We start from the raw sequence: 71,243 nt of genomic DNA, 5'->3' as shown, positions 1-71,243 counted from the left end.
TGGCTTTGTGTGAGTATCACTAGTAACAGGGAAGTCTGTCCTTCTACTCGAAGATGGTTTGAAATTTTTAAAGAGAAGTGTGCTGACTTGTCAACGTATGGATACATAATTCTGTGAGTGATTTATTAGATGTCTAAAATGCATCATTTCCTCCAAACAACTGAGTATCAGCGAAGGGGACAAGATGGTTGTGTTTCTGCCTACAAATAATGTTTGTCACACCGATTACAGGCACATTTGCTTTACAGATGCAACTTTGAACTTGTAGCATGTTCTTTACCTTGACAAAAGGGCAGCAATACATACATATGTGACATTCAGCTCAGTTCAGTTCAGTTCAGTCGCTTAGTCGTGTTCGATTCTTTGCGACTCTATCAATTGCAGCATGCCAGGCTTCCCTGTCCATCACCAACTCCTGGAGTTCACTCAGACTCATGTCCATCAAGTCAGTGATGCCATCCAGCCATCTCATCCTCTGTCGTCCCTGTCTCCTCCTGCCCCCAATCCCTCCCAGCATCAGAGTCTTTTCCAATGAGTCAACTCTTCACATGAGATGGCCAAAGTACTGGAGTTTCAGCTTTAGCATCATTCCTTCCAAAGAACACCCAGGACTGATCTCCTTTAGGATGGACTGGTTGGATCTCCTTGCAGTCCAAGGAACTCTCAAGAGTCTTCTCCAACACCACAGGTCAAAAGTATCAATTCTTCAGCGCTCAGCCTTCTTCACAGTCCAACTCTCACATCCATACATGACTACTGGAAAAACCATAGCCTTGACTAGACGGACCTTTTTAATGTGACAGTATTGGATGGATACTTTCTGAAGAGGTTGGCCTTCTTAGAAGAAGAAGGGAAAGGATTTCAGTCTCTTCATAGAAAATGTTCTGATAGATTTAATATAAAATGCAAACACATGAAAAGTAGGTGACCTGTAGTAGCAGAATTTTGCCTGCTTCGTAGAGATCCCCGTCTATATAAGCATTTTCAGGTCTTCCATATACAGATTTCAGATCCCTTAGGATAAGCAAGAGAAACAGAGATGTGGAGTGTGAAATATGCCAGACCTTTGGCTGAGAACTTGGACACTTTGTTCCACTTAATTTTCATCGTGGTTCCAGGAGCTGTGCCATCAGGAGCTGTCCCAGAAAACGTGATGTTGCGCTGCTGCTGGTTGCAGCAGAGATAAGGTGCTCTTTCTATCAACTCCTAGTGTCTCTGTTACCAAAAAATAGAAATAGGGCATGAAATTCTCTTCTCAGAGAATATGACTGGTAAACCATTTATATCTTGAGTGATTTTGAAAAGTAGTGTAATATGGTAAAATTTTATCCAAGAAAGGGAACCAAAGAGGAGTTTTTCTAGTCAAAATGCAACTTGTATATCAGCTTGAGGTTGTAACTTAAATGATGGATATTATGAGACAGAGACATTCACAATAGACCTTCACATCCAACTGGGAAACATTAAATTTTTCCTACAGGTTTGGGGCTTATTTATTTTTTAAATGACACTTATATTTGAAATGATACTTCCTAGCATCATATACAGAGAAGGCGATGGGACCCCACTCCAGTACTCTTGCCTGGAAAATCCCATGGATGGAGGAGCCTGGTAGGCTGCAGTCCATGGGGTCATTAAAAGTCGGACACGACTGAGTGACTTCACTTTCACTTTTCACTTTCATGCATTGAAGAAGGAAATGGCAACCCACTCCAGTGTTCTTGCCTGCAGAATCCCATGGATGGAGGAGCCTCATGGGCTGCTGTCTATGGGGTCGCACAGAGTCGGACACGACTGAGGTGACTTAGCAGCAGCAGCAGCAGCAGCAGTGTCATATCTGCTCACATGATAACATTCTATGAGAGGCCAACAGTACGACTGTGAATTTATAGAAACATTTCTTGCTCTTGTTTTCTATACAATGTATGTTTTTTTACTTTGGAAGGACTGATGAAAGAGAAATCTAATAGGTTTATGGAAATGATTCCAAACGCTGAAGTGCTGCTGCTCATTCTTCATCCCTTAGGTCATTTTTATATAAGTGTATAAACATATGGGCAACACCCTGGCAACCACCACAGACACGTCAGCGGAGAGTCATCCGACGGCATTCCACAGGCCAGACCCCTCCCTGAGCGGGAGCCCGGAACACTGCCCTTCCTCTTCATGAAGGTGGAAACAATTAGACTATTTCTAATGTGCATCTAACTAATTGTGTAAGGGGAAACAGAGACACTAAACACAAACTCTGTGGCTTTAATGGAATCGATTCCTCTACAGTTACAAGAGGCTTCCCTAGGGGCTCAGAGGGTAAGGAATCAACTTGCCAACCCAGGAGACGCAGGAGGCATGGGTTTGATCCCTGGGTCGGGAAGATCCCCTGGAGAAGGGAATGGCAACCCACTCCAGTATTCTTGCCTGGCAAATCCCATGGACAGAGAAACCTGATGGGCTAGAGTCCACGGGGTGGCAAAGAGTCGGACACAACTGAGAGAGGAACAACACAACTCAACAGCTACAAGGGCAGAATTGATTATGGATATTTCTGAACTGTCAAAACTGAGAAAAGTCGTCACAAAGGAAACAAATGTGAGACATCTACTAATTGCTGAGTCAGTTAACAGACTGAGTAGATCCCTGCTGAAGGACCAACTTGACAGTTTTCACATATTATCCTAGTGAAGCATTTGCATCTTGATTGAGCATGCTAGAAAGTTGAATCCTCTCAAGATTTAAGGAATATGCCCCAAATGGTGGCCCTTCAGGAATTCTATGCCCTGAGATGACATGGAGCTATTTTTGGAAAGTCAGCTCCACACCCTCTACAGTTACCCACTATAAAGTCCAAAGGCTGGCTCTGAGAACTCTCACTGAAGACAGTTAGATTATATCAGTGATTGGCATGTCATTCCATCCATGTGAAAGATTCCATGCAGAACATACTTGAAGAGGATCTTCATATTTTACCTAACAATTGCTACTTCAATAACCCCTGGTCTCCAATGTCTGGGCAAGCAGTAAAATGTTTCAGATTAAACTGAAATGGAATTTCTTCTATGCATGTGGATTGCAGCCAGATTTGATCCTAGAAGCTATCTATGCAATATCCTGATCACACTTTACTAACTGCCCTTCTGATACCTGCTTAGTCCTCTCATCATGGATTCCCTCAATATAGTCTGTGGAAAGCACTTCCTCTGTCAGGGACTGCCCTTGTTACCAAGGCTACAGTTACCACGGTTACAACAGTGTGGGGACAGAAGGACCCTTGTTCTCATGGGTCTTATATTCTCATCTCGGAAAACAAGGAATTTACTATATTCTGTTTAAGGATACATTTTCGATAAGAAGTTACAGGAAGTGAAAGTGAAAGTTGCTCAGTCGTGTCGGACTCTTTGCGCCCATGGACTATAGAGTCCATGGAATTCTCCAGGCCAGAATACTGGAGTGGGTAGCATTTCCCTTCTCCATGGGATCTTTCCAACCCAGGGATTGAACCCAGGTCTCCTACATTGTAGGCAGATTCTTTACCAGTTGAGCCACAAGGGAAGCTACAGGAAAGGTGCCAATTAAATTTAGGTGCAAATTTCTAACCCCTAAATATTTCTTGCGAGTTGGAAAGGTACAACACTGAATGACTCAGAATGGCACAACAGTAGGCCAATTTTAGGCAACTGCACAGAATTGTACAGAGCAAAACACTAGCTATCTCTTTAATCAATTGTTTTTGAAACATGGCAATGGTTAATTTTATGTTTCAATCTAGTTAGGCCCCGGTACTCAGATATTTAGTCAAACATTATTGTAGATGTTGCTGCGGAGGTATTTTTTAGACAAGGTTGATGCTTAAATCAGTAGATGGAGTAGAGTAAATGACTCTCCAAAATGTGGTTGGGACTCATCCAACTAGTCGAAGGCCTTTTCAAAACAAAACCTGAGGTCTTGCAGAGACGAGCGGATCCTGCTAGTCATGGCCTTCCACCTGCAGGACCATCTCCTCCTCAGGTTGCCAGCCTGCCAGCCCTGCAGATGTGGGCTTGCTGGCCTCCATAGCAGCCAGTTCTGTAAAATATCTCTCTTCCTCTGTCTATTTGTTTCTCTGTCGGTCTCTCTTGGTCTTCACAGATAGATAGAAGGATAGATAGACGGATGGATGGACGGACGGGTAAATAGATAGAGTAGGACTAGACAGGTAGATTGACTGATCGATTGATGAATGGTAGATATATAAATATATCCCATTGGTTCTCTTTCTCTAGAGAACCCTGGTTAATGCAAGCACCTGCATCACTTTGAGAGATGCTGAGTCCTTTGCAATCTGGAGTTTATTTCAAGACTTTAAAAAGCCAAGTGCATAAAAAAGAAGGAGCAAAATTTGTAAGCTTTGCCCATTTACAGAGCATTTTTACATATGTATGATTAAATCTTCATGCAACTTTGAATTTCTCTTTATCACCAATTTTCTAATGAGGGGCCAGAGCCTCAGAGAATTTAAATAACTTGGGTAGGCTCATATGGCTAATGTATCAGAAAGCTAGGAAACTAAACAAGATATTAAATCTAGTATGTTTTTAACCTTTTGAGAAAATTTCAAACATCAGAAAAGTGCAGAGAAGAATATAATGCAATCTACGCATTACCTAGATTTAACAATTAATATTCAATACATTTTTGTCACCTGATGCGAACAGCTGACTCATTGGAAAAGTCCCTGATGCTGGGAAAGATTAAGGACAGAAGGAGAAGAGGGCGTCAGAGGATGAGATGGCTGGATGGCATCACCGATGCAATGGACGTGAACTTGGGCTAACTTTGGAAGATGGTGAGGGACAGGAAAGCCGGTCTATGGGGTCCATGCTGCAGTCCATGGGGTCGCAAAGAGTCAGACACGACTGGGCGACTGAAAACAACAACTCAATACGCTTGCTGCATCTTTTTCTTTTCTTTTGTTGGAAAGTTTTCTTTTTTTAATAGACATGTCATTTCACCTTCAGATACCTAGAATGTACTTCTGAAAAATAAGGACTTTGGGGGACCTCCCCAGCAGTCCAGTGGTTAAGACTCCATACTTTCAATGCAGGGGGCATGGGTTCAATCCCTGGTTGGGGAACTAAGATCCCATATGCCACGCAGTTCAGCCAAAAGATTTTTTTTAAGAAGTTTTTCTTATTTAACTGTAGCAGCATTATTACACCAAACCTAATTTGCAATAATTCTCCTCTGACCCACTAATACTCACCCTATAATCAAATTTCTGCAACTGCACCAAATTGTCTTTGACAGGTGATTTATTCAAACCAAACTCCAACTGAGGTCATACCTTACATTTGGTTGCTCAGAAAAATTTTTTAAATTTCCTTTAATCTAGAGCAGTATTCCTCTCCCTGCTCTTAACCATCACATTCACCCGTTGGTATGAACTGCTGCCCCATTTAATCTTCTGCTTTCTAGAATTCTGCTTTCTCCAGAGGCTGGGTAACCTGCTCCTTCATTCCCTGTAATTCCAGTAATCTGGAAGTTAGATGTTAATATCTGCTTATATTTAGGTTAAACACCTTCTTGTTCTATTATGTCACCCTGATTTTTCTACAGAAAGGTGTTACCCACACTAATGAGACATTTTGCTGTGTCAGTGACTTTTCTATTTAAGGAAGTGGAGAAACCAGGAAATAGATTCTTAGTGAAGGCGTTGGGTGACTCTGGCATGTCCAGTGCTCACCCAGGTTCACATCAGAAGGGTTTCTACCTCCTGCTGGGTCACCTACTGACTGAAGACCACTCAGGTCCTAATCATTTTGTATAATACATGAACAAGTCTCCACTTACAAGAATACAAAGTAAGTGCTACTAGTCTGCCAGCCAGACTTTCCCCAGACATTCCCAGAGGAAGCAGTGACGGACAGCTAGCTGCCTGGGATGAAGGAGCCCTTGTGGATGCAGATTCGAATCCACAGACCCCAGGTAGGGATATACTTGTGGTCTGGCTCTATTATAAGCTGCATTGACCAATCAACTGAATTGACCGCTCTTTGCAAAAGAATTTACTGAAAAGATAGATAGGATTTCTGGAGTTTAAGGACTTTACCTTTCACATATTTCTCAATTGTATGTGTGTGTTAAGTCGCTTCAGTTGTGTCCAACTCTGTGCAACCCTGAGGACAGCAGCCACCAGGCTCCTCTGTCCATGGGCTTCTCTACGCAAGAATATTAGAGTGGGTTGCCATGCCCTCCTCCAGGGGATCTTCCCAACTCAGGATCAAACCTGTGTCTCTTATGTCTCCTGCATTGGTAGGCAGGTTCTTTACCACTAGCACTACCTGGGAAGCTCCTCCTTAATTGTACCTCTACCAATATTTTCTTTTCTATGGAAATAAATTGTAATTTCACTTCTAAAGACTGAGTCAGCATGAGATGGAAAATGTTCATTCCATGCTTAACTCAAGAGACATGTTTGCTTGTTTCAAATATTGGAGGAGACTAGGCCACAGGAGAGAAAACTAATATGTACCTTCTTTAAAAACAGTTGCAAATTCCTCTGGACAATAGCTTCCTGAAAGTGTTAGATCTGAAGGTGCTGAGTTTGAGTCAGTAAACAGTAGAGTGCCCCCAAAGTGTGAGGTAGTTCATCAGGGGCTTTGTGGGGACTGCAGGAAGGCCTTCTGTTTGTAATCACGCCTGTGACCAACCACGGAGGACAGGATGCCCTGCCCAACACTGCTGGGGTGTGTTTCATGCAGGAAGTTCTTTCAAGTGGCTTTGTGAGTTGATGTCTGGTACCCAGGGAAGCCATTCCCAGACACTTTCATAGCTTTGTATCTCATTGGGCTCCCCAAACACCTAAAGTTCAGAGGGCCATGCTGCGGGAGGTCACAGTCGTGGGGTGGCTCTTCTTCAGGGGGCAGAGGGAGAAGAGTATGTGTATCCAGAGACCCTGGAGGTTTTCAGAACTTGGTCCCCGACAGCAGGGGCACCATGATCCCTATTTCACAAAGAAAGCTTGTTAAGTCCCTTTTGTAAACAATGTGCCTGGCAGATACAAGTCCTTAATGCTGCTGCTGCTGCTGCTGCTAAGGCACTTCAGTCGTGTCCAACTCTGTGCGACCCCATAGACGGCAGCCCACCAGGCTTCGCCGTCCCTGGGATTCTCCAGGCAAGAATACTGGAGGGGGTTGTCATTTCCTTCTCCAAAGCATGAAAGGGAAAAGTGAAAGTGAAGTCATTCTGTCGTGTCTGACTCTTAGTGACCCCATGGACTGCAGCCTACCAGGCTCCTCTATCCATGGGATTTTCCAAGCAAGAGTACTGGAGTGGGTTGCCATTACGAGTCCTTAATAATGACATTTTCTCAGTTAACCAACAGGTGAATTAAGGTCACACAGCTGACAAGTCCCTGATGCTGGGAAAGATTGAGGGCAGAAGGAGAAGAGGGTGTCAGAGGATGAGATGGCTGGATGGCATCACTGATTCAATGGACATAAACTTGGGCCAACTTCGGGAAATGATGTGGGACAGAGAGGCCTGGCATGCTGCAGTCCATGGGGTCACAGAGTCAGACACGACTAGGCGACTGAAGAATAACAAAGCTGACAGGTGGCAGATAGGGTTAGGGCCCCGCTGTTCTTTCAAGCCCAAGTTTCATGTGTTGATTATATATGGCCACAGCAGGTTGCTTGTGGTATTTAAACAGCAAGTAGCTCAGCCCCATTCCTTGATGTGTAGGACTCAAAGGAAGGCTTTTAATTCAGGGTGAGACCAACAACGTTGGGGATCTTCCAGGGAATTTTCTTCTCCTTTGACTTGAGATTACGCCCCATGACTGATGGATTCAATTCAGACACTATGTCTCGTATATGAATCTTACCAAAAAGAGCAATAGCATTGTTCTTTAATTTGCAAAAGCAGATTTATTTGCTCCTCCCCTACAGGGGAGGTGAGAAAGGCCAGATCCTAGATGTCACCTCAGCATCCCCACAGGTTCAGATGCTTTTTATTTTTTAAAGATGCTTTTTGAGAAGGGCTAATTCAGCATCTTTCATTTGCTGTGTTTTTGATCTACATTCTTTTTTAAAATTTTATTTTATTGAAGTATGGTTGGCTTACAATGTTGTGTTAATTTCTACTGTATAGCAAAGTGATTCAGTTATAAATATATATATATTATTTTTCATATTCTTTTCCATTATGGTGTATCATAGGACATTGAGTATAGCAATATACTGTGCAATACAGTAGGTCCTTGTTGTTTATACGCTTCTGTTCTTAACATAAGGCTATAAAACCTGCTGTGAGATAGGGAAGAAGAACTTGGACCCTTGGTTCTGAACTAGACCTGCAGCCTCTCCCAGCCTTTCTCGTTCCAGGGCTGCAGAGCTGGGTCTGAAAGAGTTCAGTTCACGGGCCTTTTGGTTTGTTGGTCCCTTTTCTTGAATTCAAAGGTGCCTGCTATGGAAACAAGCATACATTCTTATGACATGAAGTTGTGAAAATCTCAAGGTGCCCCTCTTATTTTTAAACTTTTTCACTGCACAGTAGTATGTGCTCAGCAGAGGAAGTTTGAAAATCTGTAAAGAAGCCATGGCTTTTAATGCAAACTTGTGAGATAAGTCCCTGCTTTCACCACAAGCTTTCTGTGTGTCATGGGTCCTCTAAGTGTGGCCTCTAGACCAGCAGTGTCGGAAATGCACATCCTCAGGCCCCACCACAGACCTAGTGACTCAGAAACTCTGGGGTGGGGCAGAGCGCTCTGAGCCTTGACCAGCCCTCCAGGGGATTCTTAGAAGTTACAGGGCAAGACCACTGACGAAAGAACCACGAAAGGCACTCAGCAGGCAGCAGGGCTCCCTAACCTGAGAGAGAATTCCTGTAAACCCAAGCATGTCAGTTGTGTACTCTACTCAATAGGATACTTGTCAAAATAGCTAATGTTCTTAAATAATCATCTCTTTAGTCAGCAAAGAGGGACTAAATGCTGCTGAAGGACTGATGCTGAAGCTGTACCTCTAATACTTTGGCCACCTGATTCAAAGAACTGACTCATTGCAAAAGACCCCTGATGCTGGGAAAGACTGAAGGCAGGAGAAGGGGATGACAGAGGATGAGATGATTGGATGGCATCACTGACTCCATGCACATGAGTTTGAGGAAGCTTCTGGAATTGGTGATGGACAGGGAAGCCTGGCCTGCTGCAGTCCATGGGGTCACAAAGAGTTGGACATGACTAAGCGACTGAACTAAACTTAGTCAACAAAACAATTTAAATAACTACGATACAGAAATCACTCACACCTCCTGGTGCTGGTCCTCTGGCCCAAGACAGATACAGCAGCGTGGCTGGCAGACGAGAGGAGCAGACATGGAAACACAGCCCAGGAACCCTCTCACTGAGTGGCCAGACCTGCAGACAAATGTCAGCTGTGCCGTTTTGACTTCGGTCAGTGATCACGGATTAACCAAAATATGCTGATAAGGAATCTCTTCATCCTGCCAAACTAGCTTTCCCTGGAGGTAAACCTATAAACAGACAGAGAACCAGGCCCTCGGTGAATTTCACTCTCCTTAAATCAGCTCCCATAGAGATGTTTATGTAAAATAAAAGGGAAAAGAATCACGCCAAAAATGTGTACCAGTCAGTCCGAAGACATTAAGCACAGATTGAAAGTAAGTCAGAAATGATGACCACTATTTAAAATTCAAAATTAAGAAATTCCTTCTTGCTTCCACTTCGTCTATATACCTACTTTTGAACGTCTGCACCTACCTTAAAACTTTTGACTGAGTTGGAAGGGTTGGGTTTGTGAAGCCCAGAAGGACTCGGCTTCTTATGAATGATGCAGCTATGAATGTGAGTATGCAAATATCTGTCTGAGTCCATGCTTCCAGTTCTTTGGGGGTATATACCCACAGGCAGAATTGCTGAATTATCTGGGGATTCTTTGTTCAGTTTTTTCTGAGACACGCCACGTCGTTTCCCACAGCAGCTACATCACTGTACATTTTCACCAGCAGTGCATCAGGGTCCCGCCAGTTTCGCCATGCTCTTGTCAGGGCTCACATTCCCTTCCTCCTTCCCTTCCTTCCTAATAACAGTCACCTTAGTAAGTGTGAAGTGGTATCTCATTGTGGTTTTTATTTGCATTCCCCTAGTAATTAGTGACCCCAGTGACTGCAGCCTTCTGGTGGGCTGCCGTCTATGGGGTCACATAGAGTCGGACATGACTGAAGTGACTTAGCAGCAGCAACAGCAGTAATTAGTGACTGGAGAAGGCAATGGCATCCCACTCCAGTACTCTTGCCTGGAAAATCCCATGGGCGGAGGAACCTGGTAGGCTACAGTCCATGGGGTTGCTAAGAGTCAGACACGACTGAGCGACTTCACTTTCTCTTTTCACCTTCATGCATTGGAGAAGGAAATGGCAACCCACTCCAGTGTTCTTGCCTGGAGAATCCCAGGGACGGGGGAGCCTGGTGGGCTGCCGTCTATGGGGTCACACAGAGTCGGACAGGACTGAAGTGACTTAGCAGCAGCAGCAGCAGTAATTAGTGCTATTGAGCATTTTTCATGTGCCTATTGGTCATTCATGTATCTTCTATATCTGTTGCCCACTAAACATGTAAAACAAGTTTTATTTACTGTAAATCAAAGGAAGAGTTATGACAAAGCACTCCAATATTCTTGCCGTGAGAACCACATGAACAGTATGACAAGGCAAATAGATATGACACTGGAAGATGAGCCCCTTCAGGCTAGATGGCATCATCAATTCAATGGACATGAGTTCGAACAAACCCTGGAAGATAGTGAAGGACAGGGAAGCCTGGTGTGCTGCAGTCCACTGGGTCACAAAGAGTGGGACACAACCTAGCATATGAACAACAACAAGAAGAGAACTCATTTCTTACAGCTCTTTAATACATAGACCATATATTTTCATCTTATCAGAGGCTATTGCCTCTTATCAACCCACATTGATTTGGGAGATGTTGAAAAATATTAAGAAACTGTAGACAATCAAATGGCACACATTAACAGGCACACACACACCATGTTTATTCATAACGTACATTTGAGCAATCTCCTCAATATATATCATGGTCAAACACCTAATGACCAAATCTTAAAAACAACACTTTTAACCAAAGGTAGGGGAACTCCAACTTCACTCAAATGTGAATCGTTCAGTCATGTCCGACTATCTGCAATCCCATGGACTACAGCCCACCAGGCTCCTCTGTCCATGGGATTTTCCAGGCATGAATACTGGAGTGGGGTGCCATTCCCTTCTCCAGGGGCTCTTCCCGACCCAGGGACTGAACCCAGGTCTCCTGCATTGCAGGCAGATTCTTTACGTCTGAGCCAACACAGAAGCCCTAATGCCAGAAGATGACTATCACCATCACAGACTGAGTTTCTGAAATCCAAAAATACATGGCATGTTATAAAAAAATTTAACTAGGATTATAATTTTATCCTTAAATAGTTTAGTAACCTGTATTTTAAACTTTGACACTTCAGCGTAGAAACAAAACTTGTCAGTGTCATCATCGGCAAAGTCACTTTCACAGTCACTCTGCTGCACATTTGAGACAACACTACTCTTTGTGCATGCGTGTCTGTGCTCAGTCACTCAGTCGTGGGATTCTCCAGGCAAGAATATTAGAGTGGGTTGCCATTTCCCACTCCAAGGAATCTTCCTGATCCAGGGACTGAACCTGCGTCTTCTGCACTGGCAGACAGATTCTTTACCACTGAGCCACGTAGGAAATCCAGTCTTTGTGCATAACAGAATTATTTCAGGAAAATGGTTTTCAGTGACATATTTGCTTGAAGGTATTGACTACCTAGGAAAATCTTAAAACTACCTTATGTCTTCAATTATCAAAAAATGGCTGGCACACCATAGCAAATATTTTGATAGGCTTTTTGTTTTAATGTGTAGTTTCTATAGGCTTAAATCTATAAGGAATTGTTGGAAGTATTCTTGTAGCATCTATTTTTAAGTTTATTAGAAGAAACAATTTCATGCCGCCATGAAATGAAAAGACGCTTGCTCCTTGAAAGAAAAGCTATTACAAACCTAGACAGCATATTAAAAAGCAGAGACATTACTTTGCCTGCCAACAAAGATCCATCTAATCAAAGCTATTTCCAGTAGTCATGTATGGATGTGAGAGTTGGTCTATAAAGAAAGCTGAGCGCTGAAGAATTGATGCTTTTGAACTGTGGTGTTGGAGAAGACTCTTGAGAGTCCCTTGGACTGCAAGGAGATCCAACCAGCCAATCCTAAAGGAAATCAGTCCTGAATACTCACTGGAAGGACTGATACTGAAGCTGAAACTCCAATACTTTAGCCACCTGATGCAAAGAACTGACTCATTGGAAAAGACCCCTGATGCTGGGGAAGATTGAAGGCAGGAGAAGGGGATGACAGGGGATAAGAAGGTTGAATGGCATCACTGACTCCATGGACATGAGTTTGAGCAAGCTTCTGGAGTTGGTGATGGTCAGAGAAGCCTGGCCTGCTGCAGTCCATGGGGTCGCAAAGAGTGGGACACCAACGAAACTCTGAAAAGTTACGAATCACTGTATCATCACTACTACCCTGTATTAGTAATCAAATGTTTATAAAAATTTGTTGGCTTCAAAAGTATATGATGTTCTTTCTCTATCTAAAACAGTCTTTATAAAATAACAGCTTTCACAATATTTATTAACATTGCAGCATTGACTCTGGCAGTTATAAATGTATGCATTAAGAGCTCTTTGACAGAATTTCAACAGAGGAAGCATATAAGGAGATTTTCCTCCATGTTTAGGCTGCTTAATTATATTTGAAACGGCATCTTCTGATGATAGTAACAAAACCAGGTCACCGTTATTCCAATTATTGACAAAGTCACACCCGATTGGAGGAGCACACGTGGTCACTGAGCAGCGCAGTCTCGGGGATGCCGGAAATGACGTAGGAGCAGCGAGGATTGCCCAACCCCCACCCCCACCCCCGCCCCCCATGCTGCAAGCCCGCTGAAGTTAAACACCACCAAGGCTGGAGTCAAGCGCCGTGACCTCCCCGAGATACGCTTCATTTATGTCTAAACCGGCAGAAAGATGGAAGTGAGAGCTGTGCCGTCCCGAGCTGCGTTAAACTGGGGGGCTAGGCGTCCTTTCCGTACGCGCAGTGACATCTGCTGAAAGGAAGCCCGGGCGCTCCCCTGGGTACCCTCGGTGCCCCCGACGGCGGCGACAGGGACGCGCAGGTGCACGCCGCGGACGGGATCCGGGGCTCTCTGTGCGTCTCACCACGTGTAGACGAGGTCTCCGCACATTACAGGGATTCACTGCTGAGACCCTCACAATAGCCCGCGTGAAAGGCACTTGCAGGTTACCACTTGCACTTCGCAAACCTGGGAGCCACATCGGAAGGGGGTGAAGCGACCGATCCACCTCCACCGACCCAGGACGCGGAGCCCGGGCCTCTGGATAGAGGCGCGCGCCTCTGTCTCTCTCCAGTTCAAGGCTCGCGGACTCTCACCCGAAGGGCTTGTGGGGGAGGAGCGGGGGAGAGCGGAGGGCTGAGCATCCTAACGGGCGGCTGAGGGTCCGGACGGGAGGGGAGAAACTAGGGGCGCACGCGGTGCCTCTCACCTGCCTGGGAAACAGGCTTCAAAATCAAAAGTAGCACGAATAATCAAATTACATCAGGTAAAGGCTTCCTCTTTCACTTTCCCCGCCCTCGCCCCCACCCCGCTCTTCTTCCCGGTTTTCCTCCTCCTCCGCGCCCCTTCCCCACCTCCTCCCCGTTTCCTTCCTTTCTCTCCCTCCCCTCCACTACTTTATTTCTGCCTAAAGATGAAAAACTGAGAATATTTAAAATTCTTAGGTGCCGGGTTAGATTTTGTGACCCAAATTTTTCAGGAAGAGGCAAATTCTTTAACAACATTTTTAAAAATTGTGTGTAAGGGGAAGATATATAACGTTAAATTTACCATCTTAACCATTTTTAAGTGTACGGTTCTGAAGAGTTCAGTGTATTTAAAAGTAAATAAAAGTAAAGTGCTTTTAAAAGTAAAACATGCATACAGAAGAAAATGGCCCAAATCATAAGACATGGCATGAAAAATGATCACAAAGTGTTCATGCACAGGCAACCTCCATGCAGTCTGAGAAATGGAATATTACCAATACCTGGAAACACTGCTCCCAGATCTGCTGTTCTGCTTTTGTCTTTCTCTTACTACCTTAGATTGCTGCTGTTATCAGGCATCCACACACGTGGACCCACTGCTCAGGGCACAGGTTCCATCCCTGGTGGGAAAACTAAGATCCTTCAAGCTGAAGGGCAGGGCCAAAAAAAAAAAAAAAAAAAGTGGAAAGATGATGAGTGAAAGTTGCTCAGTTGCGCAGCTTCCTTGCCACCCAGAATTCTCCAGGCCAGAATACTGGAGTGGGTAGCTGGTCCTTTCTCCAGGGGATCTTCCCAACCCAGGGATCAAACCCAGGTCTCCTGCATTACAGGCGGATTCTTTACCAGCTGACCCACCAGAGAAGCCCAAACAGTCTCTAATGAAACATGGGAGATCTGGTGGCGGGTCACTACTAAGGCACAGAACTGATACAAGCAAAACAGTACATAAGAAAGATAATTTTTTGCATCCTTGGCCAGAAGAAATCGTAAAAGGCTAGTTAGGAAGTTGCTAGTATGGTTTTCAAGCAGCTTATCCCTTGGTTAGGGTGTTAGGTGAGAACAAAGGGAAAGAGTGACTCCTAAAATGTTTCTGTGGTCAAAATCAGCAGGGGACAGAGAGACGACCCAACTGGAGTTAAGATGATCCCAAGACTGTACATGTGAAATGACAGAGGCTTTCCTGAGGCTTTCTTTTTCATTCTCTTGACCAGCTTCTCTGGCCAAGAGACAAATTTGATGGAAAAGTCATGAACATGATGACATATAGATCCTATTAGCATCATTTAGATTTAGGATTCCATCATTTGAATTCCAACTCTGCTATTTTCTATCTGACTTTCATAAAATTTTAACGTCTTTGAGCTTTGATTTTTAAAATGTAAAATAGGTAAATATCAATACCGACTTCGTAGAGTTTTGTGGATTAAATCTGAAAAGCACTTGGCATAATACCTAGTACATACATCTCAAGAATGTTTTAAGATGTACTGTTACCATTGGGGGAAGCTGGGGAAAGGGTACACAGGACCATCCTGTACATTTTTTGCAACTTCCTATGAATCTGTAATTATTTCAAAATAAAAAGTTAAAAAGTGGAGTAGCTATCTTTTGTATGAATTGCATTGTGTTATGGCGCCAATGGACTTCCCTTCTGGCTCAGCCAGTAAGGAGTTTGCCTGCAATGCAGGAGACCTGGATTCGATCCCTGGGTTGGGAAGATTCTCTGGAGAAGGAAATGGTAACCCACTCCAGTATTCTTGCCTGGGAAATCCCATTGACAGAGGAACCTTACAGGCTATACAGCTCATGGGGTTGCAGAGTTGGACACGACTGAGTAACTTCACTTCTGTCTCTGTCAGTCCAGTTCAGTCGCTCAGTCGTGTCCGACTCTTTGCGACCCCATGAACCGCAGCACTCCAGGCTTCCCTGTCCATCACCATCTCCCGGAGTCAGCTTCAACATCAGTCCTTCAGTGAACACCCAGGGCTTCTTTAGGATGGACTGGTTGGATCTCCTTACAGTGCAAGGGACTCTCAAGAGTCTTCTCCAACACCACAGTTCAAAAGCATCAATTCTTCAGCACTCAGCTTTCTTCACAGTCCAACTCTTGCATCCATACATGACCACTGGAAAACCATAGCCTTGACTAGACAGACCTTTGTTGACAAAGTAATGTCTCTGCTTTTTAATATGCTGTCTAGGCTGGTCGTAACTTTCCTTCCAAGGAGTAAACATCTTTTAATTTCATGGCTGCAATCACCATCTGCAGCAATCTTGGAGCCCAGAAAAATTAAGTCAGCCACTGTTTCCACTGTTTCCCTATCTATTTGCCATGAAGTGATGGGACTGGATGCCATGATCTTCGTTTTCTGAATGTTGAGCTTTAAGCCAACTTTTTCACTCTCCTCTTTCACTTTCATCAAGAGCCTCTTTAGTTCTTCTTCACTTTCTGCCATAAGGGCGGTGTCATCTGTATATCTGAGGTTATTGATATTTCTCCCAGCAGTCTTGATTTCAACTTGTGCTTCATCCAGCCCAGTCTTTCTCATGATGTACTCTGCATATAAGTTAAATAAGCAAGGTGACAACATACAGCCTTGATGTACTCCTTTTCCTATTTGGAACCAGTCTGTTGTTCCATGTCCAGTTCTAACTGTTGCTTCCTGACCTGCATACAGGTTTCTCAAGAGGCAAGTCAGATGGTCTGATATTCCCATCTGTTTCAGAATTTTCCACAATTTATTGTGATCCATGCAGTCAAAGGCTTTGGCATAGTCAATAAAGCAGAAATAGATGTTCTGGAACTCTCTTGCTTTTTCCATGATCCAGCGGATGTTTGCAATTTGATTTTTGGTTCCTCTGCCTTTTCTAAAACCAGCTCGAACATCAGGAAGTTCACGGTTCACGTATTGCTGAAGCCTGCCTTGGAGAATTTTAAGCATTACTTTACTAGCGTGTGAGATGAGTGCAATTGTGCGGTAGTTTGAGCATTCTTTGGCATTGCCTTTCTTTGGGACTGGAATGAAAACTGACCTTTTCCAGTCCTGTGGCCACTGCTGAGTTTTCCAAATTTGCTGGCATATTGAGTGCAGCACTTTCACAGCATCATCTTTCAGGATTTGAAATAGCTCAACTGGAGTTCCATCACCTCCACTAGCTTTGTTCATAGTGATGCTTTCTAAGGCCCACTTGACTTCACACTCTAGGATGTCTGGCTCTAGGTGAGTGATCACACCATCACGATTATCTGGGTCACTAAGATCTTCTTTGTACAGTTCTGTGTATTCTTGCCACCTCTTCTTAATATCTTCTGCTTCTGTTAGGTCACTGCCATTTCTGACCTTTACTGAGCCCATCTTTGCATGAAATGTTCCCTTGGTATCTCTAATTTTCTCGAAGAGATCTTTAGTCTTTCCCCATTCTATTGTTTTCCTCTATTTCTTTGCATTGATCGCTGAGGAAGGCTTTCTTGTCTCTCCTTGCTATTCTTTGGAACTCTATATCTTTCCTTTTCTCCTTTGCTTTTTGCTTCCTTTCTTTTCACAGCTATTTGTAAGGCCTCCTCAGACAGCCATTTTACTTTTTTAAATTTCTTTTTCTTGGGGGTGGTCTTGACCCCTGTCTCCTGTACAATGTCATGAACATCCATCCATAGTTCATCAGGCACTCTGTCTATCAGATCTAGTCCCTTAAATCTATTTCTTACTTCCACTATATAGTCATAAGGGATTTGATTTAGGTCATACCTAAATGGTCTAGTGGTTTTCTCCACTTACTTCAATTTCAGTCTGAATCTGGCAATAAGGAGTTCATGATCCGAGCCACAGTCAGCTCCCGGTCTTGTTTTTGCTGACTGTATAGAGTTTCTCCATCTTTGGCTGCAAAGAATATAATCAATCTGATTTCGGTTTCAACCATCTGGTAATGTCCATGTGTAGAGTCTTGTCTTGTGTATGGTACCGATATATATATATATATATATTCTTTTTTTTTCAATCAAATAAAGGAACCAACCACCAGGAACAGAGGAATTTTGTTACAAAGAGTTACACAGAAGTGAAATTGGAATGGAAACTCTTTCCTTTGTATCACAGAACCAGGGAGCAGCCATAGTATGAGAAAGACTTTAGAATTAAGACATAGTTTAATCATTGAGCTTATCTGGGTTTGAGTATGTGGTTTGCTTATGATTTTTTTCTGGCTGAACGTGACTCATCCATCCAGATTCAGAATAATAGACATTTCCTCAAGCACGTACTCCACCAGTCACCAAGGACAGGTTCTTCCACGTTGCTCTGAGCTTGATTGCCACTGGTGCTTTGCGCATTTTGAGAGAAAGTCATAAAAAAAACCAATACTGCCATTAATGCTCGCTATTTCACATCTTAGCTTTCCTAATGAAATTAAAATGTGTGGAACAATCTGGATGGGTGCCATTCCTTGGCTGGAATAGCTACAAAATTCCTTGATGCAGAATCCTTTTGGTTCTATTCATCTGGAGCGTGGTGAAAGAAATGGAGTCCTTAACATGGTGGATGAGAAACAGGGTTTACTTTCCTTTCTACTTGGTTACAGTAGAGGTTCCAGGTTGCACTGTTCTGCTCAGAACAAGCCTAGGCTGGGGAACCTGCCGCCTGGTGACCGTGGACAGAGCTGAAGTTCTGTGCATCTCAGGGCAGCCTCGGACCCCTATAAACAGGGAAAGGACAGCCTGAGTAGAGAGAACTCTGGCTCAGTTTTGTGGCTGTTTCCTCCCTCTCTTCTTTATTCTTTCTTTTCCTAAGGTGGTGTGAAAAAATGTGAATAAAAAGAGACCAGTGTCTGAAAAACAAAACCAAACTATGAAAGCTCTAGGAAAAACTAAGAACTCACAATTTGGAATTTCATCTTGACACAGAGCTTAAATGGGACTTAAAAGAAGCATAGAAAAGAAAGATAACAGAAACTTCACACAAATACTTATCTTTATACAATTTGCCAAAATATGTACAGGAGGCTTTGGGTATGAGATTGGAAATTAATTTTAAAAAAAAGGAAAATATTTGTTCTTCAAATAGTTTTTGAAGAATAAACCTGGCTTAAAAAAAAAAAACTCAGAGATGAATGAAAATAAAGGTTAAAAATTTATTTAAAAGCCGTTTTTATTGTAAAAGCATGTCTCCATTATCAGATTGATTCATTTATTATTATTCAAAACAGTAACTAAAAGATCTGCCTTTTACATACTTTCCACTTTAGGAAGGACCATCCTGAAGAAAAAGTAAACCGTTCAATTACCAATTCAAAAATTAATAAATGACATAGCAAGCAATGTCAGGTAGGTTTTTTATTAGCAATATTTTCCCATGATACTTATGTCTGCAATAATAAACATACTTATTAAGTTGTTTTAAGAGCCAAGTTTATCAATTTCCAAGGCTCCTTGGCTACTCATAAAAGTCTTCACTATCATTTGGAGGAGGACTTCTGAAAAATCCAGGTCTTAGTAGCCATGATTGGATAATACTTTTGAAAGCAGTGACATGTGAATTCCCCCTGTTTTGCAGATTTTAGGGGCAGAGCAGGTGAAGGACCCAGACTCTGAGTTGTGCTCTGACCTCCAGACACACAGCTCGGCATCCACCGTCTACACTGTAAGTGCGGTTGGGGTAAGGCCATAGCACAACAATGACTGTTCTTTAAATGTCATTTACTATGAGGAGGAAGCACAGCACCCTTTACAAATACTGGCGTAAAAACCATTTATTGTATCTTTGAGCAAGGACTAGAGAGTGACAGAAAAATCACATGTAAAAAACGTGCTTGTGCTGAACCATGAATAAAAACGTCCTCACTGAAATGTCTAAACACTGAGCTGCCTCCAGGGACCTGCCCTAAAGTGGGATGCAGGTAAGATGATAATCAAATGCACAGCTCCTGAACGATATGGATACAATTACACAGCCCCTCCTCCTTGGCTGCCTTCCCAGAGAAAGTGAGATAAAATTCACTGTGCAGCCTTGCTTACCCAAGGCAGAGTTTTAGTCGACCTATATATCCCAGGCTAGCATTTGGTTGTTGTTCACTTGCTCAGTCGTGTCCGACTCTTTGCTGACATGAACTGCAGCATGCCAGGCTCCTCTGTCCTTCTCTCTCTCTCTCTCTCTCTCTCTCTCTGTCTCTGTCTCTCTCTGTCTCTCTCTCTCTCTCTCTCTCTCTCTCGGAGTTTGCTCAAACTCATGTCCATTGAGTCAGTGATGCCATCCAACCATCTTATCCTCTGTCACCCCCTTCTCCTCCTGCCCTCAATCTTTCCCAGCATCAGGGTGTCTTCCAATGAGTTGACTCTTCACATCAGGTGGCCAAAGTATTTGTAACATAACATCTGTTTTATCACCATCACTGAGTCTTACTCTACTGGGTGGAATGCCCAGATGGTCCCCTTCACCTTCACGTGTGTCTGGGGGCCAAAGCCTAGCTGGCACTGTAGAGTCTGTGCTGCTGCAGGGAGACCCCAAGCTAGTGGAAAGACCCCAGTGCCCTGCCCTCCCCTTTCCACCCAGGATTACTGAAGTGGTCAGGATTACTGAAGTGGTAGCATTAGCAGGGCAAAGCTCTCATAGACTGAGTCAAATGACAGTTGTGAATTTCTAACTCCTTGTCATTTTGAGAGTATCAGCTGAATTTACATAATAGTGTCCTGCAAGGAAGGAGAGAACTAGATGGTGGCCATTTGGCTTTTAGTTTTAATTATATTGTTAAACTAGACAGACACTAGAAAACTAGACACTAGAGTTAGAGATGCTATTCCAGTTTTTCTTGTTCTAGCAAAATATTAATAATACATACTATGGAATGCATGTTTCCCCAGTGGCTCAGACGGTAAAGAACCCGCCTGCAATACAGGAGACCTGGGTTTGATCCCTGGGTTGGGAAGATCCCCTGGAGAAGGGAAGGAGCAACCCACTCCAGTATTCTGGCCTGGAGATTTCCATGGACAGAGGACCCTGGCAGGCTACAGTCCATGAGGTTGCAAAGAGTCGGGTCAGGACTGAGCGACTTTGACTTCTCTTCTTGAAATCCATATTGCAACCTGTAACATCTGAGAGAGAAGTATTTTGAATAGCTACGTGGGACCCATTTTATTATCCAGAATTACGTATTTCAGAGGCTTTCTTTCACGGCATTAAATGTAATATAATGTCCTTGGTTAAGATCATCGTGCAGACCATTCGGAATTCCGTCTCCTCCCCCGAGGCCAGACCCCCAACGTGGCGTCATTTACACATGTCCCTGTGTAACGGTCATTCAGGGCATGACCATCCTGGAGGCCTTGGGGGACCGGGAGATAGGCTTGAGTCCTGGACAGAGGCCAGTGGGCAGTGAGGCAGGGAACTGGGGCTAAGCCCCCCTCCATACTGGGCGGTTGCGTGCATCCCTGAGCACTTATGGAAAGACGGAAGTAACAGAACGCGTGCTGCAAATTTCAGCCGAGCGCCTCGAGTGCTACGACAATTATTTAAATTATTTACAGACAAAAGCTAAGGCGAGGCGCTGTTCCCCAGCACCTGCGGGATGCCCAGTACTCGGTGCTCGGCTCCTGTCGTTCTTCCTTAATCCCAACGATCCCGGGGGCGAGGTTCGTTGGTACTCCTGCAACCGGGCTGCACGCCCACCGCCGGGCCGTCCCCGCGGCTTTGTTCGCCGCACCCGGCGGCCGGCGCGGAGGCGGCGCTTCACGCCCGGAGGTGGCCCCGGCGCGCGGCCGAGCAGACGGGCGGGCAGGTGCCGGGACCGGGGCCCGTCGGCTGACGGGCGGCGCCAGTGACCCAACAAAGCGCGCGGGCGGCCCCGCCCGGCTGAGCCCGACACACGGCGCGGGGCCCCGGCGGCGGTGGCAGCAGCAGCAGCGCCTCGGACTCGGCGCACCGAGGGGCCGGCCGAGCCGAGAGCGCGCCGGAGGGCGGAGCGAGCGAGGCGGGAGGCGGAGCGGCTCGCAGGCGGGCGGGGCGGGCCGGGTCCGCCCGGCGTCCGGAGCCGCCCCCGGCCCGCCGCCCTCGGCCCGCCCCGCGCGTCCCCGCGGCGCCGCCCCCCGCGCGCGTCCACCGGCCGCCGCGCGCGCCGCCCCTGGAGCCCCGGGTCCCCGGGCGACGGCGGAGGAGGGGGCGCCGCAAGATGGCGGGTACGGGCCCCGCGGCGGGCGGCGGGCGGGGACGCGAGGGCGCGGGGCGGCGGGCGGCGGGCTCACGGCCTTTCTTGTCTCCCTCGGCGCAGACCTGTCGCTGCTGCAGGAGGACCTGCCGGAGGACGCGGACGGATGTGAGTGCGAGCCGGGCGGGCGGGAGGCAGGGCGCGGGCGGCGGGGAGCCCAGGCCTCGGCGGCTCGGGGCGGCCGTTCGGGCGGAGCCGCGGCGGCGGAAGCGGGAGCGCGGCGGCTGGTCGGCGGGGCCGGGGCCGCGGCAGGCAGGGCTCGGGGCGCCGCCCGCCGCCCAGAGCCCCGCCGAGGCCGCCGGCCCGGGTCCGGCGTCCGGGCTGCGGGGTCCGGGGGGCCCGGGTCCGCGGAGGCGGAAGGGGCGGCCCGGGCGGGACGGGCCCGCAAGCATCGACCGCCTTTCTTCGGCGCAAAGGCTGGCGGCTTGGCCGGGCCTTCCCGCGCCTCCACGCTTGGCTTCCTGGGGACCGTGAAGTTTCCGAGCGGAGGAGTCTTGTGCTTCAGGAAAAAACAAAAAGTTTGACATTGTTCCCGGAGGAGCGTTGGGAAGCAGGCGTCCCGCTCGCGTGCTCTGCTCCGGGGTCGGAAGGGAGCTGGAAGGCGGCTCTAGCGGGGGCGGCTTACGGGGACGTGGGGGCTCCGGGAACAGTGAGGTGGTCCGGGCCGCCTCGGGGGTCCCCCGGGGGCTGTACCTGGGCGTCCCTCCTAGGTGCCGGGAGCTGATCCCTAGCTTTGTCTAACGTGGTTTCCTTGCCCAAATTAAGCTCAGTTTTTAAATTACGGGGTATTTTGAGTGACGTGAGGGAAATTGACTCTTTGTAAGGAGCTTTTAGGAAAAAATATTTCTAAAGTGAATGAACCATACTTAAACTCGTGTTTGGTGCAGTCTGGGTTTACGGTTTTTTTCTTCTTCTTCAGTAAAAAGGCTCTCTGAAGGCAGCAGTGCTCATGTAGTGAAGGCCGGCTCTCCCATCTCCTTTCGTGCTGTCCACTAGGACGCGCGCACCTGCTAAGTTTCAGGTGTCGGTTACCGCAGCTCTGGGGCTCCTGCAGGGTTAGCGTTGGAGAGGTTCGGAGAGTTGACTAAGGACTGTCCCCATGCGGGGCCTTCTCAGGCGTGTGTTTAGGCCCAAGGCTTTTTCTGGGTGGAAGACGCCCCTCTGCAGCAGGTGTCGAGGACTGTCTCATTCATTTACTGTCACTTGGGTGCCCTGGATAATCAAAGCCTAAGAGATGAGCTGCAGTTTTCTCCTTCATCCTTAAAGAGCACAGTCTGAAAGGGGCAGCCCACCGGTGTGGAACTTGGCCTGATTTCCTCAGGACTGTCCAGACTGCTGAGGGGAGAGCAGCAGAGGCGGACGCTCTGTGCCCTTCTAGAGGTTCCCAAGTAGCTTTGATGATGTAAGTGCGACAGTGAGGTGTCCGGGCATCCCAGTACAGTCTTGGACAGACCGGGCTTAGGAGCGGGGCTGCTTAGTTCCAGCCTTGGCGACCTCAGTTTGAGCAGAGTGCAACTCACTTGAACTTCTCAGTGCCAAATGTAGTCATTTATAAATAGGTGTAATTAACGTTAGCTGCCTTAGAGAGCTGTTAGAGCCTTTCATAAATTAATTCACACAAAACACTTAGAATAATACCTGGTAAATAGTGACTACAATTTTTGGTGGTGGTATAAGGGAAGCTGGAAAGAAAGTGCAGGGAGGGGATACTGATGTTGAACATCACGCCACAGAATTTACATATTTACAGGTGCTGCTAGTGCTCTTAACTTTTTTAAGATCCTGTTTGTTCCCTCTGTGTGTGTTTTATTGAAGTACAGTTGATTTACTGTTGAGTGCTGTCGAGTGTGTTTCAATTTAGGATAAAATGTTCAACCTTAGAAGGTACAGGTAGCTTATTTGCATATTTATAGTTTGGTGGAAGTCTTTGTTGGAATAATTGCTTATTTTTCTCAGTGGCTGCAGTTTCTACAGGTGATGGCTTTACCCAGAATATTCAGGAACAAGCCATCTTGGAACCTACCTACGGCCAGTTAAAGGACCCCTCACGGTCTGTTGGGAAGGGAGGGGGTGGGTGAGAGGGGAAGCTAGCCATGGGGCCTTGGTCCAGGGTGAGATGGCTGGGGAGGAAATGGAGAGGCTGGGCATGTCCTGGACAAGGGAGTGGACCAGAGATGTTGGGGTGGAGGAGGTGGGGGTTGGGCTGCCTGCATGGCTGGACTATGTCTCCGAGCCAAGTCTTCTGCCTGGGGCAATGCTGGTGGAGGCTATCTCGGGGCTTGCCCCTTCGGCTACACCAAGGGCTGAGTCAGCTGCTTGAGCTCCAGATTCTTGGTGGCCTTTCCTAAATGCAGGTCCTAGACTTAAGACAAAAGAGAGTCAGTGCTGTTGTACAAGTAATGAGCAGCTGGGGAGCCCGGGGGAGGCCCCAGGTGAGATCCAGATCTTGAAAAGGGGCCATCACCAGATCCTGAAATGAGAGTCTCAGGTCATTCATTGATTTGTTTCATTTTAAGCCTCTAGTCTCTATGTAGAATCAGTAGAAACATGAGTAGAACAGGGAAGGGTTGGTCAGAGATGGACTTGACTGATACTCTTGGAGGAAAAAAAACCCTAATGTGTGAAAAATGGTACCTTGTACGTACACCTCAAAGGATCATAGAGAAGAGAGAGAAGTGGAGTCTGTTAGTTGTGTCTGACTCTTTGCAACTCCATGAACTCTGGCCGGCCAGGCTCCTCTCTGTCCGTGGTATTTTCCAGGCAAGAATACTGGAGTGGGTTGCCAGTTCTTTCTCCAGGGGATGTTCCCAAACCAGGGATCGAACCCTGGTCTCCTGCATTGCAGGCAGACTCCTTCTTATCAGGACATCTTTGTACGATACTATTAAGTTTAGGAGACTAGCCCATTGAAAAACTCAGTTTGCTTAAAAGTGATATTTCTAGTACTTAACCGCTGATGAGAGGCACTTTGAATTTCAAAGAGAAAGCAGAGCGACTTCCAAGCTAGGGAACCCTTTGTGTTCCCGGGATGATGGGTTCCAGTGTGGAGTTCCAGATAGACTCTCGGAGGAGGAGATTTTAAATTTCTGTCATCAGTTCTTCACAGACACAATTCTGGTGTACAGTTAAGTTGCTGGATTTCTAGGGTAGGTAAGATGGGACTTCAGATACAGTAGGATTTGATGAGTTAGTGTTTGTAAAAATAATTTCACTGAAGGAGTTTCATTTAAGTTTAAATTTTGGTTCAAGTAATATGTTGAAGAATATTATTCTAAAAGAAAGATGACATCAGGTTAGTGGTTTCCAGTTGCTCTCGTACGTGAGTTCTTCCTAGAATCGATGGGATCTGTAGACTGGTGTTCTGATAATAATAAATATATTAACTGATATGCATAGAGACTAAATGATTCTCTCAGGGGACAAAACTCCTCTAAGTACCAGCCAGAATTTAAGCCAAACCTCCTGATTCTAATATTTAGAGTATTTTTATATTAAAGACCATTTTTCCTTTAGATTCCTGAGTTTGCACCATCGAGCAGCCCCAGCTAGTGTAGGCAGTTTGTTTGAACCTGTACTTAGAATAATACCCTTGAAGGTGCATGTAGCATGCTGCCTAAGGTTTAATTTAACCTGGTAGGGAGGGGTGATTCGAATGAGGCTCGTGCGTAATACAGCTAATCTAGTCTTCATGTTAATTTCTCTCAGCTGTGACTAGCGTTCCTCGGAGGGGCCTTGGAGCTGTGTTCTGGAATATGGCATAGCATGACTTTTTCCTGTTAAAGTTTTGGAATCCTGTTGCCCAATGCTGTTTTTCTGGTTTGAAGCAGTTAGTGATAGAACCAGGGCTGATGGGGTGTAACTACCCCGCCTCACTCCTTTCGGAGCCTCTGTGCCCACGGCTACTTAGGGAGACTGGGATTGATAAGCTTCTTGGGAGTCACATTGCCTGGGAAGGTTCAGAGTGTGTGTCCCCAGGTGGCCAGTCAGTGGGTCGCAAACCCCGAGGAAGGCGTCCTTGAAAACCATGTTTAGAAGAGTTGTTAAATGGGGATTTGGGAGAGTGAGTCAGGAGACTTGTAGCATGTTTCGACTGCTACCAACAAGACTGGACGGGAGAAGTCTCTATTTGGAGATAATACAGTTGGTGTCCTAGGAAAGGGGTTTAAACATGGGTTTAGTGGCACCCATGTGCGTATGGAATTGGTCAATGATGCCTTGGATCATGATCCCGTTTGTGGAATTTCTCAAAGAAAGAGTCCTCTTGGGAGAGTCGTCTTTGTCCTCTGTAACCGCGCGCGCTGTGCTGGCCTCTTGGGCTGGTGGCTGCAGGATTTGGGACCCAGACAGCTACACGCGGGGCTTTCTGTTCGTTCTTATGCCCGGGCCTTGTTCCTCCTCTGGTCCAGACAAAGGTGTTGTATTTGTTTATTGAACTGTCGTTACTTCACAACATATGCCTTATATTTTGGAATTTCGGATTTCTCTCTCCTGGTGACTGAGAATGTTTGCTGTCAGCTACATGATAGGGTGGGCAGTTCCTACCCTTGAATTGGGAAGTTGTTGGGCTTTGAAGTTGGATCTGAAAATACAGCTGTTTTAATGTTTTGAGAGAAGGGCAGGTGACACATCCCTGCACCTTGGGGAAGGTGGTGGAAAGGCCCGCACTCCCTGGAGCCTGTAAGAGGGGACTTGAGCACAGGCCCCTGGGCCACCTCCCCACAGTTCTCCCCTCCTGAGTTGGTCTTTTTAGCCCCCTTCTCCCCAGACCTAGGGGCAGACTTGTTTTCCTGCCTGATTGGTACCAGTGTGGGTAGTCTTTGAGCATTTATCATGCTGCGCTTATAGCTGAATGTAGGGTAAGAAGCCCCCGCCATCATAAAGCTCAGAGCTGACTCCAGGCTGCGGCCATGGACCTTCACCCGCTGTATCACGATCCATACCATCTGGAGCAAGTACCTACTTTCCTCAGCTGTTTCCTGACTTTACAGTGTTGCTAGGCTTTGGGCTGGCTCCGCCACGCTGCTCTGAGCACTCAGGAGCAAGTTTCTTGGTGGACATACCCATTCCCTTCTCTCGGGTGTGTACCTGGGGGTGGTTTGGCTGCTGAGCTTTCTAAGAAGCTGCCAGCCCGTTTTCCAGAGTGGCTGTGCAGTCTCCCCCTACCTCTCCCCCCGACCCCACTGTGTGGGAGAACCCAGGTGCCCTGCACCTTTGCTGTCACAACTTTGCAGTTTGAATTTTCATCTCCGTCAAGTCTGATAATGCTCATTTTTTTCATGGCTCTTTCAGCATCTGTCTTTTTTGGTGAAGTGTCTGTTCAGATCTTTTGCTCGTTTATTTATTGGGTTATTTGTTTTCTAAGTTTTGAGAGTTCTTTGTATATTCCAGACACAGATCCTTTCTCAGATACGTGATTTGCAAATGCAACTTCCCATTCTTTGATTTTCCTTTCATTGTCCTAACAGTGTGTTTTGAAGAGCGGAAGTTTTGAATCTTGATGTTCAATGTATTATTTTTTCACAAATGCCCTTTCTCAGTTTGAGAAAGTCCCCTGAGTCTCCTGAGACCTTTTGGGAAATTAGAATTGAACGTTGGACTTTTTCAGATGCTTGTTCTGCATTTATGATTTTTTCTCTAGTCTTTTAATATGATGAATTGCATTTTTTTTTAAAGTAAGTACTGTTAATATTTTTAATGGGATATTTAAAAAATACACAAAAGCAAATGAACCATCATAAACCCACCACTCAGCTTTCACTTATCCACCTTCTAACACCTGAACTTTTGTAGGGGAGGCAGTAGAGTGCTTTAAGGTCATCCCAGGTGTCATTTATTTTAACTGTAAATCTTTCACGAGTCTGATGTTCTAATCTGCGGACAGAATGACATCTAAGGGTGTAGTGAGGTGTGATAATTTATGAAAGTTTAAGTGGTTAAATTCTTAAGACATTTTTCTTTGCATGTTCTACTGTAATAAAGCTCATCTCTATAACTACTAAATTCACTTTCATCTAAATACTGACTACCAGATTAAAAGAAGCAACATTTTGCTTGTTTGCCTGTTTTCGTCTTGCTAAGAAGCGCATTTCGCCCTTTGGGGTCAGCCTCAGTGGTAACAAGAATATTGTGAAACTCCATGTTTTAAATTGGTTTGCTGTATCATTCAGAGGATCACATGGACGTGAGTTGTGCTGTGTGTTTCCTGAGCCAGTGGTTCCAGGATTATAGAAACCAGGAGCTAGAGGGCAGGTTATGAGTTCATTCTTTTCATGTCAAGCATGAAAAAGTGTAGACCCAAGCTCTTGCAGACAGATGGTGTGGAGGCAGACTTTGTTGTCCTTAAGTCGTGTCCCACTCTTTTCGACCCCAGGGACTTCTTCGTGCCAGGCTCCCCTGTTCTTCACTGTCTCCCGGAGTTTGCTCAGATTTATGTCCCTTGAGTCCATGATGCCATCTAACCATCTCATCTTCTGTCGCCCCCTTCTCCTCCTACCTGGAATCTTTCCCAGCATCAGGGTCTTTTCCAGTGAGTCAGCTCTTCACATCAGATGGCCAGAGTATTGGCGCTTCAGCTGCAATTCAGACCTTGTAGGTTTTAAAAGTTCTTTTCCTAAATATCATCTAACATAGCTCTTTAAATTTTTTTTTTTTTAAGTAGAGCTGATGAGCAATGTTGTGATAGTTTCAGGTGCTTAGCAAAGGGGCTCAGCCATACATGTGTCCATTCTCCCCCAAACTCCCATCCCATCCAAGCTGCTTCATAACACTGACATAGCTCTTTAACTTGCTGCAGAAGGGAAGTGGGAGAAATTTCTGGAGTTTGTTCATTTTTGAAATCACCATGGATTGTCATATTGTGTGTTGGGCATTGTGCTGTAACCTTGCTGACACTCCGCCGGTGAGGTGTGTAGCCCCTTAAATTACTCACCACGGAAGTGGCACCTGATGAGGCTCATCTGAACAGTTAAGTGATTTGCTCTGTCACCTGCCTTGACAGGGTTAGGTCCCATCTAGAGCTGGCTGACAGTCTTTTCTTTTTTTCTTTGTCACAGGGCAGTTGTATCTTGCTTTCAATCACCAAATGCCTTTTTTCTTTCTTTTTTTATTTTCAGTGGAAGGATAATTAAAATATTGTGTTGGTTTCCGCTATACATCAACATGGATCAGGCATGGGTATACATGTCCCCTCCCTCTTGAACCTCCTTCCCACCTCCTGCCCCGTCCCACCCTTCTAAGTTGTCACAGAGCACCTTTGAGTTCCCTGAGTCATAGCAAATTCCCACTGGCTGTCTGTTTTACACGTGTTCATGTATGTGTTTCCATGCAACTCTCCATTCACCGCCCCCTCCCCATCTTCCTGAACCCCGACAGTCTTTATTATTGTGTTACTCCTTATTACTGTGCCTTTCCTGCCTGCCAGCTGTGACTTCCCTTCATTTATCACTAATTTAGGTCATCTGCCCTCCTGAAGGTTCTGGAGGATGTGAAGGTCATAGCACATTCCATGTTATTTGGTGGGTAAACTCATTTGTGTCCAAGTAGCACCTGTCTGTCATGGGAATGTTGGAGGCACAGTATACCCTTCTTCTTTGTATTTTAACCCACTCGTGTGTAAGGGAGCCAGTCGTTGGAGCAGAGGTGGGAAGGGTGCTGTGTGATCCGATGTGTCTGGTTATCAAAGCGATCAGTCCAAACTCTTGTGGCTGGATTTGTATTGAAATTTATATACAGCTTGGAAGTTGTATTCAGAGTCAGATTTGACATCTGTCAAGTTAGTTTTTGGTGGAAATAAACTTCAAGACGCAGGTAGATTCAGAACTTCATTTCTAGGGATTGATGGCAGTCTGGCCCTGGATTAGCTCGACTTTTGCATTTGAATTACATACAGAACGAAAGTATCACTAACTGAGCAATTGGGTTAGCACGACTGCAGGTGACACGTTTGCTCATGGAGGAACAAACTCCCCATCTATAATGCATGCGAGTCCACACCTGTGAGTCCTCCGAGTGCCGCGTCGCTGACCCGCAGGTGCTGCACAGACAGCGAGGTCTTGGTACCTAATTGCAGAGCAGGCAGACACACCCCTGCTTCTTTTATGTGCGTACTTTAGGGAAATGTTTTTTGAAATATTCATAGATTGAACTTTGGCTCAGTGTTGTTGTTGAGTCATGTCCAACTCTTAGCGACCCCATGGACTGCAGCACCCCAGGCTTCCCTGTCCATCACTGTCTCCCAGAGCTTGCTCAAACTCATGTCCATTGAGTCGGTGATACCATCCAACCATCTCATCCTCTGTTGTCCCCTTCTCCTCCTGCCTTCAGTCTTTCCCAGCATAGGGTCTTTTCCAGAGAGTCGGCTCTTCACATCATGTGGCCAAAGTATTGGAGCTTCAGCATCATTCCTTCCAGTCAATATTCAGGGTTGATTTTAGCACATTATTCCAGCTTAAATTCAATTGTTAAATTAAATATGCTCTAGGACAGATTTATTCTTAGGAGTAAAGATCATTTCTAAGAACTTTAATATTCGAAGAAAAGATTTCTGATAAGTATTGTCAGAAATTGATACTGGATATAGCAGGTGCTCAAGGAGCTACATCTGGAGCCTTTAATTCTTCACCCATCGCAGAGCGCCCCCATACTGGAGGACTTCAGTATACACTTGCCGAGGTAAATCGTGATTTTTCTGGTCAAGCCGAATAAGGCTGTAAACCTAACTTGCAGTAAAATAATGAACTGATTTATTTTTCAATCAATTACTTGTTACTTTGAGAACTTTCAGATTTACACAAAGGTTGCACAGGTGTCATAGTTAATTCCTCAAACTCTTCACCTCTATTCAGCATTGTTACCATTTTGGCAATTTGCTCTTTCTCTCTCTACAGTTGTAATTAGACACCCAACTGTAATATATACTTAATCTTCTTTGTTGCGCCTTTTAAGATGAAGTTGTCTCAATTCAGTCATGTCCGACTCGGTGACCCCATGAATCGCAGCACGCCAGGCCTCCCTGTCCATCACCAGCTCCCAGAGTTCACCCATGTCTAGACCTGACCATTAGGCTGTATCTCCTGAGAGTAAGGCCAGGCTCCTCTGACAGCAAGTTCAGAAAGAGTAACTTTGACACTGATCAGTTATGTAATATGTAGTTCATTGTCAGATCTCACCAGGGCTCCAATAATATCAATTATAGCAACTGTCTTGCTTTCCAGGCCCCTGCACTGCATTTAGTTGTCTTGTCTCTTTAATTTGGAAAAAGTTCTCAGCCTTTATCATTCATTATAGCGAGTTTTGAGGAGTCAACTTGGTTTTAATGTTTCCTCGTGATTTAATTCAGGTTTTGCTTGCTTCTTCCTCCCTCCCTCCCTTTCCAGGGATGCTATGTAAGTAATTCCCTCGTTTTCCCAGTGCTTGTCTCAGAAGGCACCCGATGTCAGTTCTCTGCTCTCGGTTAAAGTGTGATGCCTGCCAGCTTTCTCTACTTTAAGATTCTTTCCTTTTCCTTCTGTTGTTAGTAAGGGCAGTGATTTGACTCCAGGGGATTTTCCATCCCCAGGCAAGCCTTACACACCTCTTGGCATTCGTGTGTGTTGGTGACTCTCACCTGAATCAGTTTCCTCGCTGGCTTTCTGCTTTTCAGAAGATTTTGCCCTTCCTCTCTGTCTGTAGGTTTATTTGTTAAAATGTGTAAAACCCTAAATGTTAAGGTAGTTCTTATAAAAATGATTAAATCTGTATGGTTTGTCTTATCTTCCATTTTCTGATATAAAGGACTTGGGAAACAACAAAATTGGGCAAGTTTATCGTGGCCTTAGCATTATCAAGGGGAAGATGGAAGGGGAACAGACTGTTGGCTTTTTCCTGTTTTAGCAGCTCTTCCTAGAGGCTGTGTGGGGATAGAAGGATGTTTTTGATGAAGCTTGGAGAAAGTTAGGGTGTATACATGTATCAGTTCTCTCAGGTGCCGCGCTTCTCAGAGGTGCTGATAGGCTAATGATGTTGGGAATGGGGGGGCGGGGTAAAGTGCTCTTAAAAGACCCTTGTCCCCTCACGGGTGTCTGGACCACCTCCTCATGAACAGTTACGAGTGAACAGGCATTCTTCAGGAGCATGAGACTCCATTGTCTGGGTTTGTTTGTTAATAAAAAGATTAGCAAACAGGCTTTGTCTTCTGGGACTTTATCTGTGTTTGGTTTGGAGGGCAAAAGGAAAGAAGAAAATGAAACACTGCGACTGCTGGTGGAGAAAAGCACCGGCCCCCCCAAGAATGGGGGCAGTTCATGGGAGGAAGAGATCTTTATCAGAAGTAGGAAGTACTTCCTGGATGGTATTTATGAGTAGGTGAGTTTCAACTGCAATGAGGAAAAAGAGGGCAGACCAGGAGCAGCTTGGTACGGTAGAGCTTGAGGCACCTGCAGAAAAGAGCTCCCAGCGTGGGCTGTGGGCGTTGGGGGGGGGGGGGTGTGCATCCAGGTGGGTGGGGGAGGGGAGGCCGGGTAGCCTGGTTAGAATGAGGAGGCGAGTAGACAGTTGACTATTGTGATGGTGGAGGGCAGTGGTCTTCACACTTAACTACAGGATATCTTCTAAAAATAATTTAGAAAACTCACATTTTTTAAGTTTTAAGGTATTTTCAAAATGAAATTGTCATATCACTATTAAAAATGGAATTTAAATAATATAGCACATATATACACTATTAGCCATTTTCAAAAATCTAAGAATAAATTCTTCAAATTGCGGATTTTCCATTGTTCTTTGATCTATTTCCTTAACAAAATTTTACCTTAATATATTTTTATGCTTGAAAGTTTTATTGATTACTCTGTCACTTATTTTTGGCACCAAAGATATAAGGAAAAATAGAAATTTTTAATTTCCTGTGGGCATAAAAATCTTTAAAACTTTGTTTTTGTTATTATTAATACTCAGTTGATCCACCAGAATGTATTACAAATTATAATAAACACTTGGTAAACAAAATTTTATTGAATAAGCATCTCAATAAAGTGGAGTGTTTAAAAAATAACTTATGTATTCATGGGTGAGTATAATTTATTGCTCAAATGAGACTATTTAGCATAAGTTTTAGTTTTGATTTTCAGAGCTGTAAGCACAGAGAAATTTTGTTGATGTAGATAAGTGGATGGAAAGAGTTTTGCTAGTAGTGCCACTAATTTTCTTGAATTTCTCCCAACTTACATGTCAAAAATCTGAAAATTATTTTTAATGAGCTATCAATCATTGTGGAACAAATACCTGACTTGTGAAAGTAGGTATTACAGCCTTCAGAGAGGTGGTATCTTAACGCTTTTGTCCGTGTGTCAGAGGGTCCCTGTGCTGTGCAGTGGAGGGTTTTTGCTCAGGGGCCATGCAGTCTTGAGCTCAGGGAGGTGGGAGATTGTGGATGGGAACACCTTGGGTCCACACACTTGGTGCATGTCTGTGGTGGAGCATTCCTGGAAATAGGTCTGGAATAGCCCTTAAAGTCACCCGCTTGACTTACTCGTCGGGAAAGCTTCATGTACCTCGCGTGTGCGTGTGCTCAATCGCCTCAGGCATGTCCCACTCTTTGTGACCACATGGACTGTAGCCTGCCAGGCTCCTCTGTCCATGGGATTCTCCAGGCAAGAATACTGGAGTGGGTTGCCATTTCCTTCTCCAGGGGATCTTCCCGACCCAGGGATTGAAACCATGTCTCTTAAGTCTGCTGCATGGACGGAGGAGCCTGGAAGGCTGCAGTCCATGGGGTCGCTGAGGGTCAGACACGACTGAGCGACTTCACTTTCACTTTTCACTTTCATGCATTGAAGAAGGAAATGGCACCCCACTCCAGTGTTCTTGCCTGGAGAATCCCAGAGACGGAGGAGCCAGGTGGGCTGCCGTCTATGGGGTTGCACAGAGTCGGACACAACTGAAGCAACTTACCAGCAGCAGCAGCAGCGACCAATTAAATAACGGGGGCAAGAAAAGGGCTTTGAAAAGTACCTGCAGGCCTCATGCCTGAGAACTCAGTTTCCTGGGGAAGTGATGGTCATTAGAGAGTCTGCAGGAGAAACTGATTTTTTATAAGACTAATTTGGACAGTTGGGTTTTCAGAAAACACATGACATGGATGCAGAGACCCTGAAGGACCTGCAGCCCTGGACACGGGGATCAGAGCAGGAGAACGTTGGGGTCCTCTGCATTGCGAGTGTGGTTGAAGCTGGGGGTTATCCAGTGGAGGAGAGGCGTGTGTGTGAACAGCATCCATATGAGGACAGAGTGGGGGGAGAGAAACCACCTACACAAAAGGTTGTGAAAGAAGCAAGGATGGTCTAGAAAGGTGGGAAATACTCAAGATAGAGTACGTATTCCCAGAGAATCCAGGAACTAGAGAGGAGGCTGTCGGGATGAGGGATGTTGAGTTCTGCCCCCAGGCCGCAGCTGGGAGGCCTCGCACCAAGACCACAGAATCGGAGCCCAGAAGCAAGGTCACCTTCAAGCTGGCTGAGCCCCTTTGTAACTGTTGCCAAAAGCCCCTGATGATCACCAGCAAGCTTCCTGACTCCCAGCTAGGCAAAGATGCCCACTCCAGTGAACAGCCTACAGTGCCCAACCAGTCATCTAACGCCAGCCTTCCAGCAAGGATTTTCTTTGTCTTCAGGCTCTGGTGCTCTTGGAATACCCTGCCCTTGGGAGAGACATGACGAGCTCTGCTTCTTTCCAAATGAAAAAGATGGTTTTAATTAACAATTGATCTTTTAAAATCACATTTAAATCACTTATTCATATAGTTGAATATGTCCACTGCTCAAAGGACGTAATGGTTGAATTTAACTATGTTGTTGCTTAGAAAATCTCAAAGGCAGGTTTTCTAGCCAAGTAGGAAGATTTTGCAAACTCTTTGAAATGCAGAAGGCCAGGTTGATCTGGGCCCCTCCTCTTCCTCCCGCCTCACTTCTGTGTGAACCCTGTGCCCTGAACGTCTTCTCATCTGTCTTGATGTGACTTGGTTTTCCTTGACACCCTGTCCCTAGGCTTCTTGGCTTAGGACACTCTTTCACCCTCTGCCCTGCGGGGCAGCCCCGTGTCCTCCCAGGACTGTGGGCTGTGAGGCCTTCTCTTGCTCTCCGGGCGCACCTAGCCGTGTAAGGTGAAGAGCACGTTGTGTGTGTGCTCTTTGGAGCGTGTTTGTGTCTGTGTCTGTGCGTGCCTGTATATACATGTGTCCTCATAGACACTTCTGTGTGTACACACACTGTCTAGGTTTTGTATCTGTGTTCTCCGTTGAGTGCCTGACACTCACAGTAAACAGGAGACAGCGTCCTGCTTACTGGTTGAATGAAATGGGTGAAGACTTATAAAACTCAAGGAAACCGTGCTGAGGTTGTCTCAGAAACACGTGAATTGTAGGTTTGAGGGAATATTGATGTCCTAGCTTGACACTGTGTTAGGTGCGTGATAGATGTTATCTTTGTGTGTCTGAAAGACTTGACAACAAACACGTGTTTGTGTGAGGAAATGCAGCCAAGTTAATGAATGACCTGCACAAGTTCACAGGCAGAGTCCACGAGGAGCAGGACCTGAGATTTGGACTCAGATTTGTCTTAACTTGAACGAGCCTCTGTCCTTGTCACGTCACTCTCGCTGTAACCATGTAGGGACCTCTCATCTTTACATTTCAAATGGGTCCAGCTTTTAAATTTTTACATTTTAAGACGTCGTTTTCCTTGAATTTAAAACGGCTGGAAGTTGGGGTATTGGTTCTTGTGGTTCTGGGTTTCTGCTGGTGCCCAAGTGGGGTTGGAGCGGACGGAGCCTTCCTGACCTGCAGGGGTGTCAACGGCCACCTCTGCTGTGTGGCCCCTTAGTTTCACACAAGGGGAGGGATTCACTTTTATAAGTAACAAGATGAAGGCCCTTGTCTTAGCATTTCTTTCTCTTGTTCCCCTTTCCTAGATGTTCTCTTTATTTACATTGTAACACATTTGATTCTGGTCTGATTTGAACTAGAAGAATCTGTTGACTCTGACTTGAGGCAAGATGCACTAACCCTTAAGGACAGGGCTTCAGTCCATATCCCAGGTTTCTCTTCCCGTAAGGAATTCTGTTAAAATTCACTAAGAAACACAAGTTTTTGTTGACACTTGTATCATTTAGCTTCTTCATGGAAGCTTTTATTTTATAATTAAATATTAAATTTTGAGAAATGAAGGTTTCCTGCACAAGTGTAGAAATTCTGTCTCATGCTGACCATTCAGGTCATCTTCATTTCTCCTTTCCATGCTGGTCCCCTTTCAGCTACCCAGGATGGGTTTACAGGGGAAGAGGAGCCTTGGGATTTGGGGAGTATAGATACAATTTGAAAAAACATTTCAGAATGATCATTGTTTTCATTGCTTTTGAGTCATTTTGAAATTTCAAATGACATTAAAAGCCAACATGATTTTTTCACTTCGTCAGTGGAGGAAGTTGGATGTTTAAAGCAGTGAGCACTGTAAGGGGCTATTACTATGTAGTGTCCAAGAATCCAGAATCAAGTAAGTGTTCCAGAAAGGAGGGGCAGCCTTGGAGCACACATGTCAGGTGATGAAAGATGCTCCTTGCCTGTTTTGTCTGATGATAAAATAGCCACGCTGGCTTTCTTGTGCTGTGTCATGTTTTATGTCTTTTTTTTCTTAATCCTTTTCTTTTCAATCCATGGGTTGAAATTTGGACTTTAAGAATACATTTCTGATAGACAGATTATAGTTGAGTAACATCTGTAGTTTTTACCTTGTTGCTAGTTTGTGATTCTCTACCTTTTGACTTATAATGTTTAGTCTATTTATAAGTAATGTAATTATTGATCTGATTGCGTATTTCTCTTCATGTCTTTTTTTCTCTGTTGCTCCTTTTGTGAGTTTCTTTGGGGATATTAACTCATTATTTTTTAGCGTTCTATTTTAATTCCCAGTTGGCTTTCTAGCCATCCTTTCTTGCACGTTTCACGTTGGAATTGGAAATATTGGTCGCGCAGTTGTGTCTGACTCTTTGCAACTCCGTGGACTGTAGCCCACTAAGCTCCTGTGTCCCTGAAATTCTTCAGGCAAGAATACTGGAGTGGATAGCCATTCCCTTCTCCAGAGGATCTTCCCTACCCAGGGATTGAACCCAGGTTTCCTGCATTGGAGGCAGACTCTTACTGTCTGAGCCAGGGCTCCTCAGGATTGTAATTTGCATCGTTAATCTACCATAATCTATTTAAATTAATGCACCACTTTGCATAAGCTATTCACAGTCCTTGGAGCAGCATAGCTACGTTCACGCTCTGTGTTCTGTCTTTTTTATCTAGGATGTTACTGACTGTACCATCATTTATGCTGCAGGATTTCTCTTTTTTGGTGGTGAAAGCTTTATTGATTATTTGTGTGCTTCTCCTACTTGTCACCTGCGGCAGGCATTTGCAGGATGGCTAGGTAAAGACTTAAGTATGCAGTCTGTAGCCACAGTAATTAGATCATTGCTGCCTCCATAAAGAGGAGATCCAGAGCCACTTAGTCCAGTCAGGAGTTGACGAGGAAGTCCTGACCCTGGAGAGGATATTCTGGCAGGGGGCGTCCACCAGCGCTGGCAGGAAGCTGCAGCGCTGGGGAGCGTATGTCTGCCCCAGCGCCCTGCTGGGGCACAGCACTCCCTTCCATGTAGAGACGAACCTCAACCACGATGTGAAGACAGACAGAAACACAAGTGGAGGCAGAATATGGTTTGTTACCCTCTTGGCATTTCTCATATATAGTTGTTCAACAATCTGTGTTTAAGCCTGTTGGGGGTATTTATTAAAAACGATCGCTTCTGAGTCTCACTCCACACCTGCACAATCAGGGTCTGAATATGAGATGTGGGGGGTCTGCCTTTTAGGGTGAGCGCTCCAGGCTTGTTCTAAACACAGCCATGCGTGACTATCACTGTTCTGGCACTCTTTCCAACAGCCCCTGCCTTTTTAGGGACCAGAACCTGCAATGTTCATGTTTATCTTTAAGATGGACAGGTGTGCGACTGATGAAACAGTTTGGTCATAGTCATAGAATTCTAGAGCCTGCATAAAGGCACCTTCCAGGTCATGCCAGCCAACAATCCTAGAGGAGGAAACAGGCCAAATGATAGTGCCTGGGTGGTTTTACAACTGATTCATAACGCGTGAGGTACTTTGCTGTAACTCGTAGATCAGAATAACCTGGTAAAATCTTTGTGTATGTAAGAAATTATTTTCATGTTAGGCGTTATTTTTAGTCCAGTTTGACAATTCTCTGCCTTTTAATTGGGGGTGTTTAGAGTGTTTGCACTTACTGTGATTACTGATACGGTTTGATTTTCCTCTCATATTGCTATTTCCTGTTTGTCTTCCTTTCCTTCTCTTTTTCATCTGAGTATTTTCTGTGATTCCATTTAATGGCCTTTATTGCCTTACTTGCTGTATGTTTCAGGTGGGGTTTTTTGGTGTTTAGTAGCTGCTGCAAAGTGTATGAGTAGTGTGCTCCTCTGACTCATTACCGTCAGTCTTCATGTATAGGTATACAGTATACACTCTTTTTCTGCCTTTGTGCTGTTGTAATCTTATGTTTTGGGCTTCCCAGGTGGCTCAGTGCTAAAGACTCTGCCTGCCAGTGCTGCAGATGCAGGAGACCTGGGTTCAGCCCCTGGGTCAGGACGATCCCCTGAAGGAGGAAATGGCAACCCTCTCCAGTATTGCCTGGAAAATTCTATGGACAGAGGAACCTGGTGGGCTACAGTCCGTGGGGTCACAAAAGAGTCAGACATAACTTAACAACTGAGTACACACAGTCGTGTATTTTACTTCTGCACATATTATAAACTTCACAGTATATTTTTCTCTTTATTTTACAGTGCATAGTTTTGCCCTAAGCAATTATCTTTAAAGATTTTTTTTTTTTTTTCAATAGGAAGAGGCGTTTGTGTTTGCCCACACATTCGCCGTTTCTGATGGTCTTCATTCCTTTGTGTAGGTTCTGATTTCCATCTGGGGTAATTTTCTTTTTGGTTCCAGGACTTCCAGTATTTCTTGTAAGTTTGCTGCTACTGATGTCTGTCAGCTTTTGTATGTCAGAAAAAGTCTTTGTTTCACCTTTACGTTCAGTTCAGTCGCTCAGTCGTGTCCAGCTCTTTGCAACCCCATGAACCGTAGCATGCCAGGCCTCCCTGTCCATCACCAACTCCCAGAGTTCACCCAAACCCATGTTCATCGAGTTGGCTATGCCATCCAGGCATCTCATCCTCTGTCGTCCCCTTCTCCTCCTGCCCCCAATCCCTCCAGCATCAGGGTCTTTTCAGATGAGTCAGCTCTTCGCATCAGGTAGCCAAAGTACTGGAGTTTCACCTTTAGCATCATTCCTTCCATTATAACACCCAGGACTGATCTCCTTTAGGATGGATTGGTTGGATCTCCTTGCTGTCCAAGGGACTCTCAAAAGTCTTCTCCAACACCGCAGTTCAAAAGCATCAATTCTTTGGCGCTCAGCCTTCTTCACAGTCCAACTTTCACCTCCATACATGACCACAGGAAAAACCATAGCCTTGACAGGACGGACCTTTGTTGGCAAAGTAACGTCTCTGCTTTTTAATATGCTGTCTAGATTGGTCATAAGTTTCCTTCCAAGGAGTAAGCGTCTTTTAATTTCCTGGCTGCATATGCAGTGATTTTGGAGCCCAGAAAAATAAAGTCTGCCACTGTTTCCACTGTTTCCCTATCTATTTGCCATGAAGTGATGGGACCGGATGCCATGATCTTCGTTTTCTGAATGTTGAGCTTTAAGCCAACTTTTTCACTCTCCTCTTTCACTTTCATCAAGAGGCTTTTTATGTTCAAGAGACATGAATTTCAAAGATACCTGAGTGACTTCCGTTCACTGGATCTGGAGGTGTAGGTTGGCGCTTTCGCTTTCAGTCCCTTGCAGACCTGCTCTGCTGCCTCTGGCTTGTGTTCTTCCTGGCGAGAAGGCTGCTGTAATTCTCGTCTTTGTTCTTCTCTGTATAGTGTGGGTTCTCTGGCTGCCTGGCAGGATTAACTCTGTCGGTGTCTGACCCTTCGTTTATTTACAGGTGGCAGTGGTCTGGTTGGGCGTGTGGGCTCTCAGGCCTGTGGGGTCACCCTTTTCTGGTCTCTCTGTTAGTTGGTCACACGATAGAGCATCTGCGGCCTCTGACCCCTGTGCTTCTTGGGGCGGTTAGAATGCACCCATCGAAGGAGGAGAGGAGGCCCTTTGTCATCCGTGGCCTCCGACCCGGCTCCTCCTGTGGCTGTGTGCCCTCCAGACGCAGCGAGGGGCGGGTTGGCCTGTGCTGCCCGGGAGGCCCGGGCATCTCTCCGTGCGCGGTGTGTGAGGACTGTTCTCATGTCTCTGATAGTTGGTCTGGATGACTGCAGCTCAGAGTCTGATGTGATTGTTGCACCTTCAGCCCTGGACTTCGTTTCGCAAGATGACATGCTGACGCCGCTGGGGAGACTGGACAAGTATGCTGCGAGTGAGAACGTATTTAACAGGTGCGTGCATGTGCTCGCCCCTGGGGGAGGCGGGAGGGTGGCTTTTATTGCACGAATTTCAGTTCACAGAAGTACCCAGTGTAAACCAGGTGTCACTGCCACAGGCAGTGAGAGTCACCCAGCTTCACTACTGCTCACAGCTGTGGCCGCCTTTACACTCGTTACTCCTCCATCCTGTAAGAAAACGCATTCTTTCTTGGCTTTTTGGCAAAAAACAACCAAGAAACCCCACTACTTTTTTGCTGTTAAGCATCATTTTACCCTTCATGTGCAGTGGCTACTGAGGAGTCTGTTATTCCTCCAGCAGGGGGCGGTGTGTCCCTGCCGTGGACCAGGTGGCTGGCTGTCGGGGCGGGACCTGTGCTCACTCTCCCCAGTTGCAGTTTCTCCACCTGCAGCCCCCAGACCACCTGGGAAATTCCCATTTTCTCTGGGAAATTGAAAAGTCTTTCTAGCATCTTCTGAGTGTAGATGTATGAAACTCATTTAATCAAATATGTAAAGATAACATTTTATATATGAAAAATAATTATACTTTTCCCCTATCTGTGATAATTGAAGGTATTAATAGTTACTTGAAACAAATTTTCAGTGACCTTAGAAATTTGTCAGATAAAGGTGAAGCATTCTGGTAAATGTTCAGTCTCATCTTAATTAAAATAAAGTATTTGTCACTTAGAAAATTGTCACTTAGAAAATGTGTTAAGAAAAACTTTTTAAATCCGTATGGATTCTGGCTTTTAAATTCTGAATACTAACTGTTGGGTGCCACTGACCAGGGTATAACCTTCTTCTCTGCAGACAGATGGTGGCCCGGAGTCTGCTGGACACGCTGAGGGAAGTGTGCGATGATGAGAGAGAGTGCGTTGCTGTTCTGGAAAGAATCAGCAGATTAGCTGATGACTCAGGTGTGTGTTTATGCAGAATAAGGTTTCTTTTATCAAATTTAAGTTTCTAAAAACTAATGAAAAACTTAAGTGTAACATGAGGTTTCTTGGAAATATTTCCTAACTAAATTATCTAACCCATGAGTAACAAGAAAATAAAAAACCTGTTACTAAGATCCAGACATTTTATATACCAGGCCCATTTAGTTTGACTTTGGAAATTTTTCAGAAGAATCTAAGAACATTGTTTTGCATCATGTACATTCGTAATAACTATTTTATTACTGTAATAAAAACTAAACTCTTTTGAATAAGTAAAAAGGGATGAGTGGGCTGTAAAACTTTTTTGACAAAAAATGCATTCTTACTTAAAAAATGTTAATCATTTCATTGTAAAACTAAAGCTGTTTGTCTCTAAAGTGCAGATAGGAGGAGAGTCTGCTTACGAGGTAAACTTGTTTTGAGACTTAGAATACAGTTTACTACGTTTTTAAAAAATACTTTTCACTGAGGCAAAACATAGGTAAAATTTACCATTTTAACCTAATATTGCTTTGAGCATATTCCTATATTTGATTTTAGAAACAATTCAGAAATAAATGTTTTTCTTAAATCCATGATCTCTTTATTGAAATGGGTTATTTTTCCATTTCTATCAAACTTTCTGGCATGTCAGTATTCTCATCCTTTAATTTTTAGATGAGCTCATTTTTTGGTGAGCGTCTCTTTTTATGGAAATATGTTTACTATTCACATCAGCCTTGGATAGTTTTATTTTTCTGTAGAAAAAAAAGTTAGTAGGCTCACTAATATTCCATTATTATCTCATATGATGTTCTGTGTAATTGCTCATGTATATGCCTGTTCCAAAGTGGTTTTAGGGGAGTGTCATCAATTATTATTTTTACTTAAGTTTATTTTTGATTTGGCAGAGATAAACAATTTAACTTAAAATTTTGGCATTGTTGCATTCCATTGTATTTATTCCTTTCTTAGTAGAGACCTAGATATTCTTTAAGGCAGAATTTGTATTTCTTCTGCCTGTTTACCAACTGCACTGCTATTTTTTAATATGTGAAAGTGAAAGTGTTAGTTGCTCAGTTGTATCTGACCCTTTGCAACCCCATGGATTGGAGCCCGCCAGGCTCCTCTGTTCATGGGATTTCACAGGCAAGAATACTGGAGTGGATAGCCATTCCCTTCTATACGTGTTCTAAAATGTGTCTCAAGTTGTTGAGTTCCTGATAAATATCTCTATTGACATTTATACTTTGGATATGTGTAAACAGTACATACGCTATGCCAGGTTCTGGGTTGAATGTCAGAGCCATTACCAAGATAAATAAGAATTCCTGTCATCAAATTAACAGTTGAGTGAGTGCAGCCGACATACTAGCAGTAAGCCGTAACAGGGAGGATCGGGGCTGGCTTCAGACAGCTGGAGGCATCTGAACTGGGTCTGATGGCACAGAGGGGAGAGGAAAAGAGAGGTGTAGGGGCCTGGGGAGCTTAGGACACTGGCCCATTTGGTCAACAGTGGGTTTACTAATCCTGCAGTTTAGAAAAACTAGGCTTAAGCGAGGGGGCTGACGGCTAGATTGTAAAGATTTATACTGTTCTGGGCCTGAGAGTTCACACCACTTGTGATTTGAAACAGTAATGCAGAGAGCCTTGACTTGAGGAGAAGCTGGGTTGGCAGGCAGGCCTGCTGGGCAGCTCCTCTGACTGTTAGGGGCCGTCTGGGAGCGGTGTCAGGGCCGGAGGGTTGTCAGAGCCACGCCGTCGCAGCCTCCTTGAGTTTGAGGGTTCTAGTCTCTCTGTCAGATATCAGGAAGTTTTGGTCTTAATATTTTTAATGTTACGTTTCCTCCATCTCAGACTCCAATTTTTTTTAAGCTTTCTTTTGTGTAAGTAGATGTTTTATTGTTGTTGTTGTTCAATTGCTCAGTCGTGTCTGGCTCTTTATGACCCCATAGACTGCAGCACGCCAGGCTTCCCTGTTCTTCACCATCTCCCAGAGCTTGCTCAAACTCATGTCTGTTGAGTCAGTGATGCCCTCCAACCATCTCATCCTCTGTCATCCCTTTCTCCTGCCCTCAATCTTTCCCAGCATCAGGGTCTTTTCTAATGACTCATTTCTTCGCATCAGGTGGCCAAAGTATTGAAGCTTCAGCATCAGTCCTTCCAATGAATATTCAGGACTGATTTCCTTTAGGATGGACTGGTTGGATCTCCTTACAGTCCAAGGGACTCTCAAGAGTCTTCTCCAATACCACAGTTCAAAAGCATCAATTCTTCAGTGCTCAGCTTTCTTTATAGTCCACCTCTCACATCCGTACATGACTGCTGGAAAAACCATAGCTTTGACTATATGGACCTTTGTCAGCAAAATGTTTTATACATTTTATACATGGTTTAAAATACAGAACTCCTGTTAGATACATCTTTTGTCCATAATGAAGTCTTTGTAAGGTGAAATTAGCTGGTCTTAGTTTGGGGGTTTTATTTGCCTTGAAGGGCTTCACCTGAAGTTGAACAGTTCTATGAGAAACGCTGGACTGGAAGAAACACAAGCTGGAATCAAGATTGCCGGCAGAAATATCAAGAACCTCATTATCAATATCAATAACCTCAGATATGCAGATGACACCACCTTTATGGCAGAAAGTGAAGAGGAACTAAAAAGCCTCTTGATGAAAGTAAACGAGGAGAGTGAAAAAGCTGGCTTAAAGCTCAACATTCAGAAAACGAAGATCATGGCATCTGGTCCCATCACTTCATGGGAAATAGATGGGGAAACAGTGGAAACAATGTCAGGCTTTATTTTTTGGGGCTCCAAAATCACTACATATGGTGATTGCAGCCAGGAAATTAAAAGACGCTTACTCCTTGGAAGAAAGGTTATGAGCAACCTAGATAGTATATTCAAAAGCAGAGACATTACTTTGCCGACTAAGGTCCGTCTAGTCAAGGCTATGGTTTTTCCTGTGGTCATGTATGGATGTGAGAGTTGGACTGTGAAGAAGGCTGAGCGCCAAAGAATTGATGCTTTTGAACTGTGGTGCTGGAGAAGACTCTTGAGAGTCCCTTGGACTGCAAGGAGATCCAACCAGTCCATTCTGAAGATCAGTCCTGGGTGTTATAATGGAAGGAATGATGCTAAAGCTGAAACTCCAGTACTTTGGCCACCTCATGCAAAGAGCTGACTCATTGGAAAAGACTTTGATGCTGGGAGGGATTGGGGGCAGGAGAAGAAGGGGACGACAGAGGATGAGATGGCTGGATGGCATCACTGACTCGATGGACGCAAGTCTGAGTGAACTCCGGGCGTTGGTGATGGACAGGGAGGCCTGGTGTGCTGCGATTCATGGGGTCGCAAAGAGTCGGACACGACTGAGCAACTGAACTGAACTGAAGGGCTTCACACCTCAAGATTCAACTTTTTTTTTTTTTACCTTGCCCTACAGCTTACAAGATCTTATTTCCCCAGTCAGGGATTGAACCCTCTGCAGTGGAAGTGCTTAGCCCTAACCTCTGGACCACCAGGAAAAGCCCTTAAAATCTTGTCTTTTAGTGCTTTTGATCTTAAAAAAAAAAAAAAAATTTTGGATCTCTGATTCACCTAGAATTTATGTGTAGAGAGCAGTGTAGGAATCTCACCTTTTTTCCTCATGTAACCAGCTTGCTTTCTTACCGTTACTTGGGACAGTGGTCTTTTTGAAATGCTGTCACATTTAATTTGCCATATGCACTTGGGTCTTTTCAGATTTTTTTTTGTTGTTATTTTCAATCTGTCGGTCTCCTTTAGGCTGACCCTCTATCATCGTTGTTAAGTCTGACTGCAAACCCTGCACTCACTGGCTGCATTCAGGTTAGGACCCAGTCCTGATAGCCTGTCCTGGGGGCTCAGAGAGCAGAGTTTGTGGGTGATGCCATGTACAGTTGACCTGAACTCAGGTGGACAGGTCCAGTCCTCACAGGGAGTGACCGCAGGCTCCAGGCAGGCTCTGAAGACAGAATCTGGGAGGGGGTGACCTTGCCGTGACTGTGAAGAGCATCGCAGAGCGGAGTGCGTTCCCTGAGCACTCACAATGCCAGGAGGAGAGTCTGGGGCTCTCCTGACTGCCCACCTGGCGAGAACCCTGTTCGGGCAGGACGCATCCACTCACCTTCCTGTCGTTTCCGCAGAGCCGACCGTGAGGGCAGAGCTGATGGAGCAGGTGCCTCACATTGCCTTGTTCTGCCAAGAAAACCGGCCAGCAATCCCGTACGCCTTTTCAAAGTACTTGCTGCCCATTGTGGTTCGATATCTCGCAGATCAGAATAACCAGGTAGGAGGGCCCTGTCCACGTTCCCACAGAAATGTGTGCCATCTGGTGGTCTGCTTAGAATGTTCCTTCCACTTAGACCTGGTCATTTGGTTTCTCAGAATGACAAAATGACATCTCAGAGGAGGTGGGGCAGAGTCTAGGAGATCGCCTTACTGCTGCAGCAGACAACGCCAATGGCTGCTGCTCACCTGCCACCCTTCCAGGCGGCCCCCAGAAGTTTGTCACTGGGAGACCTCTTTTCCAGGAGTGGCTTTTCTGTTCCCCTTGACCTGTTACGACACAGTCTGCTGAGTTCTGTCTTTGCAGAGCAGCCACCAGTTTTCATCTGCAGAGTTGTGCCAGTTGTGAACCTTTGGTGAGGAGTCTGCAGATTTGTGAACTTCATGCCTTAGGGTTTCATCATACTGTGGACGTGCCTTGTTGACGTGTTTGTTTTTTCCCAGGTAAGAAAAACGAGCCAGGCAGCTTTGCTGGCCCTGCTGGAGCAGGAGCTGATCGAGCGCTTTGATGTGGAGACCAAGGTGTGCCCCGTCCTCGTGGATCTGACAGCCCCCGACAGCAACGACGACGTGAAGACGGAGGCTGTGGCTGTAAGCAGAGCTCAGTTTTTCAGTCCAGGGAGATGAGCTAGTGTGTGACCGTAGGAGGTGACGTTAGACACAACACCATATTACATGTGGTAGGGTGGGTACGTGTTGGGTATCAGAGTAGCCGCGGGTCATGGAATTTGAAACATAAATGCTGGGCTCGGAGCGGACACAGGCTTCCGAGGGCAGAGGTGTCTGTCTTGGAGGGCTTGTGCTGCGTGGAGCTCCTGGGATGATGGTCCTTGCTAGGCTCAGAGAGGCCAGGATGAACGGCAAGAAAATAGTATATCAGCTGTGAATTCATCTCATCAAAAGGAAAAAGTAAGGTGGCAAAGATAGCCAGGATCTTTTTAAAAATCCTGTATTGAATGGAGACGCATTTGAGCTCCTTGAGTTGCTGTTGCGCACTTTCTAGGCGCTGTGAGTGCGCAGTAAGAAAAGAAAGGGATGCTGCTTGTTGCCCCTGTCCTTGATGGCATGCTCTTTGCAGGGAGGAATATATGATACAAGTTACGATTACTAGAAAAACACAGATTAAGTCGTCATGCACATAATAAAGTCAGATATGGTGAGTTCTCTGGTTTTGGGACATGGTTAGCAAATAGTTCGATTACTTGAGAGCCATTGCAAGTTGGGCTTGAATTACACAGATAGTATGTTATCATTCACATCTGTGGTTCCTCAGTTTAGAAAGTAAGAATTCTTATAATAGAAAAGTGATGAATCCATCTGAAAACTAATTTAAATTATTTAGGTAGTGAGAATTTGCTATTTAAACCTAATGCAATGGGATTTGTGTTGATGTGAAAGAAAGTTACACTAGAAATGATTTAATAGTGCTTCTGGATCTTGTGTAGGATGAATTGTATTTTCTCTCTAGTGCCTTTCGTTGGAAGTTCCATAATTTCATTTTTAGATACTTAGGTACCAGTTAACAATGAATTTAGATAGTTTTCAGTAATTGCATTTTTATTGGAGTGAAATTCACATAATATAGGATCAATCATGTTAAAGTTCACAATTGAGGATCATTTAGTTCATTCATGGTGGTGTATCACCTCTGTCAAGTTCCAGATTATAGATTTTTTTTTTTTTTAATTTCTCAAACTTCTCAAGAAAAAGGAAATCAATTTTGGTGTAACTGTTGGTTTATATTGAGCAGAGCTTAATTTGCTGTGTTATGATTTTTGATGTGATTTACGAATAGTAAAACATTGTAATTATAACAAAAGGCTACACCCAGTGCTAATGAGAAGCGTGTGATTCTTTCACAAATGGTTTGTGTTTATTCTGTTATGTTTTGCATTCCTTGTCTTCCCAGTTGTTTTGTTTTGGGAATAATTCATCCTAAGAATTTAATTATGCCAGATTGGTGACCGTTAGCTTGGGCTTGGAGATGCCTGGAAACAGTCTGGAGTCAAGAAACCACGTTGCTTTAGGGGATGGGGGGGTGTCAGTGCCCCCCCCCCAAGCCCCCGCCCCACTCTGAGGGTTGTGGGTCTGATAGGGATGGGCCAACCTGACAGTCTGTGGGCACAGAGATCTCGCCATTTGTTTAGGTCTTTCCCTCGTCTCCTCAGTGTTTGGTAGTTTTCAATAGATCATACGTGTACTGTGTTAAATTTCATGTTTGTGTGTTTGTTTTTCACTATTGTGAATATTTGTATACATTTTCGGTTGTTCGTTGATAATTTATAGAAATACATTTTTTTTTCATTCTGCCCTTTGTCCTGCAAACCTCCTAAGCTCACTTGTTTGTTGCAGTGCTTCTTGTAGGTTCCTTGCGATGTGGTCTGTAGACAGCCACGCTCATGTGATAGAGTCCCCTTTCTACCCAGTCAGTTGCCTGTCCTCCTAGTATTTGCCTGGGCTGGGGGTGGACGTAACATACAATGATGATGGACCGTCAGATTTCCTTGTATTCTAACTCTGTGGGGAAGGTATTCAAATACGTTGAGCTAGTTTTCAAACAGTCTGTCCTCACTTTGCCTGGAATGGTGTTATCCAGATCCTGTGCGTCTCAGGCCTCTGTCCATGCCTTCATGGAGCCCTGGCTTTGCAGAGTAAGCGTGTGGTCTTCCCATTTGCGAGTTTCAGAGACAGTGGGTGCTTTGCACAATGAGGACTGGCTGTGTGCAGGCTTTCCTTAGCAGTGCAGGTGCCCCGCGTTCAGACCTTTTTGTGGATGGATAGTCTTGCCTTCGAGCAGTCACCATTTATTCTCTTAACAGGGAAATATAGGAGTGTTTTTTTTTTTTTTTTTTACTTTTATTAGGCAAAATGATTAATAAGGTTGAAACTATAGGTAAAAATGCAATTTTTAGGATTTTCTCTGGGTTTATTGTACCTTTAATAGTCGTTGGGCTGATTCTGTTGGTAGTAGTTAATATCTGTTTTTCTGTCTTCAACTTGGACAAGTAAGATGAATTCTTTTGTGATGTATAAGGACATCATGTCATATTTTATACTTCTCTAGGTTACATACTTTTAATAAATTGGCAGAGGTCTTGGTGTGAAGGTGCGTTCAGTATGTCTGCGCTCTCATTTATTTTAGATAATGTGCAAAATGGCCCCCATGGTTGGCAAGGACATCACGGAGCGTTTGATCCTCCCTCGGTTTTGTGAGATGTGCTGTGACTGCAGAATGTTTCATGTTCGAAAGGTATTGTGCTGGTGGTGCTTAAGATACTTGGTTCTTCTCGTGGTTACTGTATTGATCTGTGGGATTTAAAAGATTTTTTTTAAAGAACGCTTATGATATTTTGAAATGTCAATGATGCTTTCATTGTCAGGTCTGTGCCGCCAATTTTGGAGACATTTGCAGCGTCGTCGGCCAGCAAGCTACTGAGGAGATGTTGGTAAGGCCTGCAGACAGGAACCGAGGAGAAAGCAGTGTGTCACAGAGCGGCTCCTGAAATTTGAAATACATGCAGCGGCCACCAAATTGTGTTAACATAGTTCCAGAAAGATAGTATGATGCTGAGAGTTTAAGTTTCTGTAATCTGGGTTGTATTGTGTTGTGTTTAAGGACAGTTTGTTAAAAGTGTGGATGTGTTAAGAATCATCAATCCCTTCTTAATTCTCATTTCTATAAAATCAGTACTTATTTATTCAAATGAATCTTTCATTTTATTACAATCCTAGAATATTTTACTGACCAATTAGATTTACAGCAGGTGATTTTTAAATGGTTAGTTCATGGGATGTAAGGGCTTAATGTACAAGTTAATGTGCTCGAGTTTTGGAAACCACCTATTATGCAGAGAGTCATTAAGTACAAACTCGAGCTGTATTTGTCAGGAGTGTCTTTGCTTTTCCACAGTCAGGAGTGGAATGAATTGGGTGTGATTTATTTAAAGCTACTAATTGCTAATATTAAATGAGTCTTCTAAATTTTGTTAAGCTAATGTTTTAAATGCCAGGAAAGTGAGAAATGAAGTAAAAGTAACAACTGAAACCCGCATGTCTCTGCCTAATGATCGGGGCCCCTCTCGCCCAGCTGCCCAGGTTTTTCCAGCTCTGCTCGGACAACGTGTGGGGCGTCCGCAAGGCCTGCGCGGAGTGCTTCATGGCCGTTTCATGTGCCACGTGTCAAGAGATTCGACGGACTAAACTATCAGCACTCTTCATTAATTTGATCAGTGATCCTTCACGTTGGGTAGGGCTTTGTTTAATTATCATTTTTGTAAAACAGTGCATTTTACAGAAAATAGGATTTTAATCCCATAATTTAAGAAATAATTTATCATTTAAGTTATGTTCCTGGTAATGACTTCCCTGGTGGCTCAGAGTATAAAGCGTCTGCCTGCAATGCAGGAGACCTGGGTTTGATCCCTGGGTTGGAAAGAGCCCCTGGAAAAGAAAATGGCAACCCACTCCAGTATTCTTGCCTGGAGAATCCCATGGACAGAGGAGCCTGGTGGGCTACAGTCCACGGGATCACAAAGAGTCGGACACAACTGAGCGACTTCACACACTCAAACACACACGTTACTGCAGATAACTTCTGGGAGTAGACGATGGACTCTATATTAACTTTTTTTTTTAAACAGGACAAAATTTCTATTCCATGCAAATATTTTGTAGGGTCTCATATTCACATCCTCATGGTTTGGATATTCAAGCCAAGATTAAAAAGTTTAAAAGTAAAAAGGAGAAAATGATTGAGGGGGAATTGTAACTCCTCGCTGAGGATGGACTCAGGGTCTTCTCCTATCCTTTCTTCCCTCCATAGGTTCGGCAAGCAGCTTTCCAGTCTCTGGGACCTTTCATATCTACGTTCGCTAATCCATCTAGCTCGGGCCAGTATTTTAAAGAAGAAAACAAAAGCTCAGAAGATACATCAGTAGAAGACAAAAATAGGTAAGATCTCTAAAAACTTTGCTTTCAAGTTTTACTTCTTGTGAGCAGTTTTTTCATTTTCACTACTTCTATTACGGTCTTTTGGGAGAGTTTATTATTTCTCTTGATTATAAAAGTTGGCAAATATTTTTTATAGAATCTTATTGTAAACACATTTGTTAAACATCTCTTTGGTTAATTGTGTATTGAAATGAGAAGATGAAGATGCATGTAACACAGCTAGCTTGGTGCTGGACACATGGAAAGCCGTCATGATAGATTCGATAATTTTTACGTAAGTTTATTTAATAATTTACCTAGTAAACCATCTGTTAACACTTACAAAGAATATACAAAGTAATGGTTATACAATTTAAAGGGTTTGGTTTTTCAAGGAGTAAAACCTAATTTAGGTTATGTGTTACTCTAAAGTCAGTTTCTTACCATTATTTTCCTCTTAAGTCAATTTCCTTTTGGATCTTCCATTCTGTCTCAGAATAATGATTATGTCAGTAATCATAATTATTTGTCAATAATTATATTTTAATGATTAGCCCCAAGTTTGTGTACTTATTGGGGCTTCCCTTATAGCTCAGTCGGTAAAGAATCTGCCTACAATACAGGAGACCTGCATTCGATTCCTGGGTTGGGAAGATGCTCTGGAGAAGGAAATGGCAACCCACTCCAGTATTCTCTCCTGGAGAATCCCATAGACAAGGAGTCTGGTAGGCTACAGTCCACGAGATCACAAGACACATGACTTAGCCACTAAACTACGCACCACCAGTGTACTTATTAACTGGAATATCAACTTTTAAGAGCATTTAATAAGACAAAAAACTAAGGTCATGGCATCTGGTCTCATCACTTCATGGCAAATAAAAGGGAAAAAAGTGGAAACAGTGGCAGATTTTATTTTCTTGGGCTCTAAAATCACTGCAAATGGTGACTGCAGGCATGAAATTAAAAGACGTTTGCTCCTTGGAAGAAAAGTTATGGTAAAGCTAGACAGCATATTAAAAAGCAGAGACCACCACTTCGCTGACAAAGGTCCATATAGTCAGAGCTGTGGTTTTTCCAGTAGTCATGTATGGATGTGAGAGTTGGACCCTAAAGAAGGCTGAGCACCGAACTGATGCTTGCAAGTGGTGGTGCTGGAGAAGTCTCTTGAGAGTCCCTTGGACAGCAAGGAGATCAAACCAGTCAATCTTAAAGGAAATCAACCCTGAATATTCATTGAAACAACTGATGCTGAAGCTGAAACTCCAGCACTTTGGCCACCTGATGCGAACAGCTGACTGATTGGAAACGACCCTGATGCTGGGAAAGGTTGAAGGCAGGAGGAGAAGGGGACAACAGAGGATGAGGTGGTTGGATGGCATCACCAACTCAATGGACATGAGTGAACAAACTCCGGGGGTTGGTGAAGGGCAAGGAAGAGCCTGGCATGCTGCAGTCCATGGGGTCAAAAAGAGTCAGACATGACTTAGAGATTGAATGACAACAATAAGGCAACCAAATTTTAAAGCTTAAAGAGGACACCTGTGATTTTTACTTTAAAATTTTTTTTTTGCATTTAATTTTAAATTGAGTTTTAGTTTTTACGATTTAGTATATCCTTGGGGGAAAGCAGCCCAGACCTAACCTAACTTAGTGCACGAGAAACACACACAGACTCTGACAGGTGTGCCCTGGGCACCCGCCCCCCTTGTCACGATGCTCATGGACATTTCCTTCTGTAGGTCGTGGTTCTGGGGCATTTCCTCTCTTGATGTTGTGACTTGGCACTCCTTCCTCTCTTCTCTGCTGCCTTGTTCTACCTTTTTGCCCATTCTCCTCCTGTCCTGCTAAATAGTCAAACCCAAGGTACTGTTCTCTGTGAAGGAAGAAAAGCCACCCTAAAGCTATCTTCCTAGCCGGGAAAGTTAGTCACTGCTTTTGAAAACCATTGCTGCAGGACGTTTTTCAGTGATGATGGGCGGTGGGGGTTCTCTACTCTCACTGTTAAGATCAGCGAGCTTTTCGCTAGTGGCATTAATTGTATGAAGACTGTTGCATAGCTTTTATTTATTTATGAATCTGGAAAGAGCCTAGGAAGTGATAATGTAAATTTACGGAGAATCGTATAGGACGGGTGAGTAGACTTCCAGTAAAAGACCTGTGGAAAATACTTTAAAGTCTGTCAGAACTACTCACCTTGCCTTTGCAGACAGTCCGTGGTGTGTGGGCTCAACTGTGTTCCAATAAAACTTTATTGACAAAAACATTGGTGTGGCCAAACATGGCTGGTGATTTTGCTGGACTGCCTCTATAGGATCTTGTTGGAAGAGCTGTTTAAAGACTGTTGGTCATCTTTTGGCTACAAACCTTAACTCCCCTTCCATTGTAATGAGGATCTGTCTTAGTGTCAGGTCAGTGCTGTTGTAGCATTGGACTTTCACTATATTTTTAGACTTTGTTGACTCATGTTAATGATGCTGGTGGAGGGAGGAGGCAGTTCCTGGCTGCGAAAAGAGTTCTGTTAGATATTGTAAAAGCCGTCATGTAGTTCCATGTATTATTTATCTCAGAGCCATTAGCTGGATGGCCTACTCTTAAATACGTGTTGAGCTGCCTTAAATCTAGTTTTGCTTTTTAAGGTTTGTTGATTGGTTCATTTAGCAAAACCTAATTGAACACCTACTATGAACCAGTGACTATAGCCAGATACACAGGACTTGGTTCTTGTTCTCAGGGTCCTCTCAGTTTCCTAGAATTCAGACTTCTCAAGCAGATGTCTTACAAAGCAAGTTTTTAGCAGTATGTTTCCACTGCTGTTTATTTTGTTTGTATTGTTTTATCTGATCCTGGAGCTACTTAATATCACTTACTACTCTTTGAAGCATGTATTGGTTATAAATCTCTGACTTTATAAAATGCCAGGTTTCTCTCTCACTCACCCTCACTCACCCTGGATCAGGCTTCTTTGAAGGTGTTGAGAAAGGTGCTTCCAGAGTGGTTAAGTGTTGAGATTTGCACTGTTATCTGAAATGAGCACCCCGTCTTCCATTTAGCTAAACCAGCTATTAATATCACATTACTCTCTGCACACTGCCTTCTTTTGGGTCTCCCTCTTCCCGTCTGGGACGCCATCCTGTTCTGCCCATGCCTCATTTCACAGAGAGCTGTCTGGACGGACGACCTCAGTGTCTTGGAGGAAACCCAGAGCGTTTGCATCCTGTCTGTCTTGAGCGCTGGAGAACAAGCGCTGATATGGGCCTGTCTCCTCATCCTGTGCTTGCACACGACATCCACAGACTGTAGGTCCCCTGCACAGTAGCCTGGGTTTATCTTGTGTTCTCATACCATCACCAGCTCTGGCATGCCCTCGGCACATGATAAATCTCAAATGAGTTAATGTAAGAAAGTAATGGATTTTATCCCAAAAGCCTTAAGTAACTGAATCGTTTTTGCTAGTCTTTGTCAGTTTAGCATAAAGCTAACTTTGTGTAAGTAAAACTGATTGTTACTGTTTTAAATCTGGAAGTATTTCACTGATGTTGAGACTCCATTAAGTGAGCACATGGAGTCCGTGTCTGCTGCTGCCCAGCTCGCCATGCACTTCTGGGACCAGCGGTTCCCCAGTCACTTTCCTAGGCCAGGGTCTTGGCTCACCTGGACCCTAAGAATGTTAACTGTCAGCCAGTGTAGATCCGAGGGGATGTGGGTGCTGGTGGAGACGTATTCCTGGCTGACCCTCTGGCACCTCCGAGGAGCTGGGTGCTCTGCTCACTGTGCCAACCCCTCTCCTCCAGTGTGTTTGCACGTATGGCAGTGTTTTCTCATATGGTGGTGTTTGCAAGACTAACTATTAGGAAGGTCAGAATCCTGACCGTCTTCAGCAGCTTGATGGTGCACTGGTTATTACTCAGCTTCAGGAAAAAGCATATTTAGAGAATTGATATTTTTGACAGTTTGAAGCAACTGGTATTCATACAGAATTTAATACTTTGCAGAATTTCATGTGAGGGAAGATGTTTTTCTCTCTTGAAAAGCGTGGCAGGAGTTTGAAGTCAGGACAGATTAGTAATTTTCATTAGCAGACAGAGTGACTTGGCTGGTGACTCTGCTTTTCTTGCTGAGAATGTTAAAATTTAACTTTAATGCTGAGATGAGGCAGTGATAAAGGAGCTTCAGGCCCTTGGAATAGTTTTCCAAACTAATTGGCTTTGAATAAGTTTTTGTTTGTGAATTTTAAATGGAAATTTATTAAGTTCTTCAGGTAACAGATGATGTCTGAAGTTTCAGTCATTTGCTCCCCACCCCCAGCAAGCAATGTCCTGTTGCTTTGATTTTTAAAATTTAGTTTGCATAATATCAAAAAAGCTGTAAAAATAACACAGAGAATCCCATAAACCCTTCTTCTAGATTTCTTCAAATGTTAAGATTTTACCATAGTTGCTTTGTTATTATTTTTCTGAGTTCTTTGAGATAAGTTTTAGACATGATATACTTTCTTAAATATTTCACTGTGTATTTTCTCAAAACACACAGACATGAACACATAACCACAGTCGAAAAGTTAAAATAGATACAATACTGTCATCTAGAGATTTCACTCAAATATTACCAATTATCCCTATCATTTTTTAAAACAAAAGAAAAAATATCTTTAATAGAGAAGATGGTTGGAAAAACGTCATGCAATTCATATGTACATGGAGGACGTTTATTACACACAGGAGCACTGGCTTGGAGGACTGCTGGGGGCCTCCAGGGTGCTGTAGGCCTCGCAGCCAGCCCCTCGCTTTCTGAACAGGGTGTGCGTGTGGAGCCTGCAGCGCAAACGCAGGGTGAGGACCGAGCTCTCGCATAGTTTGCATGTGGCCTAGTTTATGGTTTATCAGGACGGAGGAGAAACACCAGAATTTTAAATGCTGTCACTGTGTGGTCTGTTTTCAGATGACTTTTTAAAATGTTTGTATCTGTATCTAAAACAGCTTTGTAAAATAATCATGCTGTGTTTTCAGAAAATCGTTTCTGAAAACAGTGTAAACATTCCTATAAGACAAAACCTAATCCGGGAAGGGAGTGACCTCCCGAGACCACGCACGGTGGCCGGGGTATCACATAGGTGGTGCCGTCACCTGCCAGGGTGCAGGCCGGGGAGCCTCCTGTGTAATGCCTTTTATTCTGTGTTTCAGGGGAGCACCTTGAGCTTTCCCCCCACACTCGCGGGACATGTGTCCATCCTCACCTCCCTGTCACAGTTCTTAGAAAGAGGTGTCTCGTCACCTGTCTCATCTGCCCGCCTGGGCTCTCAGCCCCCGTCTGTCCTCCCGAGAAAGACGTGGCTTTGCCAGCTATTCCATCAGCCTCCTGCATCTCCAGTTCTTCATCTCTTCTGACCTTTCTCCCTGCGCCTCACGCGCCCTTTTGTACGAGAGGAATGCCGCACTCTTGGTTACTCTGCATGCCTGGCGTGCGGACATTCATGCCCAGCCCACACTCATCCTCCTGAGTCCCCTCTGGTCTGGCTCAGGCTGTGACCACCCTCCCAGGGCGTCACCACCTGGAGCTGCGTGTAGACCCCAGCGCGGCGCATGCAGACAGCAGCATCTCCTCTCTGAGCCATCACACTCGCATTTCTGCTGCCTGAAAGCGCTGCCCCTCTTCTGTCGCCCCTGCCTTCGCATGCCTGTCTGAGCTCGCTTCCCCTCAAGCCTCGCAGACACTGACTGCTTCTTCAGACACGACTCCTGTTGTTCCGACTGAAGCCTTTCCTCCCAGGATCATAGGCGTGCTTCTGTGCGCACTGCTTTGCCGGTGGTCACCTGCTTTGTTGCTGTTTGCCTCTAATTACAACCTCAGGAGCATGACCTGAGTCTCATTCACACACAGATCCTCAATACAGTGTCACCTCCTGGCTCCTAGGAGGTGCTCAGTACACGTTTGTTAAATGTAATTGAGTCAAATAAACTTTAGGGGATAAACTTAGCTTAGGTGATGGATGTAGTGATCAGTGAGCTTTAGGTGTAGTGGCTTGTACCATCTCTCTACCAATTAGATCATGACTCCATTTTAGGGAAACATCTGGGAGTAGAGCTGAAAGTGCAGAAGTAGAATTAACTGTATTTACACCTAAGTGGACTTGAATGTATTTTGTAAGAGTGAATAAGGATCTTGTCTAATGTTGTGTGGAGGGGTTTGTTTCTTTTCAGTGTGGGCAAGGTGGTTTTACTTCTGAGTTTGTCAGTACGTCACTGGAACACAGTGACAATACCATAATCCTAAAAATCAGATAATTTAGAAGATGTGTTTAGCTTAAAATGCCCTGTGGGAATTTATCTTCCTACTGTTCCTTTTTAGTTTCTTTATTATTGAAATTAGCATGATATTTTATCATCACATCTTAAATATTATCTCCTCCAGCTAATACCTAGTAGTTTAATATCTAGACTTAACTGATGTTTGCTTCTCTGAACACAGGACACCTGATGGAAAAAGAAGCATCATCAGTGATACACACAAACCACTGAATTTGTATGGATAACTTGTAATCTTTAATACTTAACATTTAAAGTTAATATTTCTAAAAATAATAACCTTTAATATTTAATTTTAACTCTAAATTGTTTTAAGTAGTATCTTTATTTGGTTTTCTTCAGGAATTATCTTGATACTTTGACTTTCTTTTTCCCAAACGAAGCAGTGAAAGGACCAGGGGTGCAGATGCTCCAGAGGACATAGAGGCCAGGCCCACGGGGGGCGATTCCAGCGTCCACCTGGAAGAGGCGCTGGCGGACGGTGCCGAGACCCCGAGCCAACTGAGCGCTCCCGCGGAGAGCTCCTCACCTCACCGGTCTTCCCCGGAGCCTCCCCCAGACGCGGCTGGCAGCGAGGAGGAGCAAGAGGCCTGCGCCTGCAGGTTAGCGTCCCAGCCAGAGGCGGACACCGGTGCACAGGACTCAGCTCCCTTGGACCAGGAGCAGTACAACTCCTTCCACTTCTGGAGGACTCCTCTCCCCGAGATAGACCTGGACGTGGAGCTGGAGCAGGGCTCCGGGAGCGAGCCCAGCCCACAGGGGCTGGATGTGGAGCCCGAAGTGCCCGCCCCCGGCCCCGCCAGCATCACCATGGCCACCAGGAAGGAGCTGGAGGAGATGATAGAAAACCTGGAGCCACACATTGACGACCCCGATGTGAAAGGTATGGGAGGGAGTCGGTTCTTTGTTCTGATGAAATGTTACTTTCTGAGTTTTTTCTGCCAGAAAGATAACCTTTCAAAAATCGCTATCAACCATTGTCATCATGCATTCTTATCTTGAGCATGATTGGTCTGCATTTTAGGGAGTTAATTTTAGAGGAGCTTGTCATTGTCTGAGTGTAGCAGGTTCTAGTGTCCTGGTTCACAGATCGCTCTGATATGTTCACACACACTCACTGGTCTACAGGTTAAACCTTGAGTCCTGCCTCTGCTCGTCTGCCCTGGGTCTCAACAGACAGTACTTTGTTTTACAGAAGGAGGATTGTGTAGGAAGGCCCATGACCTGTAAGCAGGGATGAGATGCCCGTCTTCCTGTGGAGCAGGATGTGGTGCTCATTGGCGAGGGTCCCACTGGCGTCTTCGTGCCTCAGTTCAGCCCTTGTTCCCATTGGGTTACACATGTGTCACCTGGGTTCTGCCATGGTGAAAGGCAGCCTTGAAGGTCGCTGTGTGTGACTGTTTAAAAAACAGCAAGCTGCTCTCACATGGTGGAGTAGGGGTGTGGGGAGAGGGCCCAGGCCGCCCCATTCCGGGGGTGGGTGCCGGGGGTGGTTTACGGTCTGAGCGTGGGCATCTGACGCCGGTGACGTCAGAGCATCATCAGGGTTCCTGACCACGCTAACCGTCAGGGCAATCTGGAATGTTACTGTAAAACAGAAAGCAGTTTTGAAAAATCCCCAAACTGCAAGTCTCCAGATCTTCTGTGGACTTGGCTTTCCTTGTTTGTTGCAGAAGCTAAACTTGTAAACTGTCAGTTAGCTCAGTGCTGGCAGATCCCTGCTTTTAAAGCAGACAGAGCCATACCTTCAGTGTCCTTCCAGACACACAAAATCCAGTTACATTGAACTTGGGAAGTGTTGTCAGGAGCGGAAGTCAGCAGTTGTCTTCGCTGGGCCTTAGCGTCTGTTGTCACTGTATGGTCACTTGTCTGGAGGACGCACCTGGTGCATACAAGGTGCTCGGTAAGGGACGCTGGATGATTTAGTCGATAAATGACTGTGTTCTCAATCATCAGCATTGCGGACAGAAAGAATGGGGTGACACGTTTAAATTGTAGCAGGTTTAAGAGCTGAATTAGAGAAATAATTAAATCGTAATACAGTATTGCTACTAAAATCTCAATTACAGGCTGTAAATTTTAGGTCAGACAGTGTTAGTCACTGTTTCACGATGGGAAACACAGAGTTATATCCTGAAACTCATATGTCTGTGTAGCTCTTTTCAAAAAGCAAACTACACAAATTACTTCTAGCTTATTTGTTTAAAAAGCATTTAAAGTAGCATATTCGGTATTCCCATTAATGTTTATTAGGTGTTAGAGAATTGGCTGACTAGCAGGCGTGTACAGAGCGCCCCCTGGAGCAGGCTGCCTGTGTGAGGCGTGCTCTGTGAAAGGCTTCCTGGGACAGGGTCATTAGGGGTCAGGGACACAGACCCCACCTGCCATGTCTACCAGGGGCAGAGCACTTGCCCAGTCCAGAGCATGGACCAGACAGTCGGCCTCCTCTAGTTCTGCGGTGATTTCCTTGTGGGAACTCAGAGGATTCTGAAAGGGGAGCAGAAGTGACTAAAGGATTAGTACAGATAGCCGCTGAGATTCCCGGAAGAGTGGGGATACAGTCCACGAGTAAGCTTTCACGATTGGACACCTCAGTGTAATGTGTTCAGTCAGCTCATCCTGTACAGTTCCTGTGTCTCTGCTGCCAGTTACTCGTAGGAAACTTTATAGTACATTTTATAAATGCTGTAGCATGGTAATAGGCTATCTTAATAAAATGCTGATTGCTTTTTAATCATCTCTAAGGAGAGCAGGAGCCCACTTTCTCATCTTTGTACTAAGTAAACTTGCAGTTAAACTTTATAAATTCCTATGTTTTGAGCATCCAGGGGGATTGTTACTTGAATTAATGCTAAACAAATTTTTTTTTTTTGCTAAATTCCTCATTTGGGGCAGAGGAGGAAGAATGCTTGTCTTCACTTTGAACAACTTTTATACAGAAGATAATAACTCAAAGTCGTAGACAAGGCTGGTTGTCAGACTTCAGCACTGCTGCTTGGCGATCTGTTGTTTTGCTTTCCTGAGAACAAGACAGTGCTTGTTTGGGATCCCTGTGTTTGGGGCAAGTCACTGATTTCACTTTAAAAAATTAGAGGAAAATACAAATAAACCAGAGTAAGATGTGAGATGTTTAAATGTGACTGCCACAGACGTCTTTGTAATTCCCGTGTTTTATGTTGGCAGGGTCTGTGTGACTGCTCTCCTGCTAAGGTGGCTTAGTAAGTAAGCCAGTCCCGCTCATGGTCCCCGAAACATAGTTCACTGACCTTGAAATTGACTAGATAGCACCTCTTCTCGTACTAACGCAGAATAATGCACAGTAGTGGGTAAACACTTTAATCTCATGAAAGCGTATTAGTTTTCTACTTCTTCCCTGGGAAAACTAATGATTGACCACAGTAGTGGTCTCTTCCAGCTTCTCGAGGGTAGTGTCCCCAGAACACTGCACCTCGTTGAGCCCATAACAGCGTCCGCGAAGGGGTAGTCCCACACAGCAGCCCCGCTCACAGCCTGTCCTTCCACCCACAGCGCAGGTGGATGTCTTGGCTGCTGCCCTGCGCGCCTCCAGCCTGGACGCTGGTGACGAGGCCAGCGAGGCCGCCCGGAGGGTCCCCCAGGACGAGCTCCCCAGCTGCCGGCTCGACCATGACGCCTCTGGGCCTTTGATCAGTGAGGAGGTGAGGGTGCCACGGGGTGGGCACATGTTCTCGGGCGGCCGTGGGGCTCATCCCGGCCACTTAGTGCCCCCCTTCTGCATAAAGTCGCCGCGTGTCATCTCTGTGACACCCGAGGGTCACGGCTTGTGCTTGGAGTTAGCAGTTGGTCCATCCTCCTCACCTGCCCACTGCAGCCCAGGTGAGGGCACCGCAGGGGGCAGAGCCTTCTGTTGGGGTGACGAACTCCCCCCTTGTCTTTCTGGAGAGGCGCTGGGTCTCTGACCGGCCTCTCCCTGCAGCAAGCATGGTGTTGAGCGAAGATCGGGACTTGAGGCCAGGAGTAGGTGTGGGCTGAGCTAGCCCCCGGCCTGTGTCCTGCAGTGGCTTTCCCCGTGCTACCGTGTCATCTGTGACAAGAAAAAAAAGGTGTCTTTGTGAACTTAGAAATAGCCAGAAATAGTAGAAGAAAAACTGCGTACGACATACCGTAGAAGAGTTGACTGTAGTACCCTCTAAGTACTGTTTTTATTGATTGCTAATTTTAGATATTTGGGCCTTTCCAAAATTACTTCTAAATTTGCTTTTCACTTACATTTCTTCTGGAATTTATTTTTAAACCTTAAGCAGCTTGTTCTGCAAATTTGATTTGAGGCAGGGGAACTCTTAGGAGGTCTTACGTCTGTTTATAAACGTTGAAAAGCATAAAGACTTCATATATATTCCTCCTTTGGAGGTCGTGAAAGGTGAGCAGCTTAGATGGTGTAGGAGCAAGGAGCTGCCTGGCGGGGTGGCTGTCTAAGTGGCTTTTCTCCCAGCAGACCGTGGACTCTGCCCTGCACTCCATGCACAATGGCTCAGACGCGGGCCCCGGCAATGGCTTCAGCCCTGAAGAGGAAAGGAGAGCTAAAGTCCAGGTCAGCGACCCCAGACATGTTACTTTCACCCTGCTTTCAGCCCATTTCTCCCCGAATCTGGCCCTTCTGATAATGTTTTGGAAAGGAGTGCTTGCATGTGTGTCATATTTTTGATGAGAATATTCAAGCAGTGGAGTGGAGAACAAGCAGAGACCTTTCCTTTCTCACACCATGACCCCTTCCCCCCAGGGTGCCCACAGCCACCCTCCTTCCGTGTTTCCTCAGAGCGAGTCTGCGGGCACGTGAGCACAGGCGTGCGCACCTTTGTATTTCAGAGACAGACAGGCTGTCACGCCTGGTCTTCATGCCTGGGTTGTGTGGCTTGTAAGGTGGAGCTGGGTTTCAGAGAGGAGAATGTGGACGCAGGGCCAGAGCTGCCATGAGGTGCCGTAGGCCACAGGGTGCCCTGAGACAGAGGCTTCAAGTGTGGGGCCGCTGGGGTGTGGTGGTGCCTTTCTTTCTTTTCATTTTAAAAACATCATGTCTTGGAGCTCTTTGCACAGGAACACAGATCCTCCTCCGCCCCCACCCCAGCACAGCAGCGCCCCCGCCATGTGGGCAGGGCTGTGGCGGGGGTGCAGGTGTGCTCTGACATTGCAGGTGAAGCCCATGCACCGTGTTGGTGCCTGGGCCAAAGGGGGCGATTCCTTGATTGTTGTTTGTTCTGTTGATTAAAAATGGAGCCCACATTCACAGTGTTTTAAAGCACGCTTTTCCAAGCTAGTACATACAGACTGGCTCCTTGCTTCCATGAACTCCCACTTTATTTTTTAAAAATAGAGACTAAGTTTACAAAGTTCAGAATTGCACTTCCTTCACAGTTTTCTCCAGCACCCACTTGGTTTTTCACCCAAGGCAGCATTGTGCCTTTATCTTGTAGCTCCCTGCAAAGCTGTATCACCCAAGATCATTGATACTAGTTGTTAGAGGTGTGCACACTTCGAGTTTCCATAGATAATTGCTAAAACTCCCCTCTGGAGGTGGTGGTGGTGGTTTTAAGATGCTGGCTGGTTGGCGGCACGGGAGCAGACCCGTTTCCCCTGGGTCTCTGGGTCACTCCAGACTCTGTAATCTTTGCCAGCACTGAACCACCTGCTCTTGTTTCTGGCGTCTTGTAAATTTAGTGAACAGTTCTCATCGTCATCTAAGCTGTTTTCTGTTTTAAGGTCTTGTCTGTCGTCTTTGTCCTAGAGGTACTTTTATTCACTGATACATGTATTTCCCTTTGCATGTTTCCTTCTCTCTCAGTTATTAGAGACGTGGAGACAGGTTTTTTGCTGCTGTATGAGATGCTGCGTTAAATCCAGGTATTTAACATAAGCATACCTAATCTATAAAGTCTTACCCTGTCTCGTTTAGGACGTGGTGCCCCAGGCCCTGCTTGACCAGTACCTGTCCATGACCGACCCCTCACGGGCGCAGACCGTGGACACCGAGATCGCCAAGCACTGCGCCTACAGCCTGCCGGGCGTGGCGCTGACGCTCGGCCGCCAGAACTGGCACTGCCTGCGTGAGACCTACGAGACGCTGGCCTCGGACATGCAGGTGCGGGGCCGCCAGCCAAACCTTGGGGCCGGGGCACAGGGCGGCGCGCAGAGGGTCTTCCTGTGGGTCCAGGCTCCTCCCTCCACTCGCACATCGCACCTTCTTTTGGACTAAACCCCTAAAATCCGCCTCCCATTTGAACTGCCGACGTCCCCAACTCACAGAGGTGCTGGCGCTGTGGTCTGAAATGTATGTGCAGATTAATTCTTAAGAAAGTGGGGCCCTTCCCCCAGAAACAGTAGCAGAAATGCTTCCTCCACACAGCCGGTGACCCTGAGCGGTTTTCCGCCTTTGTTCCCCGGCCTCTCGTGGCTGTGGTGACAGTGACGGGACAGCTCTGAGCGGAGCACCCTACCCTCCTCCATGGTGGGGCACATAGCTGCAGGCACAGCATTCTGTCTCAGGAAGAGGTCCTGGTGTTTGGGAATGGGGATAAACCCCTTGTCCTAACCAGCTTCTCAGCAAGTAAAGTTTTAAGCAAAATAACAAAGTAAAATTTTAAGCCCACATGAAGGTAAATAAGGGTTTGACCTAAAGTCGCCTATAAAAGCAGGGCATTCCTGTTCAGTGGCTCTTTTCCAGGGCTGCCTTCAAGAGCTTTGCCCAATCTTGTATTTATTGAATGGCCAGTTCCTTAAGAATATGTTTTGGGGTTGTTTTGAATCCAGGGTAGACCGTGTGGAGCCAGGAGGGGGGAACCAGGAGGTTGGGCCCCCAGTGCTCCGAAGGCGCGCAGGCGGCTCCACCGTGCTCGCCAAGCGTTGTGTTCCTTCCTGAGTGAAAGGGGGAATGATACATACTCTGAGGGACTTGACGTTCTTCTGCCAGTTTTTGATAGAAAGTGAGCATTTTAAACTGGGTATCTATTATTACTATTTTATTTTGATTTCACTTGAGGTTAATAACACTGTTCAGATATAAATTAGCCTTCATGTATTGTCCGGACGTCAAAGCACCAGGACTTTGTGTTCGGCTCACTAATGCTGTCGTCTTCACTCATGCAGTGGAAGGTTCGAAGAACGTTAGCCTTCTCCATTCACGAGCTCGCCGTCATCCTGGGAGACCAGCTCACAGCTGCAGACCTGGTCCCAATTTTTAATGGATTTTTAAAAGACCTCGACGAAGTCAGGATAGGTGTCCTGAAGCACTTGCACGACTTTCTGAAGGTAACTTCTAAGTCCTTTTACATTAAAACACTGGCCTTGCACTGTAGATTTAGAGTCTTGACTCCACGCTGCCATCAAGATAGGTTCCCGTGTGTTCCGTGAGAAGTGTTGCCATGAGCTTGATGGCAAAAGGTGACTTAGAAAAGAGTCCCACTCTGATCAGTTTTGCTGGTGTCACTTTAGTGTTTAATTTAAAAATCACGCTGAGTTTCATTTGGAAATGATGTTAGATCACGGTTACAAACATTGGTACTTTTTTTCCTCAAACGTTACTGAACTGAACACACAGAAAGTCCCATAGACGTTCAGCCTTCTGTGTTGTATGGGAACTCTGAGCGGTCCCCTTGTCCTCCCCCTCTGACGTGGACCATGGTCTCCAGTACGAGAGCACTGACCGTAAATGGTTTAGCCCTGGGCAGCTACCGTAGTCCTAAGTCTGAGGTGCAGGAGAATTGTAATCACAGTTTCTCAGAGTGTCCCGAATTGTCCCCTCGACTCAGACCCCAGTGGGGAATCGCACGTTGCATTGAAGTGTCTCTTCAGTCCCTTAGATCTAGATCAGCCTCCCTGACTCCCACCTTCAGTGGCCTGGGCCTGTTTGAAGAGGCTGGGCTGGTGGTCTTGCCGAATGTCCCCAGTTTGAAATGTCTGAGCGCTGTCAGCTAGTCAGATTCAGTGTCACAGGTGGTGCGTGCAGGGGCACGGCCTCTCTGCATGGGTCCTGGGTCTCCTCTCAAGGGTAACACGGTGTGGGCTCCTGGGGCCCCGGTGGTGCTGAGTCCAGACTCCTGGTCATGGGTCGGCGCCTCTCAGTGGGCAGTGCATTCAGGCTCTGAGCATCTCTCCCCGCTGTTTCTGTGCTCGTGTGTCTGTACCCAGCTCCCTGCTGAATCACTTATGACCGTGTGGATTGTAAAATACCAGTGTTCTATTTTTGTAACTCTTTCTATAGTTACTAGTATCTCCTGTAAAGATAACCTTTTCCTTCTCTTCCTCTGCCTTTTTGGAAGTTTTTTTTTTTTTTGATAGTATCAGTGTGGACTCCAGAATTACCTTTTTATTCTGTGTAACAGAATCCATTTCTGTTGTTTGTTTGAAGTGTAAATTTGGCAACTGAGACCCCTTGAAGCCACCTCCTGTGTCCTTTCTGCCCCTCATTTCCAGGCCTGTCTCACTTTCAGGCCCAGCTTCTTCTGTCTGCCCGGCAGCCCTGGTCCTTTCTGGGGAGCCTGGGTGTCTGGAGCTGAGCTCCAGGCTCTCGTTCTTAGGGACAAGAGCTTGGGGAGGGGGTTTGAAAAGGCATTTAGTTTATATGGTGTCTTCACTTCCAATCCAATACCATTTCCTCTCCTTTCTTCACACTTTTTCTTTTCTTGTGGTAAAAGCTCTGTTTTTTAGCATCATTACCATATTTAGTCATTTGCTAATTTAGTTGAGCAAATGAAAAAGTTTCAGAATTACTCCAATAATAAGTCCAACATGAAACCAGCCACATAATGGTCAGGACTTCCTTCAGCACATTGTCGTTAGAAAGTACTCTGTGAAGCTAGAGAATCCGATTACTGAGTTTAAACTTAGACTGTTTCTTTGTGACTCAGATGGTAAAGAATCTGCCTGCAATGGAGGAGACCTAGGTTTGATCCCAGGGTCAGGAAGATCCCCTGGAGGAGGGTATGACAACCCACTCCAATATTCTTGCTTGGAGAATCCCATGGACAGAGGAGCCTGGTGGGCTACAGTCCATGAGGTCTCAAAGAGTCGGGCACAACTGAGCGACTAATAGACACGTCAACTTTTAGAGGTTGCCCCCTCATTGACTATGAAGCTACTTTCAAATATTTACAGAACCATTATTGGGGTAAATTAGCTTTTTCAGTCAAGTATTTATGAGCGCCTACAATGTGCCGTTACAGTGCCGTGCACTGGGCACAGACGTGTGAGCAGGCGCACGGTGCCTGCTCGGGGGTGGCCCTGCGGTGCTCCTGGGCCTTGCCTGGGGTGGGGGCAGGGCTCAGCGGAGGCCAGAGGAGGCCATGCACTGGCCCAGGAAGCAAAGACGAGGAAGGGAGGACTCCTGACGGTGGGTGGCGGAGTCAGGAGCGGCAGGCTTCAGCCGGCGCTGGAGACGGCCTCTGTGCTCCCCCAGGACTGGCGCGCGGCTCGCAGCTGCTCAGCAGCGGGCGAGGGAAGCCGCCTCCACCTCGTCCTCGTGAGCGCTCTTGTTTTGTTTCTTCAGCTTCTTCACATCGACAAGAGAAGAGAGTACCTGTATCAGCTTCAGGAGTTCTTGGTGACTGACAACAGCAGGAACTGGCGCTTCCGAGCCGAGCTGGCCGAGTGAGTCCTCACGACCGAGCGACCTTTGGGGTGTTTGGAGGTGGGGGTTGCTCCCCCCTGCCTGTCCTGGGTTTACTGCCTCGTCACCGCGTGGATCCTCACTTCTGCCTGGCGTCCAGCTCTTTTCATGAGGCTTGTGATGTGGGGTCTGACTGGTAGTGAGTTCCCACAGATTGGGTTTTTTTTTAAGACTCTGTCACCTTCGTTTTTTAAAATTGTGGTAAAATACACACAAGCACCTTTGCCGCCGCGCGGTGCCCCCACCGTCCCGTTTAGAGCGTCTCTTCATCCGAGAAGGCCGCCCCGGGCACCCGCAGCCCAGTCAGTCCGCTGTGTCCGTACATTTGTGAGCAGCTCCTCTGGGGCGACCGTGTGAGCCGCGGGCGGCTGTGCGGCCCCTTCGCATAGCCGTGCCGTCACGCTCTTCGCGGGCAGCTGTCGGAATGCCCGTCCCTGTGACGAGTGTGCACCGCTCTCGTGTACCCACCGCCTTCCAGTCCGTTCCCCTGGCCGGGTTCTGCGTTTTGGCTGCTGTGGGCGCTGCTGCTGTGAACACCCATGGATAGGTGGTGGTCTCAGGGTTTTGAGGTGGACGTGCTGGGTCATCCACTGATTGTGTGTTCATTTGATCGAGGAACCGCATGGCTGTTTCCACAGTGGCTGCCGGCTCTTGCATCCCCACCAGTGACGGGGGTGCCCGGGTTAGGGGCGCGTTTCCCCACGCTTCCCTCTCTTTCCAGTCGTAGCCAGTATCGCTGCAGGTGTAGAGTGCCACCGTGGGTCTCAGTGTGCGTCTCCTCAGTGGTTAGTGATGCTCACCTTCTCACGTGCTGTTGGCCACTTGCACCTGTTCTCTGGAGAGACGTCTTTTCAAGTCCATTGCCTGTTTTTCAATTGGGCGTTGTCAGAGGTCTTTGTTAAATATTCTGGATTCTGGGCATCGCCTGCATTTTCAGAAGATGCCTTTGCCTGGGTGTGGGCTTGGGGTATTTATTTCAGCGCATTCCAGGGTCACTGACCCGGGCTCTGTCCCACCCGGTCTCCTCTTCTGCAGCTGGTGTGGACGCAGGGCATCTGTCCAGGCAGCGGACACCATTTCAGGTGGTGTCGCCGTGTCACCTTTGTGCCCAGGGCGCTTCTACACAGTGTGGGCTGCTGTTGCGTTTTGCTGAGGGTGGGGACTGGGGACCTCCTCTACCCGGAGCCCTCGCAGCCCTGGGCTGGGGTTGCCACCTATGTGGTAGAGGCTGCCCAGTGCGGGGCAAGGGGAGGCCCTCTGCCCCCTTGGTTGGGCCTTAGTCCTGGGGAGGCCTGTGTGCTGGAGCCCTCACCCACCCTGGGGCCATGTCACTGCCTGGATCCATGCTCCATCTGGGCAGTGCTCCCCACCCCTTTCCAGCAGGACGAGACTCTTGCTTGGCATCAGCCAGGGGTCTCGGCTCAGGAAGCTCCTCCTGGCCTTCCAGGCCAGCTTCCACGTGGGGCACTGACAGGCTTTGCTGCCTTTCCATGGAGTTGGGGGCTTGAGGCTTCTGCTCACGAGGGCATGGCCTCCTCCACTTTCCCAGGCTGGGACAGGGTCTGCAGGGCACCTCTCCCGGGGTCTGCGTGCCCTTTGATGGGGCATCTCGTCGCTTTGTTGTTCACCTGACTGTGCACGTGACCCGCCGTGAGTTCCACTCAGACTCAACCAGGACGGCATGTGCTGCAGGCGAGCAGCCATCTTTCATGCTGGCGGAGGGTTTGTGACTGCGTTTTTGCCTCTCATCGTTCTGCAGGCAGCTCATCTTGCTCCTAGAGCTGTACAGCCCCCGGGATGTGTATGACTACCTGCGCCCCATCGCCCTGAACCTCTGTGCGGACAAGGTGTCCTCCGTGCGCTGGATCTCCTACAAGCTGGTAGGTGGTTGCGTTATTCAGTGATGAATTCCAAAGGAGAAACGGGGGCCTGGAGCAGCGGCCTCGCTGAGGCCGGGCAGCGGTGTGGCTCACCCGCGTGTCCCCCGCAGGTCAGCGAGATGGTGCGCAAGCTGCATCGGGCAGCGCCGCCCACCTTTGGTGCAGACCTCATCCAGGAGCTGGTGGAGAGCTTCGGCCGCTGTCCGCGGTGGTCCGGGCGGCAGGCCTTCGTCTTCGTCTGCCAGGTGAGGGCCCCCTTCACTCCCGTCCTGTCCCTGAGTGCAGAGCTTTGCTATCTGGGCACCCCACCCCCACCCCGTCCCCCGAGCTCCCTATTGGTGCCTGGAGTTCCCAGGTTTGTGAAGGTGAACATGTTGCCAGGCCTCCGCTGTGCACCTCTTGGGGACTTACTGCATCACGTCGAGTTCCTGAGTGCCCGGGATATTAGTTTAAAGGTAGTCACGGGACTCTGAGGCACTTCAGCGGTTTCTGAAGGGCTTCTCGAGCTGGCATTCCAGCCTGGTTGATGGAGCCAGCAGCTGACGCAGGTCTCTGTCCCCAGACCGTCATCGAGGATGACTGCCTGCCCATGGACCAGTTCGCCGTGCAGCTGATGCCACACCTGCTCACCTTGGCGAACGACAGGGTTCCCAACGTGCGCGTGCTGCTTGCGAAGACACTGAGACAAACTCTGCTGGAGAAAGGTGGGCCGGAGGCCTGAGCAGGAGGGCTGGGGTTGTGGGAAAGTCTGACACTGAGTCAGGGGCGAGGAGAGGGACGGTGAACTTTCACCCACCTGTTCCACATGGCCTTGTCTTCATACTTTGAAGTCAGTAGTGTGGCCAGTTGGGTATCCAGCAAGGACCGTGCCTTTGGCACCCACCTGACCTCCATCTCGGCTTCGGGGCGGGAGGCGCATGTGCGTCAGGCGGAGGACGTGTCTTTAGTGTCTGCTTTGCTGCAGATTATAAGCTCCTCCCTCGAGACTCAGGCTGTTGGACTGCCCCCACCCAAATGCCTGATAAATGTCCCTTGACGTGTGAATTCGTGAGTAGGGACAGGTAGAGTTTTGCGTAGACAAACTTTGAAATAGAACGCAGGGGCCTGTACATTGTTCCCCGTTTCTCCTTTGGAATTCATCACTGAATGATTGAAGAAGACTCTGGTTCTCTTTGTGTAGGTAGTTTGTATTTGGAAAAGTTTTTCCTCTACCTAAGTCAAGTAATGGCTGTAACAAGCACCAGTTTTAATATATTTATTAGCATTGCTGCCATTAGATCTCACAAGATTTAGTCTGTTAGAAAAACAAGGTAAATTTTTGATTCTCTTATATTCGGGTGTTTTCCATAGAACATGAGTTAGTCTGGATCACTGTTGGTCATCCAACAAAGCTAACTCTGATTGTCTGCACTTCCTGTTTCCAGAGCACTTCCTGACCTCCGCCAGCTGTCACCAGGAAGCTGTGGAGCAGACCATCATGGCCCTGCAGATGGACCGCGACAGTGATGTCAAGTACTTCGCCAGCACCCACCCGGCCAGCACCAGGATCTCTGAAGATGCCCTGAGCACAGCCTCCTCCACCTACTAGTTGGCGTGGTCCCGGGGGCCTCCCGCTCCCGGGGAGCCGAGGTCCCGCTGGCGCCCACGCGTGGCCAGGACAGCCTTGGGGCCCGTCCTCCCGCGACACTCGGCTGCAGGTGCAAGTTGCCTACACCGATTCCAGGGATTCTCAGAGTCAAGAGAAAGTGCAGTCAACGCCGTTGTCTCGTCTTGACTTGAAGGGAAAACACTTTTCTCAGAGGATTATAATTGTCACCGAAGCCTTAAATCCTTCCGTCTTCCTGACTGAACGAAACTTGAATCGCCCAGCGTTCTCCTCGGAAGGGATGCGACGCCGAGGCCTCTTTGCTTCCCACTGGTTGATTTCACCACCGCGAGACGGAAACGCAGCCAGAAGGTGGAGACTGCCATCCGGGCTGGGCCGAGACCGCCAGCACCAGGCCTCGCCGTGTCCACGCGGGCAGGGCCCTGCGGGGGCTGCGGCCGCCGCCCCGTCCAGCCCAAAGTATGACTAGTTTAGCCGTGCATAAACGGGGAGGAGATATTTTTTGGATTTCTCCTGAGGGCTCAATGCTAACACTACGTGGAGCTGATTGTGACTCTTAAATGCAGCATATTGCTGTGCACACTCACAGAGTCTGCCGAGCATCCGTGTCCTGGTTTCTTCATGCTGGTCATGACCCGGAGGAAATTTATTAGCACGTATTCTGTATGTCAGGTGTTTTTAACTTGATCATGATCGGCTCTGAGGTGCAACTTGTCTCACATACTGTATACCACCGTGCCCCCGGGGAGGGCCGCAGTCTGTAATCATGCTCTTGGACTGTTGTGCACAAGTTCTCTTGTCCAAATAAAATTTATTACTAAGATCTATACAGAGATGGACACACTTCTGACTGCTTTCTAGAATAAATGCAATTTGTGACCTGTATTAATGATTTTAGTATAAAATGGGAAAACTGGATTAAAATATTTGTCTTTTAACTAGTTTGGTAACTTCTTTGAAACTTGTGCACATCCTGGGCCGGTAGCAGGGCCTCCCCACTGAGGGCGAGTATGCACCCCGGTTCCCACCCCCCACACCGCCTGGGGGGTCTTCACTCCCAGGAAAGGCCTCTGAGCCCAGGTCTCTGCGTGCGAGGGGATGGTGAAGCCTGCCCGCCCCACGTCTGGCAAGTGAGATGCCGCATGGACAAGCTTCGTGAAGGCTGTGAGAGATGCTTGCTCGTGGTTTCCGTTCTGCCTTCTCAGCTGGTGGGCACTCCCCAGGCGTGTCGTGAGCCCACTGTGACCTCAGACCTCGGGGATCCACAGGCTGCT

General features: G+C 46.2%; 1 protein-coding gene across 3 annotated transcripts; it reads left to right on the top strand.

The window, feature by feature from the left end:
- Positions 21,745–70,907, top strand: PPP4R1 (protein phosphatase 4 regulatory subunit 1). Of its 3 annotated transcripts, none has more exons than XM_018039435.1 (20): positions 21,745–21,843; positions 21,936–21,980; positions 40,311–40,395; positions 41,197–41,303; positions 45,471–45,613; positions 46,057–46,203; positions 48,755–48,862; positions 48,993–49,058; positions 49,700–49,858; positions 50,435–50,562; positions 57,230–57,729; positions 60,375–60,523; positions 61,321–61,416; positions 62,776–62,961; positions 63,966–64,127; positions 66,364–66,464; positions 68,243–68,363; positions 68,474–68,608; positions 68,926–69,067; positions 69,788–70,907. In XM_018039435.1, exons 1-20 carry the CDS (start codon positions 21,837–21,839, stop codon positions 69,949–69,951), a joined length of 2,751 nt encoding a protein of 916 aa, XP_017894924.1. In that variant the 5' UTR covers positions 21,745–21,836; the 3' UTR covers positions 69,952–70,907. The 3 variants fall into 3 exon arrangements, with proteins under 3 accessions (XP_017894924.1, XP_017894923.1, XP_017894922.1); XM_018039434.1 differs by having other exon boundaries at positions 40,260–40,395; positions 57,233–57,729; XM_018039433.1 differs by having other exon boundaries at positions 40,260–40,395.

This window comes from Capra hircus, chromosome 24 (genome assembly GCF_001704415.2).
Source record: "Capra hircus breed San Clemente chromosome 24, ASM170441v1, whole genome shotgun sequence".
Classification (NCBI taxonomy): Eukaryota; Metazoa; Chordata; class Mammalia; order Artiodactyla; family Bovidae; genus Capra; species Capra hircus.
Note: the sequence above shows the minus strand (reverse complement) of the source record. Positions and strands in the feature narration are given on the sequence as shown.

Excerpts from the sequence above, each read along its gene's own strand:
- PPP4R1 (XM_018039433.1), top strand. Across the intron at positions 46,204-48,754 it reads TGAAGACGGAGGCTGTGGCT|ATAATGTGCAAAATGGCCCC; the intron begins GTAAGCAGAGCT and ends CATTTATTTTAG. Across the intron at positions 68,364-68,473 it reads GCTGGATCTCCTACAAGCTG|GTCAGCGAGATGGTGCGCAA; the intron begins GTAGGTGGTTGC and ends TGTCCCCCGCAG.